Here is a 72,089-nt window from a genome sequence, read left to right as displayed (position 1 = left end):
CCTCGCGCGTAAGCACTACGTATGTATATGCCATGTCAGGATCCCCTGATGCCTTATTCAGACAACACACATATAAACAGATCCAGACCATCACCTTCCAACCACATGCACGCTACCCTTGCACCAAAGCCTTCTGTGTAGCGCAACCATACATACTGGGGGAGTGTATGTATGTATGTATGTATGTATGTATGTATGTATGTATGTATGTATGTATATAAATATGTATATAACTATGTATGTATCCATGTATGTATATAACTATGTATATAATTATATATGTATGTATATATGTAACTATGTATATAACTATGTATGTATATAAATATGCATGTATCTATGTATATAACTATGTATATAATAATGTATATATGCAGTATTCCTTCTGTGCACGTATTTAGTACTTAGCGTTTTCACTGAATTTTACGAGTTTGGTAATTTATTCTGGCTGCCGCCAAACGATTTTTTCAGATGAGGGAACATTTCCTCAATCTCATCGAAAGTGTTCGATTATGCTCAAATTTTTTCATCGGTTAGTAAGGATATTTTAAACAACAAATTACATGCGGTGTTGATATATAGATAAATATGCATATTCCTAGAAAAAATAGATAAACTATCATCTCTATGCCATACCCCTGTAGCGAAAATAATAAATATGGTTCCATTTAATTAGTCATATTGCATTGGTCGTCGATGTCTATTGAAGCCGTTCCCATTTTCTCATAGAAAATGGAGTTTTCTTGTAGACAATGTTTTGATTTTGCATTATACTTCTCACCAAGACTGTTTTTATTTTTTCAGTGTTGATAGTTCGGTTTATTTTTATTTATATTCAATAGAATTTGTAATAATTTAGATGGAGTGTTTCCTGTTTGAGATGACATTGTTCTTCAGATGAAAGTGAGATGCTCCAGCCATATGGCGGATGTGTCGTTCTCCTAAATTGGATAATGATACAAATTAACGCATATTTCAAGCTGCGTTTTATAATTAGTATGGTGTCAGGCAACTAGACAATTTTCTTTTACAATTATGTACTTTTCGGTAGCAATTGTGTTTCCTAATGGGGAACAGCATTAAGGAACAGATAATGCTTACTAATGCAAGCAACGAATCAGCAATGGCGCCACTTGTAAACAACTCAAATGAAACCGGATATCCACCAAACTAACCCCTCCTGTTAATTTCCTCATTAAACCATACCCATCGTCTTTTTGTGCGTGTGCAAGTGAGGTTAACTAGCTTGATAGAGTATAAAATATAGATTTGAACACGGGTAACTTGACTGTTCTCAAGGATTCTGGAGAGGGGGGGGGGCAAGTTAGTCATCCCTTGCGGACTGCCGCAAACAGACCCACCTCCTAATTAGCCCTTATAAGGCGGACTCTGGGTAAACTGCGGACTACCTGTGACGTATCCTGGACGGAAAGTGCTTGTCATTTGTTTTGCTGGCACAAGCTACCCGGAGGGTGTGCGTTCATATGAATAAAATCGCCTGACGGCAGATAGAAGAAGATAAAGTGACAAACGATAGGGTATGGACAAGAGGAGACGTCATTCTACTATTAATGAAATCTTCTTCTCCTCCTCCTTCTTCGTCTTCTTTTTCTTCTATTTTTTTTCTTCTTCTCCTCCTCCTTCTTCGCCTTCTTCTCCTCCTTTTCTTCTTCATCTTCTTCTTCTCCTCCTTTTCTTCTTCTTCTTCCCCCTCCTCTTTCTTCCCCTTCTTCTTTGTCTTATTCTTCTCCTTTTCTTCTTCTTCTTCTCCTCCTCCTTCTTTCCTTTCTTCTTCTTCTTTCTCTTCTTTTTTTTGGGGGGATAAGAGTTTAAAACAATTGTTTCCCAAGTGAGCATCAGGGCGCCCACAGCTTCGCAATCGATAGTGTGGCTCCACGAAGGTGAATGAAATCGCCTGGCGACTGACAAAATAGAAAGGAAAAGTGCAACCCGGTATGGAAGGGATTTAAATGGTCATAATGTGGAGATACGGGCTGAGCATTTATATATATATATATATATATATATATATATATATATATATATATTATATATATATATATATATATATATATATATGAGAGAGAAATTCGCTAGTAACAGCGACATCAATCCGATAATTTTATGAAGGTATCTTACGAGTGGCCAATAGCAGTGGGTTCGAATCCTGCATGCGACTGTCATAAAATTATCGGATATATATATATATATATATATATATATATATATATAGATATTCATATTTATATATATATTTGTATATATATATAAATATATATATATATATATATATATATATATATATATATACATATTCCTATATCAAAGGGAGCTTGCGTGTAAATAAATCCACCAGGTCGTTTTCCATTTGTGTTTTCAGATTATGTCGAATAATCTATTTTTATCAATATGATTATTGCCAATATTTCATTGACGCTTCTATTCATGTAGATAATGTCGCGTCGACACAGAGAGACGTTTTTTGACCTTTGTTCCGATTTAGTTAAAATGGTGATGGGCCTACGCCAGGAGGCGCTGAGTAGCTGCGGCCGAAGTTGTGACTGCTGGGAATTGGAGAGAGGTGCGGGATTCGAACCCACAACTAAGAGTATACGAGACCAAAACGCTTCGGTTTACGTCATCGTAGGTGGGTTAGGTGTGTCAGTCGAGTCCTGTTCTTGATCCCCGTGTCACTATGCGGAGGGCCCGGATACGGCAAGATGATGTTTGCAAGTTCAAATGAGCTTAATAAAATCGCCTGACGACAGCCAGACATTGGTACAACGACCACCTTCTATCCCAAGTTAAACACTATCATAACCTTTGGCGCCGGACAGAGTATCATAAGTCTTGGCGCCTTTGTGTCGTTTCCGTTTCGAATCGTCGGTTTCGTTGGCGGGTGGAAGGTTCATGGGTGTCTCGGGGTGGTTTGTTGGGTGGTGTTATCACCAACGTTTTACAAAGGATTACAAAGAAGGAGCATGGCGACAGGTGACCTTTTGGTCCGTGACAAGGTCGGATGGGAAAAAAATATATAATAATGCTAAATAGGTCAATAAATAGATAATATAATGATATAAATAATAATAAAATCATACATACATATACCAAGGCTTTTTTCCCCCTTTCAAGGGAGGTAGCCAAAAAGAAAAAGGCAAAAAATCATTCCCACCCATTCCATCCCTAAAAAAAAATAAACATCCCTGATAAAATAAAATAAACAAAATAAATAATAATAAAATAAACAAAATAAATAAATTAATGCATAGTATAGTTTTTGCCACGGGTATTGCAGGTCAGAATGCAGGACCTGTTGCGGGCAGGACGAAGGGATCAAAGGAAGTTGATGCCGCTTCCCGAGTTGCCCGGTAGCTCGTTCGTTACCAGGAATGCCAGCATGGTGTGGCACCCAACAAGAGGATACAGGTTAAAAACGGGTTGGCATTTTCATGATTCACGAGTGGATTTTTGTGGGTCAGTGAGTAGGGGGAGCAGAGGGACGAATGCACTATTTACCTGTTTGTTTATTATCTAACTTTGCCTATTTATTAATTTTGTTTTATCCTGTTTTTTATTTGTATTATTATTATTATTTTCATTTATTAATTGATCATTGTTGGTATTATTTTATATCATTTTCGCGCATCCGACCTAGTTATGGACCAAAAAGGTCTCCTGTCGGCATGCTCCGCCTCTGTAATCCTTTATAAGACGCTTTGCGAGTCAGAGACAATGATGAGGGTGAGAGAGGTGGAAAATGAATTATGTATATGGCGGTGAGGATAACAAAAACCTCGGCAGCAAAGAAGGAAGCAAAGAGGGACGGGAGAGGATTTGGATTTTGTGTCTGGTAGAAGCTGGTCTTCGATCACAGCTGGAGCCGTTTGTGTATATATTCATGGAGTGTGGGTTGATACATAGGAGAGAGAGTTTTGTTGGATTTTATTTATTTCTTATTCATTTTTTCTATTTGTATTTTTTATATTTGTTTTATTATTTATTCAATTATTTGTTTATTTATTTTTATAATGATGTTCAAACAAAGCAAGAGGTGATTGGAGAGATTATAATTATCTAAGTGGGCCCTTTTAGATATCAGGATCAGAAGGATATTGTTAGCTATTTCCAGTACGTATATAAATTTTGTAATTCTTATGACATATAACCGGTGTCTGCAGTCCTTGAATGACTGAAGGGTCCAAGAAAGCGTTATGAATTAGGGAATTTGTGGAATTCTTAATACAGTCTGGATGCTTTAGTGATGAACGATGGATGTCTGGAATGTGGTATCCGCTTTCTGTTTATAACGTTTTGGCGGATACTGTGAGAGGCAGAAGCTGAGTGAACGTAAAGGGATATAGTGTCCGAAGGTCGATTTTGCTTTGTATGAGGACTTGGTGGAGATTCCATAGGGTCTGTGTGTCGGCTTCCCCAACTTGTGTGGGATAATAAATTTAGAAGATTACAGGTTCGGAAGAAGGAGGACGCTTTCAGATGTTTAAGGTGACTTAAGGTGTGGGATTCAGGTGAGGTGACTGTATAGGATTAGGCCCAAGAATCGCGTCTGTTCGACCACTGAGAAGGTAGTCTTAGTGTCGGAGTCTTTATACAACAGCGTTATTTATATATATATAAAAAAAAAAAAAAAAAAAAAAAAAAAAAACGTATGGCAACCATCTTTGTGGTGGGTAGTTGGGCTTGGAGCTCAAATAGTGTTTCCAAAACAATATATTCTTTAATTGTAGGGGGAGACATAACGAGCAGATAGTTAGTGGTCGATGTGAGAAGAGTTCGTTTTCAGTGACGTGAAGGAAGGAGCGTGAGTGGTAAGGATGACCGGAGTAGTATTTGCTGTTGTTCCTTATTTACCTTGGGAAGGAAGAGGGGAGGGGGAGCGCTGTAAGGTTCAGTAACCCCAGAGTACCCACGTAAAGATAAACTACCCCACATGTTAACTTGTTAAAAGTAGCAGCCCCAGAAATGAGCTTGCAAATATAAATCGCCCCAACCTAACCTAACTTAATCTAACCTAGCCGAACCTCTAAACAAGCTTAGAAAGGCTGGCCATCCTCAAAATGAGCTTGTTAAGATCAGCCAAAACCCCAAATATTACCCCGTACAGAGAAATAATCAAATAATCCACCCATCTTTTTTATTATACAAAATAAAAATTCTTTGACAACTTTATTATATATATTCAAGAAAATTACCCAATTGTAAGATAAATATTACAAAGGGAAATGTATCACGTAATCGGAAAAAAACAACATATTTACGTTGTGAAAAATGTAGCGTGATTCAAAAATTCTGTTCGTGACTACACGGATACCCATTTGTGTTTCTTGTTAGCGTATGAAATTGGGTTCCAATTGTTGGGGGTAGTAGGTTTTCCCAATTTGGGCCAAGTCTTCAGTAACTCTATTACAGGACTGGCTGCATTGTTGCTTGGGTTAATGTGGTATACAATTGTTGGTATGGCTTGCGTCGTTGGGGATTTTCTGTTGGGTTACATTGTATTTTTTATTATATTCGGATCACAAATGCGAAAAAACAGTGTAGCGAAATGTACCGAAACGACCGAATCAATGTAGCGAAACCACCAAAACAATGTAGCGAAACGACCGAAACAATGTAGCGAATTATTATAATAATTCTATTTGGCATTGAATCAATATACATGAAGTGCAGATAATCAAAAGAACACAGTTCGAAATAAAAGTCACAAATGGCGAAATGGTTGGTAGCGAACTGGCCATGTAGCGAAACGCCCAGATAACCTCTGGGTGTTGAACATTGTCGTTCTGACGTACGAAAACAGGGTAGGCGATATTTCTGATGACGTAGGTGAACGGGTCTGGGGAGCAGGGGTGGGGATGGGGGAATCTCGGGGTGTATGGTGAGGATGGAGTGTGGGTGTTTGTTTTGGTGGGTGTAGTGTTTTTGACTTATGGAGTGCTAGAAAAGCAAGGGGAGATTTTTTTTCTTTCTTTTTCTAAGGACATGTTCTTGGTCAAGTCGTAATTCATTCCATAGCGTTGTTTATGAACTGGTTGTTAGGCTTGTGATAGCAGACTGAATCAATTATCATCCTTTCCCTTCCTAAGTAGACTGGAGTAGACGTCTAAAAAGTGGTGGATTAGGGATGTTAGTTACTAGCACTAGTACACTAGTGTCAACTAGGTTTTAAAGGCAAGCACTAATGTAGTTCGTCGTTAAAATGACCAATTTAGATACAGCCAAACAAACTGTCAACATTTGGAGTAGAACACGCATTTTGATTGGTCGAGAGCATGTCGAAATATCACGAATGACCAATCAGGAAACGTGATAGTCTGTCTAACAATGAGCCGACGTTTCTTCGGAAGTTACAGAAATTAACTAGGAAGTATTTGACTGGATGTAGTGATGTTAAGCAGTGAAAAAGGAAGTTTGTGATAATTGATTGCGTGTGTAGATGTTTGTGAAGTGTTCACTCATTACTTTGTCAGGAAAATTATTTATATCGACTTGAAATATGAATCGTTGTAATTTGTTTGCAGCAGTGTTGTTCTAAGAATAATTTAATTGTAAAGATATCTCTTAAAAGTGAAAATGCTTGCTAAGAACAAAATACCCATTTCACCGTCACGATATAAATTATGGCAATGTTTGTGCAGTCTAATTTGAATCTTAGTATTTTTTTCTGAAGAAACAAGTATAGAATATAGTAAAGGTTTGTAATTTTCATACAATAAATATACCATCCATAAAATCTAAGCGAAGGCGAAGATGTCTGTCCATAATGAAACTCCTAAAATAGATTACTGTAACGGTTTTGATTTTTAACTATTTCATAAAAATGATCAAATTGTATCAAAACCACAAATTGTATAAAAACCTGATAGATATATAGTGACGAAATCGCTCGTTGCTATTTGTAAATCTTGAAAACCTATTTGAGACGAAAAACAATCGAACCCAATTAAAGACGATGAGACTAGTACCCTTGCAATACAATACAGAAATTGAAAAAAATACATCACAATACTTTTACTGCGATATAGAGCTGGAAAATTGTGTATTAGAAAAAATAAATGGTGGACGACAAACTGAAAACAAGGCAGCCTTTCAAAATTGAATCCAATTTAAGAAAATGGATTATCTTCGTAGGAATCTTATCTGCGCGTCATAAGAGTAAGTGTGGAAGAACAACACAAACAAACAAAAATACAATGTTTACACGACCAGAGTTGAAATTACGTACAGCATCTGACCTAGTTTGTTATGTTTAAAATACGACTGGCGTGTTGCCGTGTCTGTGAAAGGTGAGGACAGGTATATTGTAACTACTGCACAGTATACCAAATCGTGCAAGGATGCACACGTAATCTTAACTCTGGTTGTGTGAAATGTGTAACTCGATGAAAGACAAAAAAAAAATGGCGTGTGCAATAGGAAGACGGGAAGAGGGTGTGCGCGAGGCTATACTGGACAAAGTTTTGTAATGGCCATTTGTGTATTGAATTGTTCAGTTTTCTTCCTCGCAAATGCCTTCCCTTTACTTAATGGGGGTTTTGATTTGCCTATAGATTACTTAATTGTGACGACGGTACCGAGACATCTAAGCACAGCCAATGCTCGTTCGACTCTTCTTAAAAGGCTTGATCAAATTAATTTGGCTGTAAAAGTACACTTGATTGGTCGCCAGTAGCAGTCACTCTAGTTTTACCACACTAAATCGTTCTGCACTTTTTCCTTCTTCTTGATATGCATGTGAAAGGTTGCTAATTCATAGATTTTGACTATGTAGGTAGGCCTGCAGGTTCGAACGAGAGAAACTGCCCGAACGACGACAGTGGCGGTAAACTCTATTGGCTGGTCTAATGGTGACCAAACAAACAATTACAGAAACAAAAATACTAGAGGTATGACGATTTTGTTGGAAAATTAAAAAATGATTGGTGAAGACATTGGCTTTGCAATCAATTGTAACGAGTTAAAGTAATATGTTTATTATTTACAATACCCCTAATGCTTCTGTTTGAACACGCCAGTCCACCTACTTTACCACTTCTAGGTACAGAACGTGCATAATCGTCGCTGGACTTGGTAAAGTACCATATAGATTTTGAAGTTAAGATCGCTTGCACATTGTTGAGTTCATTATTTAGTTTCATGTAGTGGCATGGTTGCTACATCTAATAAGGAAATAAATTAGGAGTCGTGGTAAATTCTAAATGTGCAAATTATCTTAGCATCCTGTTCTTTCCCCCAACAAGTAATTCGTTGCTCGAGCACAGCATCATTTTTGGTCATTAAAACTGATGCAGTGGACTAGCACCAGAAAGACAATTTGGAAAATCGAAATGTGGAAATACTGGAAACTGGGTTTTGCATCCATTAGTTGAGCAAATAGAATAGGTAGGGTTGTGTCCGGTGTAGGAATAAGAAGTCGAGAGGGCGAGACTGGTGGTGGAGGAGGAGAATAATAGGAGGACGAGACTAATGGAGGAGGATGGGGGGACGAGACTGGAGGGGAAGGAGGATAGGGGGGGCGAGACTGGAGCAGGAGGAGGATGGGGGGCGAGACTGGAGGAGGAGGAGCAAGATAGGGGGACGACATTGGAGGAGGATGGGACGAGACTGGTGAAGGAGGAGGAGGAGGAGGAGGATGGGACGAGACTGGTGAAGGAGGAGGAGGAGGATGGGACGAGACTGGTGAAGGAGGAGGAGGAGGAGGATGGGACGAGACTGGTGAAGGAGGAGGAGGAGGAGGATGGGACGAGACTGGTGAAGGAGGAGGAGGAGGAGGATGGGACGAGACTGGTAAAGGAGGAGGAGGAGGAGGATGGGACGAGACTGGTGAAGGAGGAGGAGGAGGAGGATGGGACGAGACTGGTAAAGGAGGAGGATGGGACGAGACTGGTAAAGGAGGAGGATGAGACGAGACTGGTGGTGGAGGATGAGGATGGGACGAGACTGGTGAAGGAGGAGGAGGAGGATGGGACGAGACGAGACTGGTGAAGGAGGAGGAGGAGGAAGGGACGAGACTGGTGAAGGAGGAGGAGGATGGGACGAGACGAGACTGGTGGAGGAAGAAGAGGATGGGACGAGACTAGACTGGTGGAGGAGGAGGAGGATGGGATTAGACTGGTGGAGGAGGAGGATGGGACGAGACTGGTGGAGGAGGAGGATGGGACGAGACTGGTGGAGGAAGAGGAGGATGAGTATGATGGGATGAGACTGGTAAAGGAGGAGGAGGATGAGACGAGAAGAGACTGGTGGAGGAGGAGGAAGAAGAGGATGAGACGAGATGAGACTGGTGGAGGAGGAAGAGGATGAGACGAGACGAGACTGGTGGAGGAGGAAGAGGATGAGACGAGACGAGACGAAACGAGACCGGTGGAGGAGGAAGAGGATGAGACGAGACTGGTGGAGGAGGAGGAAGAAGAGGACGAGACGAGACTGGTGGAGGAGGAGGAGGAAGAATAGGATGGGACGAGACGAGACGAGACTGGTGGAGGAGGAGGAGGAAGAAGAGGATGGGACGAGACGAGACTGGTGGAGGAGGAGGAAGAAGAGGATGGGACGAGACGAGACTGGTGGAGGAGGAGGAAGAAGAGGATGGGACGAGACGAGACTGGTGGAGGAGGAGGAAGAAGAGGATGGGACGAGACGAGACTGGTGGAGGAGGAGGAGGAAGAAGAGGATGAGACGAGACTGGTGGTGGAGGATGAGGATGGGACGAGACTGGTGAAGGTGGAGGAGGAGGATGGGACGAGACGAGACTGGTGAAGGAGGAGGAGGAGGAGGATGGGACGAGACTAGACTGGTGGAGGAGGAGGATGGGAGGCGACTGGTGAAGGAGGAGGATGGGACGAGACTGGTGAAGGAGGAGGATGGGACGAGACTGGTGAAGGAGGAGGAGGAGGATGGGACGATACTAGACTGATGAAGGAGGAGGAGGATGGGAGGCCCCGACGCAGAGACTGTTGGTGAAGGAGAAACGCCGACTGTTGGTGGGAGCAGCAGCAGCAGCATCACCACCACCACCACCACCACCACCACCACCAGCAGGAGGATCAGGGGCATCAGGTGATCCAGGAATGAACACCTCCTTGGCTCCGTGGTTTGTTCCCTCGTATGGTATATGCATATTGGCCTTTCTAACAAAATTATTTGGTATTTGGCAAAAGTCTGATATACCACAGTTAAAATGTATAATGTAAGTGGATATTAAATATACCACATGAAAATGGCTGAGTAACGCAGTGTGTACATCGCCTAGTTTAGTAATTACATGCCACTAAATGTCCACAGGAAGAGACGGTGAGGCTCCTCTCTACTTTCCAGTCCTTGAAGCAACGAACCAGGTAATGTTTGGTACAAAACAGACTTGTATACATTCTCCACAAACCTATAGATTATTTGATTGCTTTTACGCCTACCACAGGGTGTGTACAACAATGGCGGGATGAGTCAATGGCGCGGGTTGGCGGGAACTGGCCAGGCAGTCGCGGCATCTGAGACTTTGCCATGGTCCATCACTATGGCCTAAACAAGTTTTTATTTATTTATTTATTATATAAAATATAAGAATTTGTGTTGTAATGCACATATAAAATGCACAATGCTCATCCTAAAGAAGAATTCTTTAGTTCCACTATACTGTTGTCACAAATTTGTTTCAGATTTTATAAATTGGAATACACACACGAGCTGTGTCAATCTTCGTTTGTCGATTATACTGACAAAAACCCACTTCCACAGGTATGATCCTAGCATCTCTCCACGGCAGAACTATGCTCTACAGGAGATTGAAGAGAGGAATTGAACGTGAAGAACGTTCCAGAAAAGAACAGTGGAACTCTTGGCCGTGGTGATTCCCTCCATAGCTTCTTGACGACCTGGAACAATTTGCCTTGGAACATTGTGGCCATTCCAGAAGCATCGATGTTAGGATACATGGTATAGCCATATTTGTCCTCGCTACAGTGCATATGGATGGACCCACTCCACCCTTCGCACAATCCACCTAAAGGAAGTCCTGCCCTCACCTCGTCCCATTCCCTCAGTATACCCCAGTTAACTCCTCACCTAACGGGAGGTTCTCCACTGGCCCCCAGCCACCACCACTACCGCCTATCAAGGGGAGCCTTCCCCTAGGTGCTCCCCCCCCCAACTGCCCAGCAAGGGGAGCCTTCCCCTAGGTGCTCCCTCCCCCAACTACCACCTAGCAAGGGAGCCTTCCCCTAGTTGCTCCCCCCACTACCACCTAGCAAGGGGAGCCTTCCTCTGGTTGCTCCCTCCCCCCTGCCACCACCTAGCAAGGGGAGCCTTCCCCTAGTTGCTCCCCCCACTACCACCTAGCAAGGGGAGCCTTCCCCTAATTGCTCCCCCCACTACCACCTAGCAAGGGGAGCCTTCCCCTAGTTGCTCCCCCCCCCACTACCACCTAGCAAGGGGAGCCTTCCCCTAGTTGCTCCCCCCCCCCACTACCACCTAGCAAGGGGAGCCTTCCCCTAGTTGCTCCCCCCCCACTACCACCTAGCAAGGGGAGCCTTCCCCTAGTTGCCCCCCCCACTACCACCTAGCAAGGGGAGCCTTCCCCTAGTTGCTCCCCCCACTACCACCTAGCAAGGGGAGCCTTCCCCTAGTTGCTCCCCCCCACTACCACCTAGCAAGGGGAGCCTTCCCCTAGTTGCTCCCCCCACTACCACCTAGCAAGGGGAGCCTTCCCCTAGTTGCTCCCCCCCCCCACTACCACCTAGCAAGGGGAGCCTTCCCCTAGTTGCTCCCCCCCCCCACTACCACCTAGCAAGGGGAGCCTTCCCCTAGTTGCTCCCCCCCCCAATACCACCTAGCAACCCCCCTCCCCCATTGCTCCAATCATCAAGGGAAATACAACAGGGTCTTTATAAATGGTAGGATATGCAAAGGTATTGAGACAAGTTTGCAACTGATCATGTTACAAGAGTGGATGAAGACTGACATCTTTATGAAAGTTCATGTAGTGGCAGAGGTGAAAGCCAGGGATAAACAAAGGGCAAGGTAGATAAGATGAAGCTGTAAGGACTCCGATCCATACTGACCAAACAAAACTGCATGAAAAAGTTTTACTATAAAGTCGGACCTTGACCAACACAATTGTTGGATTCCTTAGCCCGTTGTGCAGAATGCAGTTCATGTTGGGTGAATAACAGGTTTTGTGGGATGAATAGTTTAGGTTCCCAGACCCTGGCATACAACATGACCTAGTGGGTTATTCAAAACGTGCTATTGTGAATCATGGTCATGTTCGGCAAATGCTATGATATTTGAACTCGTGTAAGCGTGAATTTCGTGCACAGTGAAGTAGTTGGGAGAAGTCTGATATTACTTCCCATGAACTGTCAATGTTAATAGGACTGCAGTTGGGTGTTGTCTTCACGAGGCTTAAATGGGATGGAGTGAAAAGGATATGATACAAATGAAAAGTAACCCTTTATAGCTGGGGAGTTTGCACATAACTAATCCATGCACCTCGACACAAAATTTCTTTTAGGTGTTGCAATGTAGTGAATTCAGCAGAAGATGGTCACCATTGACAGTATACACTGAATAGCTGGTGGGAAGTTGTAATACTTCAGGTATTGGATTAAAAGAAATAAAAATAAAAAATGTGTAGGTAAATTTTGTAAGTTATGTTTATGCAAGTCATCCATGGTAGGATTAATAATAAAAGATAATTGTGAGCCCCATATATTGTTTAAAATATACATCATTTCTGTGCTCTATATTATCCTATTATAACAATGTGACAACCTGACACATGGTTGTGTAAATCTTGGTACACACAGTTTTCTATACAGGAAATGGACGTATTTATTTGTGTACATTTGACCCTTAGTTATCTTGGTGGTTTTGCAAATATGAATTAGCAAGCAAAATGCCAAAAAGAGGAGCCACCCAGTCTACTACTAGTCAAATTCAAATGAAATGGAAATTTTTATACATAGAATGGCAAAAACAAAATTGATACAAGAGAACTTGTTAGGATGTCCTCTTTCAAACATAGTGGTTATGCATTGTAAACTTCAAACAAAATGTATCTCATTTAATGGCTCGCCAATGAATCGAAATTACAAGAGATTCAATACGAGAGAAGTCAATTTTCAATTACTGAAATGGAACAGGAACATGAAAGTTGTGCTAATTATACAACTCAACATTGAGAAGTCTAATCCTAGAATACATTTTTGTAGAGAATTATGTGAACAGGTAATAGATTATATGAAGGAATACCTACAAATCTGTTATACCAGACATAGGCACATGGTGAAAATACCTTCACTGATGCTTTGTACAAAAGTTACTCCTAATATATACTATATACATGAGTGACGTAACCACACCAAGGGGTGGGCACGTTAAATAAAAATGCATTTTATGGCACCTTCCTACGATACCCCTGCGGGCTTTAAAGTATTTTTATTTTTACTTTTTGTTGCCAGTCTTAATTGAACCCATTTGCAGTTTAACCTGTACTTTTTCCTTTGTCGTGTTCTGTTTAATCATTTCTGAATAGTTTGGGGCTGTGGGCCTCCCACAAAAAACTGTGGCAAAAGATTGAGCTGTACATTATTATAGTACAATACTCTATCCAGGCAAATTAATTGCAACTAAAATGAACCAAAACTTTTCCAGCAAAAGTAAAGGGTAGTTTGAATGGGGGTTGGTGGTGGTGGTGGGGGGGGGGGAATGTTGTGTTCACAAGAGCAGTTGACAATAATACCAGTAATACAGTGGCATAAAAGGGAAGGAAGGAGGGAGTAACTTAATCATTGGAAGAGTGGATATGTGTGTAGGAAGGGTGGGGAGTAATGATGGGAAGATTCAAGATAGGTGGAAAAAAGTGGCGTAAGCATGACCTTGTTTTACAAGGCACTGGGATTGGTTTGACAAAAAACGGGTCTTAAATTTGAACATTTAACTAGTTGAAACATCAGGTTGAAATTTTGTTTAATATGAACTATATTCAGGTGTCTTAAGCCTGAAAAAATTAAGTAAACAAGATAAAAACCATGGGAAAAGAAAGCTTATACACATGTTCAAGAACTGGTAGCTGAATAAGGAACATATCTGGGAGGTGGAGGGAGTTGGAGAACTTACGATCCATTTAGATTTTTGACTCAAACTTCAATAGGAACAAATGTGTATATGAGTAAAGCTTGGTTTTGGGATATGGGTGACATTTTACCATAATTTATATTGTAAGAACATAAAAGCTAGATTTCTAAAAATTTATAAATTCTGGGGGGGGTTTTAGCCATGTGATTTGGCTAATTAAAATATTCTTGTGATGCTTTAATGCAGTGTTCAAAGGTGACACTGCAATAGCTAGTCTACATCACAATAATTTATTTTCTTGGTCTTTGTTCCCATCAAATTCATGATTATCTTAGTCAATGTCATTTTGGCTCCATACTGTAAAGTTGCACTTACTGCTAACTGCTATGAACTTCAAAAGCTCGAGTTAACATGTTCACTTGTACCCTCATTATTACTGGACTGCAACGGTACAATTTTTCAACTTTGCTTTTGGTGTATTTCAAATAACTGTTCTTTGTGCTCCAACTATTCATTCCTTTAAACAGTTTTCAAATCGAGGTACAGCATACCCAGTTACTCAAGGAAATGTATGGTCAGGTAACTTCGTCTTCTGAAAATGAAGTTTGAGCATGGCTGAAGGCAGGCATAATGGATAGTTCATGCTATGTGGTGACTGTGGGTCTTGTATGATAATTGCAGTGTCTCGCTGATTAGAAACCTGCAATCCCATGGTGGCTAGAAAGTCGTCAGTCCCTCCCACAGGTCTCTGGTAAGAAACATTGGACAGTTTAGCCTTGTATTAGTGGGAGGTTTCTGTCACAGGCTTACAATAGCAGAGGGGAGCAACTGTCAGTTGGCTCTCATTTGAAAATGTGGAGGAAAAGAGTCGAAAGTTGATGACTCTTAGGCCTGGTCCAGAGATGAAGTGCCAGCTTCGTAGAACTGGAGGACTTTACCTCCAGATGGTGGCGAGGGTGTTGACAGGTGATGGGCAGCAGGAATGCTTTTCTCTCCTGTCAGACCACCCCGTTGCTGGTACCCATCGTTGCTCCAGGTCTTTTTCATGGCAAATGCTCGTGTACACACCAAATGATGCAGAACGTGACTAGAACAGAGCACCTTTTAACTTTGTGGTCAGCTCATCTTGTGCCGATTTGAAGTGTGAGCCTTTTACCACATCAGAGGAGTGGCTCTGTTTAATATCATTCTGCCTCTTGGTTTTTGTAGCTCAAAATATTAGCCTTTGGATTAGTTATTTATACTTCTCATACTTGAGGAACTTTAGTTTCCAGCGTTTCTGTAGTTGTGTAAAAGTGAGTTGTACATTTGCCTTTTCTTTTATTTTTAGTTCATTAAAAATTTCTTCAGTATTCTCTCAAAATTTCATGAGACCAGGGCCAATGGATTGATGGACTGGTCTATTTCCAGGTCTCCACTCAAGTGTCATGGACACAATCACACCTTTGCTAAATTTGGACTTAATTTGTAGGAGGTGAGAAGGAATGTGTGTGAGATGAAATGTTTAAGTATGGTGGGTGTTACAGGGATGGATAGTGAAAAATGTGGAGGTGAGGCATAGTGCGAGTGGAAAGCTAGTAGACATGGTCGATCAAGAAAGAACGAGTGCAAAAGATAGAAATGAATAGTAGAGATTGTATATAGATTAGCAAATGACAGCATAAAGAGATGTCCTCCTTTGCTCCAGAAGTTTCTTAACTGGATGAAGGAAGGGGTGCCATATAATGAAACATTTCGGGTAAACCAGCTTTAGCTTTTGGGCCCTATTGAGGAAATGCAGTCTTTATGTATTACATCTGATCCAAGCAGTGTGGTGGTGGTGGTAGGGGGATTAGGGATGCCCTTTCATCCACGACGTGCTGATATGGAAGGGGCAATGGGTTTTCGATGTATGTAGAATGGGTGTGGGGTGGGGTGCATTTTCTAACTTGACCAACCCTTAACACCAACATTTTTGTTTTTCCCACATTTGTGTATTTAGTGTGGGGACAGTCTCTAGGAAGGGATTACACATACAAAACTTTACCTCCAATGCATACGTGAATCATAAGCTACGTGTACAAGCTTTTTGAAGCCTTGATTGGCCATTGGTTCATAGGTTAAGTAAATTTTTGTAAGAGCCATGACCTCTGTATATGTATGGCATGCTGTTGCACCAGGACAGGTGCCAAGCATAAGGACGGATCAAGAGCACCATAAAGTCATGTTTCCTGAGTTATATTTTCTACATAAAATGATCTAAACCAGTCTGGCAATGAGCTAAGGCATTTTGACTATACATTAATAAAGTTTTCATTTGAACCACAGGATATGAATCACTGATGTAATTGTGAGCTTAGACATAAGTTATCTCGAGTTTCGTTGACTGAGAAGAGACGCTGTTAGATTGGAACTCTATCACCTGCTTGTGGTAGTAAAAGGAAAGCAATTATTTGTTGGCTCTCCTACCGTAAAGAAGTGGAGGAAATACAGTCACAGTTAAGATTTGGGGGGGGCACTCTGAAAATGATGTCTGCCCCTCAGGACTTCCCCTCCAGACAGAGGGGAGGGTGTTGATGGACTATGTAGAGGGGTGGCAGGGATATTCTCTTATGTCCATCTAAGATAACTATTATTGGGTACCTGTCATTGGTCACTAGACGTGATTGTTCCAGCGTAAAGGTTGCCTTTCATGTCCTTTGCCAACCTATTCTGCAGTGCTCGCTTAACTTGCTGGAACCCACTTGAACTACACATTAGGTATCCCCCATGTGTTGCTGTGGTGGTCTCAAAAGCCACTTCATCCACTAGCTTGTCTACACTGATTTTCATGGTATCACAATGTTTACTTACATCACTGGTATCCAGCTGCCTTGCTCACCTACTATCTATATATTTCTCAGGGTAACAAATTTACTCTGCATTTTTGCACATTACATGATTAATTCTCTCCTTTACTGCCAGCCTCAACCTTGGTTAAGATACTGTCTTATTGAAAAATTGTGACTAGAGTTGTATGCATTTTCTTAACCAAGCAACAGACTTGACCTAGTGACTTGCTTTGCAGTGCAAAATGAACATGAATTCTATGAACCACAAAGATGAGACATAGTTAAATCAAATTGGTAAATGGTGTTTGAAGATTTTAACAAAGAGAAAATAGGATCTATGTTGGTACAGAGTAAAATAAATTTGGTCCCCAGATTTCATCAATATTCTATGATGATCCGCTATAAACAAATGTAAGCAGGTATGACTATACCCAAGTAATGCAGTGTTAACTAAGGGAAATGTCACTACGGTAACTTTGTTCAGCGAGTTATCACATTTGAAAAATCCTCCTTGAGATTACAAAGATAATGAATGTATTCACCCACGTCTCCAGATCATTTTGTGTCCACTCGGAGATGGGCCACAAGATTATCCGGTAATGTTAATTCCTGCCATCATCATGTTCATGCGGTCACGGTTTCTGAGAATATGTGATTTTATGGCGGAGATTCTGTCTCTTTGGTCTTGTACTGCCGTCTCTAATTCGAGTAGCTGCACCTTCATGGGTTCCACCTCTTGCTCCATCATCCTGTCAAAAGAAGAGTCATTATACAAGTGTAAATCATGGTACAGTGTTGTAATAATCAAGGGGCTGATACAGAAATACAACAGGGTCTTTATACATGAGCTTAACCTGTTCTGAGCCCCTGCTCACTTAGGTAACCAGATGGTCCATTGCATGAGTTTTTTCAAGGCCCCACCCAAACCTCTCGTGAAATGAAATGAAAAATGTAAAAATTAGTAAATACAGTTTAATCGAAGATCACTAAATTTTAGCTCCTTGTGCAAATCTTGTTTGTTTCACAAAAAAAAAAAAAAAAAAAAAAAAAAAAAATTAAATTTGTAGCATGGAATTTAATGAACCATGCCCTTGGTTCAACTTTGCCAGTGGCAGGGTTCGAACTGCCATCCCCTTGACCTTTGCTGCAAGTAATGCCCTAATTCATAATGGGAATCCCATTAAACTAAACTTGTGCATAATACACATGGAGGAATAATGATGGTGACTGTGGTAGTGGTTATGGTGGAGTTAGTCCTGGTTGTTTTCATTATTCCCTAGACTGTAGCTAAGCAATCCAGTCTCCCATAAATCCCTTACAGTCTTGCATACTATTAACACTATAGTGTTATTAGCATGCATGACTGTGTACAATATAGTCTTCTGTCATGTGTGTACAAGGTGAAGTGTTACATCCTGGACAGTTGTCTGGTATGGCAGTGCCCATGTCATGGGACCACCCACTAACCCCAGCATGGAGAGAGTTAGGGGACCAAACCACCACAAGAATCCCTTCTCACCCATGTGGGTGGCACAGATCCCTGAGAGCAGCTTTGGTTACATGAGCAAGTACTAGTTGGTCCTGGTTGTTGTTGTTGTTGTCGTTCCCTAGACTGTCTGTCCGAGCAGTCCCGTCTCCCCAAGGAAGGCCACAGCCGAAACTGGGTTTTCCCACAAATCCTTTATAGAGTGTATGTTGTGTTGTTTGCGTGCATGACTGTGTATAATGCAGTCTTCCATTATGTGTTGTATGGTATGGGGTGAAGTGTTACATCCTGGGCAGCTGTTCACAACACGGTCGTCCAGCCTCTTCTGGTAGCTTAGAAGTGCTGGGTGGTGACCACATCGCAGTCTGGCCAAGTGGACTCTGTCCTTTCGTGGGAGAGAGGATTCAGAAGGGTGGATATCAGGGGGTCTGGCATGCAGCAGTGTGTTGTCTTTCAGTGTGTTAATGGAGCGGTGAGTGATATGATTATGAATATGTTTCCGGAGGCTGGTATTTGGTGGTTGTGGAGGAAGAGAAGAGAGTATCTGTGCGTAATAAAGGTCTTTGGGTGTAGTTTTAATGTTTCTTGGTGTGTGTGGGTGTTCTGCTATGTAGTGTAGCGGGTGTGATGTGTTTGTGGTGGCTGCAGCAAGTGTTTGTGTGCCTCTCATGTCGAGGTGGTCCTTGACTTTGAGGACTTTTGTTTCATGGTGTAAATGGTCTGTAGGTGATGTATTTGTGCAGCCTGTAATTGGTCCTGGTTGTAGTGACTGGTGGCTTATACGTCACTGGAAATCTGCCACCACCCAGTAAACAAACCCAGGACTTCCCACTGTCTTGGCGGGCATGCTTACCAATTACACCAGTCATCTCTGGTGACCACTTGCACAAATGGGCATCTTTCTGGTACTGTTTTGGTGTGGGGTGTTGATCTGAACACAGGCATGCCATTCCATTTCTTACTTGTCTTTGAAGTTAGTTTTTTCAGCTGGTTTGACTTTTGGGTGAGTTTGGTAGCATTCTGTGGAGTGCTTGTTTTGCAATCTGAACGTGTTTTTATAGAAATGTATTGTGGGGTACTGGTGAGTCAGTTATTACAGATGTTTGATTAAAATACTGCTGAGGGTTTTTATATTGCATTTAGTAGGCAGGGTTTGTGTTGTGATGTGAGGGGTAGATAGGTTAAAGGGTTTATGACAGTGAGTAATAAACAGTATTATACCAATATTATGCAGCATCAATCTGTGTTTCCACCTCACTATCTGAAATAGATTTCTACCCCACTGGTCCACAAAACAAAACTTAAGGCAAAAATACTCGGAGAAACACCTCACAAATCGTGTAAAAATAATCAAGTCATTTGTATATTTGTGACCCTCTTCCCACCTGCACTTTGAGATACCACTGATACATTTAAGAACAAGACAGTCTTGTCTTATCCATGGCCATCTCGTGACTATTGATGGTCCTCCCAGCTACCTCCTTTGCTATATCATACATCTTACTTCAATGGGACAATGGAAAAACAAGAGAACATGAAAAGAAACTAAAAAAGAAAGGGAAAAAAAAAAAAAAAATTACCGAAGAGATGTGGAGAGAAAAAAAAAAAAAAAAAAAAGCTTCCCACACAGTGATATATACTTGGAACGAATTAGACAAAGAAACAGTGTGTGCAAACACTATTCAAGATTTTAAGAAAAAACTTGATACTGCGAGATACAAAGACGGGTCACCACGAGCATAGCACCCTTCCTGTATAATACAACTAGGTAAATAACCTATTTACATAATACCTTACAACAACCTACAACTTCCCTACTGCCCCACTCCCCCCTTGTATAATGATCACACATCTTTTTAGGAAAATTAACATGCCTCTATCTTATGTACACATTTTTCTAAAGAGATGGGACTTCCTTCTAAACTATGATTACCTCATTCCATGTACACCTGACATATCAACATTCCTATGAACCTAATATATTTCCCAGCAATGGTGTGCTATTGATCACATGACCAGAAGTGCTGGCAAATTACCAGCAACATACATACATACATATACCAAGGCTTTTTCCCCCTTCCAAGGGAGGTAGCCAAAAAGGGAAAGGCATAAAAACACTCCCACCCATTTCATCCCTAAATACACTCCACACCCCTCCCACCCTTCCTCTCATCTGAGCACCTCCTGGATGACGGGTCATCCCTGCACCCTGCCCACCGCCCTGGGTCAGAAGCAGTGTCGCAAGACACAGTACATCCACAGCAAGGCCTCTTCATTTAATCGGCGACCCCCCCTCTCCGTCCCCCTTTGCATATAAGGCGAGGACGGGGAGAAATCCCTTCGGGCTGCGTCAAAATTTACTCACACATACTACCCCACCCCCACCCCCCCCGCCCATTCCTCCTCATGCAGTCACAACATCATCCATATACAACCATTCTCCACTCACCTCTGTCTTCCGTCCTCTCCCTTCCTTCCTCAACAGACCTTCCCCTCTTCCCCAAAGCCCCCTTCCCCCCATCCATCCACCGCCTCCTCGGACGTCCCCTCATGTACCCTCCCTCCACATCTTCCTTCCATACCTCTTGTACTAGTCGTTGTTCACACATTATATATGGGGCGCCCCTACGGACCAGAGCCACACATCATTTTGTCTATGATAGAAGAAATTCTGTTCATAGAGAAATGATGACACTTTTATACTATGACTGTCCCTCCGTTATGCTGTCCCCCAACCCCTTGTTGCTGTCCTGTACCATTTCTCTGAGTATTCTCTTTCTGATTGGGGGATTTCCCTGTGGTGGGGAAAAGAATACTGCCACCAAGTCTCCCACTTGGATCGTAAGAGGCGAGAAGAAAGGGACGGGGAGAGTGTCTAGGCCTCCTTCTCCCTGGAGCCCCAAGGGGCAAATTCCTAAAAAACAAAGGAAATTACCAGCAACAAAACCCAATACTTGTTTCTTCGGATTTCCTTAGTGATGTGATCATTTGAACTCTTCTCCAAACGTGTCATGTCTCAAGACAGCTATTATATTTGTGGGCATGTTTTAGCTTTGTGCTACATGTACAAAAATTACTGACCCTTGTTCCCTCTTAAGTGTCTGAGATAGACTCTTGTTCTCATCCTTCCACATATCCAGCTCCTTCTGCATTGAATCTAAGTCTTCTTGTAAGTAGTCCAGCATCTTAGCTGCAAAGAATGAAATAAAAATCTGTTAGATATCACACAATGCATTTTTTTTAACTCCATCAATAAACCGATGTTCTTTGACTGAGTACAATTGTCTAATATTAGCCAGAGCAATAATAACGGGTGCCTTAATTTTTACTGATTTGTAACATGTAGCTACAGTCTCCAAAGTGGCTAACAATGACTCTCAGGGCCTCCAATAGATCTTTCTATAATAAAATTTTGACTGTAGTCATTAGTGCGGGGCTATTTTTTCTGTAAATGGCAACTGCTCATTTCCTATTAGTTTTATCTATCCCTCTATATATCAAAGGCTTTTTCCCCATTATAAGGGAAGTAGGGATGTGAAAAAGCACATACCAACTCCGACCTTTTCCACTCCCCTCCACCACCCCTTCCTCCCTCTAATCTTAGCTCCTCGAGGATGACAGGTCATCCCTGTATCCTGCCCACTGCCCTGGGTCAGAAGCAATGTAGCAAGACATTATTAATACTGATGACCCACTTTCGGAGAAGAATAAGCGAAAAGAAGCTGAAGGAGGAGTGGGAGGGAGTAAAGGATAGAGCAGAGATGGGTGTCGAGGAGGAATGGGGATGGTTCAAGGAGGGAGTCTTAAAGTGTGCAAGGATGGTGTGTGGAACAAGAAGGACAGGGGGAAATAGAAGAAAGGGTAGTGAATGGTGGGATGAGGAAACAAAGAAGGTTGTAGAAGAGAAGAAGCGAGCATTCACAGATTGGTTACAAAAGAGGACAGGGGAGTCATATGAGACGTACAAAGAAAAGAAAAGAGAAGTAAAGCAAAAGGTAAAGGAGGCAAAGAGGAGAGCAGATGTGAAATGGGGTAGGAGTATGACAGAAAATTTTGAAAGTAATAAAAAGATGTTTTGGAAAGAAATTAAGAGAGGAAGAGGAGGCGAATCAAGTAGGGAAGAAAAGGTAAAAGGTACAGATGGAGAGTTGATAATGGAAGAGATGGCAGTGAGGGGAAGATGGGCAGAATATTTTAGGGAGTTGCTGAATGTGAAGGAGGATAGGGAAGGAAAGATAGCTGCAGTGGGAAATACGAAGAAAATGAGAGTGATGAGTGAGGAGAATGGAGGAGAAATAAGGAAGGATGAGGTGAAGGCAGTTGTAAAGATGATGAAAGCAGGTAAGGCACCTGGTCTGGATGGATGTCATGCAGAATGTCTGAAAAAGGGAGGTTCAGTGATGGTGGACTGGTTGGTGAGATTATTTAATGTTTGCTGGAGAGAGGGTAGAGTACCGGAGGACTGGAGTAGTGCCTGTATAGTTCCTCTTTACAAGGGAAAAGGGGACAAGTGTGAATGTAGTAATTTCAGAGGGATTAGCCTGTTGAGTGTAGTAGGGAAGGCTTATGGGAGAATCTTAATTGAGAGGATTAGGAGAGGAACAGAAGGAGTAATTGGTGAGGAACAGTGTGGATTTAGGACGGGTAGAGGTTGTGTAGATCAGATCTTTGTGGTAAGACAGATATGTGAGAAAGCTATAGGAAAGGGGAAGGATGTTTTTTGGGCTTTTATGGATCTGGAAAAGGCTTATGATAGGGTAGACAGAAAGGCACTGTGGGAGGTTATGCAGATTTATGGGATAGGAGGAAAGCTTTTGGGAGCTGTCAAGAGTTTTTATGTGAGTAGTAGAGCATGTGTTAGGATTGGAAATGGAGAGAGTGAGTGGTTTGAAGTAAAGGTGGGACTTCGTCAAGGATGCGTTATGTCGCCCTGGCTGTTCAACTTATACATGGATGGGGTGGTGTGCGAGAGGTGAATGCTAGGGTAGTGAGTCAGGGATTGGAGATGGTTAAAGAAAATGGAGAAAAGTGGGAGGTGAGCCAGCTGTTGTTTGCGGACGACACTGCGCTTGTGGCAGGGTCAGAGGAGGGATTGAGGAAGCTGGTGGCAGAGTTTGGGAGAGTATGTGATAGAAGAAAGCTAAAGATAAATGTGGGTAAAAGTAAGGTGATGAGATGTACAAGGGGTGAAAGTGGCAGTAGACTGGAAGTGAACATTAAGGGAGAGCGACTGGAGGAAGTGGATAGTTTTAGATACTTGGGTGCAAGTGTAGCAGGAAAAGGTGGAGTGAAGGTGGAGGTAGAATGTAGATTGAGAGAAGCGAGTAAATGCCTTGGTGGTTTAAAGAGTGTAATGAGAAATAGACATTTGGGAATGGATGCGAAGAGGAGACTGTATGAAGGAGTGATTGTGCCAACAGCACTGTATGGGGCAGAAACGTGGAACATAAGAGAAGAAGAGAGAAGGAGTTTGAATGTGTTTGAGATGAGGTGTCTGAGAAGTATGGTGGGGGTTACTAAGCTAGATAGAGTGAGAAATGAGGAGGTGAGGAGGAGAACAGGGGTGAAAAAGGATTTGGGAGAGAGGGTTGATGAAAGAATATTAGGATGGTTTGGACACATGGAAAGAATGAGTGAAGAAAGACTAGTAAAGGAGGTATGGAAGGCAGATGTGGAGGGAGTGAACATGAGGGGACGTCCTAGGATGAGGTGGATGGATGGGGTGAAGGGGGCTTTGGGGAAGAGGGGAATGTCTGTTGAGGAAGGAAGGAAGAGGACGGAAGACAGAGGTGAGTGGAGAATGGTTGTATATGGATGATGTTGTGACTGCATGAGGAGGAATGGGCGGGGGGGTGGGGGGTGGGGTAGTATGTGTGAGTAAATTTTGACGCAGCCCGAAGGGATTTCTCCCCGTCCTCTCCTTATATGCAAAGGGGGACGGAGAGGGGGGGTCGCCGATTAAATGAAGCGGCCTTGCTGTGGATGTACTGTGTCTTGCGACACTGCTTCTGACCCAGGGCGGTGGGCAGGGTGCAGGGATGACCCGTCATCCAGGAGGTGCTCAGATGAGAGGAAGGGTGGGAGGGGTGTGGAGTGTATTTAGGGATGAAATGGGTGGGAGTGTTTTTATGCCTTTCCCTTTGTGGCTACCTCCCTTGGAAGGGGGAAAAAGCCTTGGTATATGTATGTATGTATGTATAAAGATCTGTATATTTCGATCACTAACTGTGATCCTTTCAGCAGATCTTTCACATCTGCTGAAGAGGATCACAGTTAGTGATCGAAATATACAGATCTTTATACTTTCGCTTATTCTTCTCCGAAAGTGGGTCATCGGTATTATTTTACAAATGTGCTACGACATAACTTTGTTGTGAAGACATTAGTTAGTAGCCAAAAAAAGTCTACACTATAAAACAGAACACCCCACTGGTTCTTCCCAAAGAGATTCATGGGAGAGCCAAAAAACTGTTGCTGGCTACCAAGGAGCCATAGTTTTCCAGTCAATGAAAACAAAGGCAGGAATTATAATTTCTAGTTGATTAACTTACCTAGAGGGTTAACGGATCTCGTGAGTGACTGGATGTATCCACTAAGTACTTTGACATCCTTCTGAATCTGCTCTCTTTCTTTTCTCCTGTTAGCATCACTTAAGAAACTTTGTTCCTGAAATCAAAATGTTGAAATAAAGAAGAAGAAAACAAAACAAACAAAAAATTACGATATAATTGGTTCCAAAAAGTATTGATACACTGAACTCCCTAGAGTATATTGATTATACCAAATATGAAATTACATAAAATGAGAGAGATAGGGAGAAAAGGAAAGGGAATATGGGGGAAGACGCGAGGACACGAAAAGAGTAACTAACGGCAAATGGGTTCAACCAGAACTAATTGTACTGGATAGTGCACAACCAGATTTGCCTTACAATATGAACAGATCGATGCCCTGGGGTTTCGGGTGAATAAGCTGCTCTTCTTCCGTCCTCCAGTTCTTTCTTGGTCTCCAGGATTTGTGCAACAAGCAATCCTGCTTCTCCAGCATCGCCTTCTCCGTCTGCTCCATCGGCTATAGCTGCCATGACTGCAGCAGCTCCCTGAGTGTCCCCGACAGGTTCTTCATTCTGAGAATAAAATGTTGACATCAGAATAATCAAATATTTGAGAGGTAATGTACAAAAACGGGAGAACCCTGAAATGAAACAAACCCATTCACTTCACCATTTGAAGACTTCCCATTTGGAGAGATTTCTAGTTGTTGAATATTTATATATAAATAACTTGTAAGAACTACCTAACTATGCATCCACAGCATGGTATCCAACAATTAAGAAGAAAAGATATATAAATAGATAAATAAACAATGCATTAACAATAATTGGCTGCACTAAAACAGCATCAATAGAGCAGCTATACTTGGAAACCAAAAGCTTTCCCATGGAGCAGCACATCACATCAAAATGCAGCCCACTGAATGAAGGAGAAGGGGGAAAAAAAGGGGGGGGGCAGTATTCTACTCCAATATCTACATGAGCCTCTCACCAGCACATCGTAATATATATAATACCTTTATCTCCCCTTTTAGGGAGGGAGGGATGGAATTAAACCATATCTCTCTATATACCTTTATGTCTGTTGAGGAAGGACGGGAGAGGACAGAAGACGGGTGAATGGAGAATGGTTGTATATGGATGATGATGTGATGCACGAGGTGGAATGGGTGGGGGGATGGGGGGTGAGGTAGTATGTGTGAGAAAAATTTGATGCAGCCTGAAGGGATTTCTCTCCATCTTCCCCTTTTATGCAATGGGGGGACGGAGAGGGGGGTCGCCGATTTAATGAAGCGGCCTTGCTGTGAATGTTCTGTGTCTTGCGACACTGCTCCTGACCCAGGGCAGTGGACAAGGTGCAGGAATGACCCGTCATCCAGGAGGTGCTAAGATAAGAGGGAGGGTGGAGGGGTGTGGAGTGTATTCAGGGATGGAATGTGTGGGAATGATTTTATGCCTTTTCCTTTTTGGTTACCTCCCTTGTAAGGGGGGAAAAAGCCTTGGTATATGTATGTATGTATGTATGATCTATATACCAAGGGATTCTTCCTCCTTATAAGAAAGGTAGCCAAATCAAAGGCACACACTCCCACCCATTCCACTCCCATCCACCATCCTTGTTTCTGTCTCATCTTAGCTCTTTGTGGAGGTCATCTGTCTCCTGCCCACTGCCCTGGGTCAGAAGCAATTCAGCAAGACATGGCACATCCACAGCAAGGCAGATTCACTAAATCAGTGACCTCCCTCTTCATCCCCTCGTGTGGAAATTAGAGAAGACGGGGCTATGTCAAGATATCATCCACACAACCACTCCCCCCCCCTCTACACACACACTCCCTTACCCAACACATAGAAGAGAGAGAAGATGGGGAGAAAATCTTTGGCTAGCATCAATGCATCATTCATACACAACCATTGTGTATATGAGGAGGAACAGAACTAATGAAAAAAACAAATATGGTGAATTGAATAATTAGTAGTATTTGGAAATTGGTGAATTGAGTCACACCACCCATTAATACATACATATATACATGTACCAAAGGGAGGTAGCCAAAAAGAAAAAGGTATAAAGACAATTTTCACCCATTCCATCCCTATTACACTTCACTCCCCTCCACCCTCTACCATCCCTCTTATCTTGGCAACTCCTGTATGACAGGTCATCCCTGCATCTTGTCCAGTGTCGCAAGATGCAGCACATCCACAGCAAGGCCGCTTCATTAAATCGGCGACCTCCCCTCTCTGTCCCCTCATGCAGAAAAGGAGAAGACGGGGAGAAATCCCTTCGGGCTGCATCAAATTTTTCTCACACATACTACCTCACCCCCCATCCTCCCACCCATTCCACCTCATGCATCACATCATCCATATACAACCATTCTCCATTCACCCGTCTTCTGTCCTCTCCCATCCTTCCTAAACAGACATTCCCCTCTTCCCCAAAGCCCCTTTCACCCCATCCATCCATCTCATCCTAGGTCGCCCCCTCATGTTCACTCCCGCCAGATCTGCCTTCCATACCTCTTTTACTAGTCTTTCTTCACTCATTCTTTCCATGTGTCCAAACCATCCCAATATTCTTTCATCCACCCTATCTCCCAACTCCTTTACCACCCCTGTTCTCCTCCTCACCTCCTCATATCTCACTCTGTCCTCATTAATAGCCATGATAAAACCCAAGAGGAGAAAATTATCCTTTTCAGAAGAAAGTCTATAATGATGTCAGATTCAAACCTGGGTCTACATGTACAGTTTAAAACACCTGCCACAGTGACAAATATCTGATAAGTAAAAACTAAAAGAAATACTAACAAATTCTGGTTCCACAAGAGGCTGTGATTCTTCGACAACAAAGTGCTCATCATCATCATCATCATTGTGGCTCTGGTCAAGGATCACATTGGCTACAGGTTTGCTGGTTCCTGGTCTGTATTTACATTAAAAGAAAAAAAGAAAGAAAAAAAAATTGTAGTTAATTTGACCCTGTCATACAAACATAACAAATATGCCATTTTTGCTACAAAAAATAATAAACAGGTATTCTTTTCACCTTGGCTGTTCTTCCTGTGGAATTTCCCTTCGCTCCCTAACACGTGGTGGTGCAGGACGGGCACTAGGTGGTCGGGCTGATCTTAGACCTGTACGTGGTCGTTTACCTCTACCAGTAGCTGGGCGAATGTCGACATCTCCACCACTTTATACACAAAATTTCATCATTACAATCACGCTTTTATAAAAACAAAAAGATTTACACTACAGAAAAATAAGACGAGTAAATAAATTAATAGCTAAATAAATATATAAAAAAAAGTTTACCGTTCTCATGTTTCAAACTATAAATATTGTTGCCACTGGAGGCTCAGATACATATCAAAAGGGTGGACAGTATAGAAATCTAGTTTAGATAGGATATTTAGAAAGGGAGATTCAAGGACAGAGGGTATGAATACAACTAGGTAAATACAAAGATTGATCAGAGGTTTAGAAGAGGAAAGGCACAAAGAAACGTAAGACCAGGTTTAAATCTATAAAGTCTGATGTAGATATAGGATTACAAAATGGAGTAAACAACACTAGGGGATAGAAAAGAAGGATATCATATTGTATAAATCGGTGGTTCTTAACCTTTTTCAGTGTCCGTACCCCTTGATATCTCAGAACATTTTCTCGTACCCCCATCCAATATATCTATATACAATGCAAACATAGGAAAAGAATTAGTGATACAAACCTTGCTGAGAAATTATTACATAAATTCAATTACTGAACAAAGGTACTTTTTTTATTTCAAATTAGAAATGTCAATTAGTAGGATACAAGACAAGTACATTATACATTCTCATGGTATGTATACAATACATTGCACTGGCCATCATGTCTCATACCCCCAGGTTTAAGGTTTTGTACCCCTTAGGGGTACAGGCAGTAGTGGGATTCAGCCGGTTCTTACCTATTCGCAAGAACCGGCTCACGCAAATTTGTCAGTTCGGCGAACCGGCTAACTGGCGAACCGACTAGTTGCTCAGCTGGTCAGTGGTCTTCTGCATCTCATCCGATAAGTACCGGGACGGTATGTTTCGTAACTTTCGTTAGTGATTCATTGCATAGTTTATTTACACAAGTGGTTACCAGTTTTTTTCATGTATATAGTGCTTGGTTTCTCTGTATATTTGTGTTATTAAACTACATTTTATTATAACTATGGACATACATACACGCACTCTCATACACACTCCTTAGGCCTACCCACACAAACATGTTTGTTTATAAATAACACAAATGCATTGCACACATGCACACACATACTCATGTACATGTACACACACACACACTTTCAACGAACGGACGGCTTGAAGAACGTTCTGAAGAAAAGTGCAGATTGTGGATCCCAACGCAAAGAGAAGTGCCTTTTTGTATTTACAGGGTGGGGGGGAAATTGCTCGTGGGGTAGTGGGAAAGTAAGGAAAGAGGAGAAGGGGAGGGATTGCTGGGGAAATGGAAGGTGATGAGGAAGTAGAGGACTTGGCCCAAACAGACCGCCGAAAAGTAAACAAGCGACCGCAAGACCAGCTCGAAGACGACGAAATGTCTAATAAGAATGTAAAGATTAGAAGTATAGATAGGAGCAATACAGTAGAAAGTGATGAGAATATTTTCAAGGGATTTAAAGAGGGTGGGGGGGACACAAACCCCCCCCGACTGACAAGACTAGAGGAGAAGGTTGATAAGGTGATCGAGGACTTGGAGAGTAGGTTAGGTCATATGAACACCATTTTACAAAGGGTTGAAAGATTGGAAGAACTAGAAAAGGCAAATAAAAACTTAACTGATGAAATAGAAGACCTAAAAAGACAGTTAAGAGAAGTAAAGGTGGAGAATGAGGAATTGAAGAAGAATAGTAAAGAAAACAGAGAGACAATAGCTAAAGAAACTAAAAATTGGAAGACAACCCAAGAAGGAAATAAGGTTTCATTCACTGACATAGTCAAACAGCAATTGAAAGAACATACTGAAGACTCAGTTATTAAAGTGATGAGACAAAAGGAGAATATAGTAAGAGATTTAGCAGACAAGAAGAAATGTATAATTATATTAGGAATGGAAGAGAAACACAACACAGATAGAACCACAAGAATCAAAGAGGAAAATGAAAAGTAAGCCAATTACTAGAATCAGTTCAGGAAGATGAATTTAGACTCGGAAAGTATACCACAGACAATACCAGACCAATTAAGATTAAATTCAAGTCACAAACAACGGCAGAGAATATCTTATCCAAAACAGGGAAACTAGCAACAAGTGAACAATATAAAAAGATATGGATACAAAGGGAAATGAATAAAGAGGAAAGAGAGGCAGAAAAGCAGAAAAGACTGGAAGCTAAGGCAAAAAACGAGAACAGAACGGAGTCAGAGAAAGAGAGATTCTATTGGAGAGTAGTGAACATGAAACTAAGGAAGTTCGACATACAAAAGAAAAACATAAGGGAAACAGAGAACACAATGGAAGTGGCAGAAAACTAAGAGTGTCTTACACAAATATAGATGGACTAATAACAGGATTGAATGAGCTGAATGATTATTTGAAGGAAAAAGAACCGGACATAATGGGAATTGTAGAAACAAAATTAAAAGGCCCACTACCACCCAACAGTGTAGGACATGATGCATACAATTATTGGATTAGAAACAGAGAGAAAAAACAAGGGGGTGGAGTTATGTTCCTGACTAAGAAGGATATAAACGTGAAAGGTGTCATATATGGAAAGAATACAGTAGAGATGATTATGATAGAAATGGAAGACAGAGATAAGAAGAGCAGAAAATTTGTGATAAATTATGTGCCTCCGAAAACAGCCTCATGGGAGGAGAGTGAACATAAAAGTATGTTAGAGGACACAAAGATAACATTAAATAAAATAATGGAAGATGGAGGAAGAATAGTTATGATGGGCGACTTTAATTGCAAAGAAATCTGCTGGGAAGAAATGACAGTAAAGGGTGGAGATGACTCATGGGGAAACGCTCTACTTGAGATGATTATTGACCACACAATGACACAATGGATACAGGAGAACACTAGGTATAGAAATGAAGAAGAACCATCGAGACTAGACTTATTAATTACATCTGAACCTAGAATAGTGGACAAGATTGAATATAAAACACCAATAGGTAAAAGTGACCACATATTGATTGAACTGGAACTTAATGAAGAAAAATATATCAAAAGAAATGAACAATATAGAAAAGGAAGAATGATGTATGAAACAACAAACTTTGATAAAATAAGAGAATTCTTTCAACAAGAAAACTGGGAAGAAATATACAAAGAAGAAACATCAGTGGAAAAGAAATGGAATATTTTGACAAAAATTTACAAAAAAGGAGTGGAAAAGTATGTCCCAAGACAAAAACAAGAAAAAGAATATGTAAAATGCTGGTACAACAAAAGTTGTAGGGAGTTAAAAGACAAAAGAGACAAAGCCTGGACCAGATGGAAAAAAGACAGAAGACCTGAAAAATGGAAAATATATACCGGTTATAGAAATGAATATGTACAAATGTGCAGAGAGGAAAAGAGAAAATATGAAAAAGACGTCATAGAAAAATGTAAAGATCAACCAAAACTATTCTACAGATTTGTAAACAATAAACTGAAAAACAAACAGGACTTGGAGAAATTAAGACAAGGAGGAGTTGAATACACTGAGGAAATGGAAATGGCAGAAATTATGAACAAACATTTTAAATCAGTGTTTACAAGGGAGAACATACAACCTGAAGAGATCGAATGGAAAGAGAAAGTCCCCCCTATAGAAAAAATAGAAGTATCAAAGAATGAAATATTGATACACTTGAGTAATCTTGATGTCAGAAAATCGCATGGACCAGATGAAATAGCAAACTGGATTCTGAAAGAATGCAGGAATGAACTGGCAGACAAAATACATAGCATAATAAGCAGTTCCTTGAAAGAAGGAAAAGTTCCAGAAGATTGGAAAAAAGCAAATATAGTACCTATATATAAAGGAGGAAATAAAGAAGAACCTACCAACTATAGACCAGTCTCTCTAACAAGTACAATAGCAAAAATTTGTGAAAGAATGATCAAAAGTAGATGGGTAAATTACTTGGAAAAAAACAACGTACTAAATCCAAGGAAATTTGGATTCAGACAAGGACGATCATGCGTCACCAATTTAATATGTTTCTATTCAAGGCTAATAGATATAATACAAGAAAGAGATGGATGGGCTGATTGTGCATTTCTAGACCTTAAAAAAGCTTTTGACAAAGTACCACATAAGAAGTTGCTTAAGAAACTAGAATCTGAAGGAGGAATACAAGGTAAATTACTAAACTGGATGGAAGACTTTTTGCAAGAAAGAAAAATGAGAGTAGTGATAAGAAACCAGCCCTCAAAATGGAATGAAGTAATAATCTGATTCCCTCAGGGAACAGTCCTGGCCCCAATAATGTTTGCTATATATATTAATGATATGGATGAAGGAATTGAAAGCTATATGAGCTTCTTTGCAGACGATGCAAAACTACTGAAAAGAGTGAAAACTGAAGAAGATTGTGAATCACTACAGAGAGATCTAAATAAAGTACAAGAATGGAGTAGGAAGTGGGAGATGGAGTTCAATACAAAAAAGTGTAGTATAATGGAATTTGGAAAAAGCAAAAACAGAATAACAGGATCATATAATTTGGGAGAAGAAGGAATAAAAAAAGTAGAAAATGAGAAGGACCTGGGAGTCATTGTTATGAATAATATGTCACCTGAGAAACATATAAATAAGATTTTTGGAGAAACTTATAATTTAATAAGAACAATCAAAGTGGCATTTACATACCTGGATGAAGAAATGGTGAGGAAAATCCTAATCACCCTGATAAGACCAAGATTAGAATATGCAGCAACGATATGGTCACCAAGTACAAAAAAATGTATAAAAAAACTTGAAAGAATACAAAGAGCAATTACAAAATTGGCACCAACACTCTCAAAACTATCATATGAAGAGAGACTACAAAAACTTGAACTACAGACACTAGAGCAAAGAAGAGAGAGAGGAGATTTGATAGCTATTTACAGAATCATGAAAGGCATAGAAATTACTGATAGAGAGAATCTGATAAAATGGGATGACAGAAATACAAGAGGACACGGAAAGAAAATAAAAAAAGACAGCTATAGAAGAGATTTGAAAAAGAACAGCTTTCCACACAGAGTAATAGACAGTTGGAACAAGTTAGATGAGAAAGTGGTGTGTGCAAAAACAATACATGAATTTAAAAATTGTTTAGATAAAATGAGAAATGAAGACGGGACCCCACGAGCATAGCTCCCCTTCCCGTAAAATACAACTAGGTAAATACACTTCAGCGAATGGACGGCTTGGATGACGTTCTGAAGAAAACTGAAGTCTGTGGATCCCAACGCAAAGAGAAGTGCCTAGTGTTTTTACAGGGTGGGGGGGAAATTGCTCGTGGAGTAGTGGGAAAGTAGGGAAAGAGGAAAAGGGGAGGGATTACTGAGGGAAATGGAAGGAAATGAGGAGGGAGTAGACTTGGCCCAGCCAGACAAGCGAAAGGTAAACAAAAGACTGAGTGAGGATGAAATGTCTAATAAAAATGTAAAGATTAGAAGTATAGAGAGGAGCAATACAGTAGAAAGTGACGAGAATATGTTCCAGGGATTTAAAGAGGGTGGGGGGGGACACAAATCCCCCCCCCCCCCACTCCCCCAGGACTGATAAGACTAGAGGAGAGAGTTGATAAGGTGATCGAGGACTTGGAACGTAAGTTAGGTAATGTTGACTCCATTTTCCAGAGAATTGAAAGGTTGGAACAACTAGAGAAGGCTAACAGAAACTTAACTGAAGAAATAGAGGACCTAAAAAGACAGTTAGGAAATGTAAAGGGTGAAAATGAGAAATTGAAGAAGAATAGTAATGAAAACAGAGAGAAAATAGCTAAAGAAGCTAAAAATTGGAGAACAACCCAAGAAGGGAATAAGGTTTCATTCACTGACATAGTCAAACAGCAATTGAAAGAACATAATGAAGACTCAGTTATTAAAGTGATGAGACAGAAGGAGAATATAGTAAGAGAATTAGCTGACAAAAAGAAATGTATAATTATATTAGGAATGGAAGAGAAACATAACCCAGATAGAACCGCAAGAATCAAGGAGGAAAATGAAAGAGTAAGCAGTTTATTAAAATTAGTCCAGGAAGATGAACCAGAAATTATAAAGGAAATTGATGAAAAATTCAGACTCGGAAAATATAGTACAGATAAGACCAGACCAATTAAGATTAAATTCAGGTCACAAACAACGGCAGAGAAAATTCTATCCAAAACAGGGAAACTAGCAACAAATGATCAATATAAAAAGGTATGGATAAAAAGAGAAATGAATAAGGAGGAAAGAGAGGCAGAAAAGCAGAAAAGACTTGAAGCTAAGGCAAAAAACGAGGAAAGAACGGAGTCAGAGAAAGAGAGATTCTATTGGAGAGTAGTGAACATGAAAATAAAGCAGTTCGACATACTAAAGAAAAACATAAGGGAAACAGAGAACACAATGGAAGTGGCAGAAAACTAAGAGCGTCTTACACAAATATAGATGGATTGATAACAGGATTGAATGAACTGAATGATTATTTGAGAGAAAAAGAACCGGACATAATGGGAATTGTAGAAACAAAATTAAAAGGCCCACTACCACCCAACAGTGTAGGACATGATGCATACAATTATTGGATTAGAAACAGAGAGAAAAAACAAGGGGGTGGAGTTATGTTCCTGACTAAGAAGGATATAAACGTGAAAGGTGTCATATATGGAAAGAATACAGTAGAGATGATTATGATAGAAGTGGAAGACCGAGATAAGAAGAGCAGAAAATTTGTGATCAATTATGTGCCTCCGAAAACAGCCTCATGGGAGGAGAGTGAACATAAAAGTATGTTAGAGGACACAAAGATAGCATTAACTAAAATAATAGAAGACGGAGGAAGAATAGTTATGATGGGCGACTTTAATTGCAAAGAAATCTGCTGGGAAGAAATGACAGTAAAGAGTGGTGATGACTCATGGGGAAATGCTCTACTTGAGATGGTTACTGACCATTCAATGACACAATGGATACAGGAGAACACTAGGTATAGAAATGAAGAAGAACCATCGAGGCTAGACTTAATAATTACATCTGAACCTAGAATAGTGGACAAGATTGAATATAAAACACCAATAGGTAAAAGTGACCACATATTGATTGAACTGGAACTTAATGAAGAAAAATATATGAAAAGAAATGAACAATATAGAAAAGGAAGAATGATGTATGAAAAAACAAACTTTGATAAAATAAGAGAATTCTTCCAACAAGAAAACTGGGAAGAAATATACAAAGAAGAAACATCAGTGGAAGAGAAATGGGATATTTTGACAAAAATTTACAAAAAAGGAGTGGGAAAGTATGTCCCAAGACAAGAAAAAGAATATGTAAAATGCTGGTACAACAAAAGTTGTAGGGAGTTAAAAGACAAAAGAGACAAAGCCTGGACCAGATGGAAAAAAAGACAGAAGACCTGAAAAATGGAAAATATATACTGGTTATAGAAATGAATATGTACAAAAGTGCAGAGAGGAAAAAAGAAAATATGAAAAAGATGTTATAGAAAAGTGTAAAGATCAACCAAAGCTATTCTACAGATTTGTAAACAATAAACTGAAAAACAAACAAGACTTGGAGAAATTAAGACAAGGAGGAGTTGAATACACTGAGGAAATGGAAATGGCAGAAATTATGAACAAACATTTTAAATCAGTGTTTACAAGGGAAAATATACAACCTGAAGAGATTGAGTGGAAAGAAAAAGTCCCCCCTATGGAAGAAATAGAAGTAACAAAGAATGAAATATTGACACACTTGGGTAATTTTGATGTCAGAAAATCGCATGGGCCAGATGAAATAGCAAACTGGATTCTGAAAGAATGCAGGAATGAACTGGCAGACAAAATACATAGCATAATAAGCAGTTCCTTAAAAGAAGGAAAAGTTCCAGAAGATTGGAAAAAAGCAAATATAGTACCTATATATAAAGGAGGAAATAAAGAAGAACCTACAACTATAGACCAGTCTCTCTAACAAGTACAATAGCAAAAATTTGTGAAAGAATGATCAAAAGTAGATGGGTAAAATACTTGGAAAAAAACAATGTACTAAATCCAAGGCAATTTGGATTCAGACAAGGACGATCATGCGTCACCAATTTAATATGTTTCTATTCAAGGCTAATAGATATAATACAAGAAAGAGATGGATGGGCTGATTGTGCATTTCTAGACCTAAAAAAAGCTTTTGACAAAGTACCACATAAGAAGTTGCTTAAGAAATTAGAATCTGAAGGAGGAATACAAGGTAAATTGCTAAATTGGATGGAAGACTTTTTGCAAGAAAGAAAAATGAGAGTAGTGATAAGAGACCAGCACTCAAAATGGAATGAAGTAATAAGCGGTGTCCCGCAGGGAACAGTTCTGGCCCCAATAATGTTTGCTATATATATTAATGATATGGATGAAGGAATTGAAAGCTATATGAGCTTCTTTGCAGATGATGCAAAACTACTGAAAAGAGTGAAAACTGAAGAAGATTGTGAATCATTACAGAGAGATCTAAATAAAGTACAAGAATGGAGTAGGAAGTGGGAGATGGAGTTCAATACAAAAAAGTGTAGTATAATGGAATTTGGAAAAAGCAAAAACAGAATAACAGGATCATATAATTTGGGAGAAGAAGGAATAAAAAAAGTAGAAAATGAGAAGGACCTGGGAGTCATTGTTATGAATAATATGTCACCTGAGAAACATATAAATAAGATTTTTGGAGAAACTTATAATTTAATAAGAACAATCAAAGTGGCATTTACATACCTGGATGAAGAAATGGTGAGGAAAATCCTAATCACCCTGATAAGACCAAGATTGGAATATGTAGCAACGATATGGTCACCAAGTACAAAAAAATGTATAAAAAAACTTGAAAGAATACAAAGAGCAATTACAAAATTGGCACCAACACTCTCAAAATTATCATATGAAGAGAGACTACAAAAACTTAAACTACAGACACTAGAGCAAAGAAGAGAGAGAGGAGATTTGATAGCTATTTACAGAATCATGAAAGGCATAGAAATTACTGATAGAGAGAATCTGATAAAATGGGATGACAGAAATACAAGAGGACACGGAAAGAAAATAAAAAAAGACAGCTATAGAAGAGATTTGAAAAAGAACAGCTTTCCTCACAGAGTAATAGACAGTTGGAACAAGTTAGATGAGAAAGTGGTGTGTGCAAAAACAATACATGAATTTAAAAATAGTTTAGATAAAATGAAATATGAAGACGGGACCCCACGAGCATAGCTCCCCTTCCCGTAAAATACAACTAGGTACAACTAGGTAAATACATAGCCTACACATGCACACACTACCCCCACACAAACATGCGTCCGTAAAAAAATACATACAACTGCACTAGGTTGCCCAAATCGAATTTTTTGATCACGAGACTAACTATAGGTTGGCACCCAGGTCTATACCCCATTTTTTTTTTCCACCTGACAATTTTTCAGGTTTTTCATATGTAAATATTTGAATATTTTTTACGTTTGGCAGCCAGAGATGCATTTTAAATATAATATTGTTAGTTTTCCATATTTCTAGTTAGAATATTTAATTGATAACAATAATATAAAGAAAATGTGGCTAAGAAGTGGTTGCAAATTAGTGTCAGATGGAAATACACCGACTATAACAATAAATGTGAAGCTAGGGGTTTAGGGTGAGTGGTAGCTATCTAAGTTAAAGATTTTCACATATTTCTAACAATTTTTTCTTTTTTTTTTTGTAACAGAACCGGCTGACGAAAAATTTGAATCCCACTACTGGGTACAGGTACCCCAGGTTAAGAACCACTGGTATAAATGCATTGAAGGCAAAGCAAAGTGTAACTAATCACAGGATAATAAATGAGGACATGAAAGCAAATTGTAAACAAAAATGGACAAAAGCAAAAGTTTGAAAGTGTTCAGGTTTTCAAACAGAATTATGAACATTCATAGTTATCAGCAGAAGGGTTGTGAATTCAGTACATATTGTACAGGTTTTCACATTGAACAATAGCAAAACTGGAGAAGGAATGGTTAATACAAGAATAAACTATCTTGTTGAGCTGAACTTGGTGCAAATTACCATATCGCCAGCCTCATAAAGAAAGTGCCTAAGTCATTTATCCAACTTTTCAGGAGATAAATTTTTTTTTTCTATTCTATAAATGTACATAATGTTCCTAACGTAGTTTTAACCTACTCAGACACTAACTAAAACATTGGGAATTGTACCACAGGGAGCAATGAAAAATGACTTGGGCAATTTCTTTATGAGGGTGACGATATACTATGCTAAATAGTCTACCTTGGAGGTATGGGTGTAGGACCTGACTCTGGAGGCAGTGCTGGTTGTCCTATAGGACCTACTGCCTTTAGTGGAGTTGGTCCTCGACCAGAATGACCTGGCCCTCGAGCAGATTGACGAGGTCCTCGGGCAGAATTACGAGGGGAGACTTCCGGAGCAGGGACAGTGGGAGGAGCAAGATTAGGGGAAGGATCTAAGACAGGCTCAGGATCAGCAATTGGAGGAACTGCATCAGCATTATCATCAGCATCTAGGTTAGGGGGATCTGGATCTATGTGTTTAGGAGATTCCAGCGACCCGACCCCAGAATCTGGACCTTCACGATTATGGCCTTCTTGTTGATGACCAGGGTCTGCAATCAAACAAAACAAATCACTAGTTCTGGTCTGTTGGAAAGCATATGTGCAACAGCAGTTATAGATCTAATTGCGTAACTAGAACAGAGTGCAAATTTTTCGTCACATGTACATACCATTCTCATGGGGAGCCATAGCTTTAAGAATAGCAGGATCAATATTATTGTTGTCTACTATGATGGCATCAAAATCGGCTGGCGGTTGCTCAAGGTTGCCCTCATCCTCCTTTGTGGGATCTTTCAGAGTCAGTAGAGATGCCGGCCCAGCAGATCCAATACCAGCATCTTCCGCCACAGAACGATGACCTGTATAAGTAAAGAACTTAGTATAATTACAGAATTATTTGTATGAATATTCTAGTTTCCAAGAGCAATAGTAAGCTACATTAATTCCTACATTTAATATGCCTGCTGATATACCCTCCCATAAACAGTGTAACATAGAGGCATATTTTACAGATTTTGTTCTCGATAATCTGGTCCCTAGATGAACAAAATCATTTGTCACATTAACAAAGTGCATGAAGCACAGATAGGATTGGAAGTATTCAGTTCTTGTCATTTAAGTACTTGAGTGAATGCATTTTCATATGAACTATTTTGTACTTAAGCCTCTGAAGTCTCTTATATTCATGTACAGTACATATATGTGCAGAGGTGTAGATGTGTGTGTGGGGGTAGGCGAGTGGTTAGTTGGAGCCTGTCACACTACTGTGGACAGCCACCACCTTGGTGGGGAACCTTAGGTCATGGGTATGTTCTCTTCTGCCACAAAAGCATGACCTGACTACCCAAACATGTCCAGACATGTATGGTTTGATACACTGAAAGCTTTAGTGTAAAGGTATTGTGCACATAGTAGTAAGGTGTTGGCCTGGCTTTGTGTGTGGGTATTGGCTGAACAAAGCATCAGGTAAGCCTGATAGTGCAAACGTGTGTTGTGATTCCATATAAAACCTTGTTAACAGTACCCATTTTTGTGTCGGAATGGAGCATTTGAACTTGGGTCGTTTGGATATGAAACAAGAGCAATACCCTTAGCAATCTGGGGCTCTCATTTTTTTCTTTAATTGTATTTACCTGACGGTAGTATATGGGGTTGGAACTACACTCCAGAGGTCGAATCTTTACCTTCACTTACAAAATTTTGCTTTGAATTTATTTATGTTGGCTTGGATTATTTCTTCTTACAATGTGTTCCACAAATTGTTGCATCTGTATGGGAAGCTATGCTTTCCAACATCCTTTGGGTAACCTGTCTTTTTCTTTCATCTCTTAATAACAAATCCTCTCCATCACTTTTTTTTCTTTACTCTATATATGTGGATATCCTAACAATCATAGCCCAGTACAGCAACTACAAACTGTCAAAAATGCAAATATACCTTGACAAACTGGAACTATGGCTGAGACAAAACAGAATGGCAGCTTTCCTTCAAAAATCAACACTGACACTGTTCACCCCAGACAAGCATGAATCGATGAAATGCCCAACACTCAAACTGAACAGCCAATTTCTACCACTGGACAAACCCCCTAAAATCCTTGGCCCCAATTTTGATATGCATGTGTCCTTTATCCCATACATCAAGGACCTGGAAGTGAAAACGAACAAACTAAACATACTAAGATCTATAGCAAGCACTGAAAGCAACACTAATACAAACAATTCATAAGAATTAAATTTGACTATACTTACAAAGATTAATTCCCAACAGTCAAGAAAATAAGACATTCTACAAACAAAACAAAGCTAATAATAACCAGATACACTAAAACCTCCCAAATAGAATACACATACACATACCAAAATCCTTCCAAAAACCTAGCACATAAAAATTATAGATACAAGGGCACTCTCAAATCCACTCATCCTCAGATAGCAAAAGCACATGCAAACAAATGGAAAAAAAAAAAAAATTCATACAACCTGCCAGATATACCTTACCCCTCCATACAGAAAAATATATAGATCATAAAAGCAAGCACTCTAAGACCAACATGCAAACTCCATATGCTTGACTACCTTAAACATCAGCCCAACCCTGAAATCCCTCCCATGACAAACAAGAACTGCCATTACTATCACTGTATTCAGGCCATCACCAATCATTGAAAAAGTAGCAACACAGAATAGGTCTCCCACAGACGCAAACTAAGTTAAAATCCTCGCAGAAAATAAAGAACACTTCATCCTATACTGTCCTACCCAGACAATACAGTTATCTCGTCCTTGAATGACTTGTGGGTTAACCCAGTGGGCATTGCTGGTTACCAGGGAGACATGGGTCTCCCATAAGAGACCTGGAGCAATAGGATCGATTGATATACAGGTACTCAATGTTTTTCTACTTTAAAATATCCAGATAAGTTCTTTTAAATACGCAAAAAAGAATACCTGAATATGAATTAATGTTTTCTTTAGATATTTTGCATATGAAATGTTCATAATTTCAGCATCAACATAATATCCATTGTTTACATACATATTCCTCTTTTAGGTTTTCTAGCAAGCTCATATGCATACAAAAATGGATGCTCATACACCTACTGTGGTCATCCAGAGCTTACATGAGTGTGTGTAAGCTTTGAACTCAAATCATAAACTGCATCAGAAAAATATCTGTGTGGTAGAATTAGAATCAGAGCTTTTGTTAATCCTAAGTGGTATTTCACATGTGCATGACATAAGTAAGTTTAATTTCAGAACAGTGCAGATGTGTAAGCTTTGAACTCATAGGAGCATGAATTATATAATCAAAACTGTATAGTAACTATACAGTAACTTTCTTTGTTCAGTGTATTTATCTTTTTCTTTTCTTTTATGTGCAAGACTTGATTAAGTCTGACCTCACAAAGGTGCAAATGTGCCTCACTTCTATTTGAAATTATGCTTGGTGTTGCTTGAAAGACAGTTAGTTCAGAAGTGAAGAGCGTGTCAGTTACACAAGACAAACTCTGGTTAGTGTTTTTTTTTTTTCCCTTTTTTTCTTTTATCCTCCTTGGCTTCCGAATATTCATGATTCTCATAAAGTGAATTTACATTAAGCTTAGCTATCCTAAACAGGATCAATAAATGAGATAAAAAGTCTTACTTCTGGTTATACACGGTAAAAAAAATTCACGGTATTTTCCAGAGATCATCTTGCAAACAAGGGCCACATAAATAATATGATCAGAAAACTGTGAAGCAGGAAAGAGCTTGGTCCTGCTTGGTATAGAAGTCAGGCAGTCTGTGGAGCTTATGTGAAAGTTGTTCTTTCAGCACAGCACATAGATCACAGCTTATACCTTCAGAGAGGTTAGCAGTCTCTGAGGTGTTAATTTCATCCTCTCCTCCAGGGATGAAATGTTCCCCAACATCAAGCTGGAGATCGTTCACAGCCTCTGGAACTTCTTGTGATTCTTTGGGAGAGTTGAGAGTGGGTGAGGGAAGGCCTACCACACTCTCCTGAGGTACCAGTGCAGTCTCTTCTTCTATTGCCTCTGCTTCCCCTTGTGCTGTCACTACAAGTTTATTTAGTTATTTCCTCTCTGACACCTCGAAAATACAACTGGAAATTTTACTTACCAGCACAAAATAACTCAAAGAGAAGTAATATTTATATTATGGTAGAGTGCTCTCTTATATAATAGAAGTGGTTGAATTATAAATGTACACTATCATCTACACTTAAATTATCTAAACATGCTACACAATACATGACCTCAAAGTACCCATGTGCCATAAACACACAACCATTTACACCAATTCTAATTCACTAAAAAACTATTTACATGTAAAGATGTATAACAAATATTCATACCAGAACACACTAAAAAGAAAAATCAGTCTGAATTTAATTTCTAATGTGGAAATTTCATAATAAAAAGTAGCACTTGAATATATTCACAATTTTTCTGCTAGCAATGTTAATTTTGATGTCCACAATCACAGTATATGGTAAACCTCTATAGCCCTGGAACCTGTCTCATTATGGTTCTCTGCACACCGTCATAATTCATCCTTTGTTTCGTATAGTTTCATAATTGCCTCAAATTTCATTGACCTGCATCTTGACAGCAACAAGTAATGGTCTTCAATCCCGACCATTGCTCTCTCTGAGAAGAAACTATGGACCGATTTTTGTGTAAAAAAAAAAAGTTAATGAAGAGGATTGAGTATTAGCCACTTGACTGTACTTCCAGATAGAGGCAGGGATGCTGATGGGTTCTGAAGATGAGCAGCAGGTAGATAATTCTCTGATGTCTAATCTCACAAGGCCACCTCATGCAGATCATTGGTTTCTGTAGTTTTAAGTTTAAAGCTAAGCCTGAAGATATGGTCACATTTAATTCAAACTGGCAATTTGACGACGGTTAAAAATTCAACAATTCGGTAAATTCTGTCAGTGATACCTAACAAATCTACCATGTTATCGAATTTTCATTTTGAGGAGAGTAGCAAGTGTCATGTAACCATTGCATAAACTCTATTTCTTCCTAGTGATGATGATGATATGGTTTAATGTCACAAACTCCCCCCCTATCGGGAGGCTAGGATGGTGCCCCTCACAGAGGGCTTTGTAGTGTGGAATTTAATGAACCAAGCCCTTGGTTCAACTTCGCCGGTGGCAGGATTCGAACCGCCCTCACCTCAACCATCGCCGCCCTAACCCGCTCAGCCAGCGAGCTGCCTTCTTGTTAGTGCCGGACAATTTCATTGCATTTTGCCCATAAAAGGGGTTACACTGACTAGATATTTTCATCTAACCCTTTAATTAGCATAAGAACTATTGGCATTCTCTTTTTTTTTGCAGGAAAGTTAAATCAGTTCTAGAGTTATCCTTTGTCCATTTTTGGATTAAAGTCGGTATTCTTGCCCTATGATCTGGCATTCAATCCTTTAACTCTGAGATCTATGGAGCTGGTCAATGACTGCTTTGAGGTTACATGGTTCCTAAGGCTTCAACTGAATTGAATAAATGTTGTCAATACTAATCACCACATACTTCAAAATTAATTTGGAATATCCTGTGGCAGTGCATACACCACATGAAATGGATGACACAAAATTAGAAAAGGTGCAAAGATCCATCACAAAACATGTTCGGAAATCTACATGGTTTAACATTTTCAAAAACACTGGGAAGTAGGATCAACAACACTTCAAAGGTGACATTGAATTTATCTATTCCGTTAGAGCAAAGCTTCCCAACTGGTGGGTCGTGAAGCCTTGGCAGGGGGGTCGTGTAGTCTTACTAGAAGTGGCTTGAGATAATATTAATTTCAACTTGTTGCACTTTTTTGTGCGAGTGTATGTGCATGTACATTTGCTTGTGTATTTACCTAGTTGTATTTTACGGGAATGGGAGCTATGCTCGTGGGGTCCCGTCTTCATATCTCGTTTAATCTAAACTATTTTTAAATTCATGTGTCTGCTTAGCTGTGCTTAAGCATGTGTGTGTATTTAGTTGTATTATACGGGAAAGGGAGCTATGCTCGTAGTGACCTGTCTTTGTATCTCTCAACATCTAGTTTATCAAATTCTTGTATGGTGTTTGCACACACTCTTGTTTTGTCCAATTTGTTCCAGACATCCACCACTCTGTGTGGAAAATGGTTTTTCATCCAGATCTCTTCTATAACTATCCTTTTTAGTTTCTTTTCATGTCCCCTTGTTTTTCTTTCATCCCACTTTAATAAGTCTTCTCTGTCAAGGACTTTATGCCTTTTATGATTCTGTAAATGGTAAATAGATCTCTTTTCTTTATTCCAGGGTTGGCAGTTCCAGTTTAGACAATCTTTGTTCATATGTCAATTTTGAAATTGCTGGGGTCATCTTTGTTGTTGCTTAATGGATTATTTCTAATTTCCTTATATTCTTTTTTGTATTGGGTGTCCATAGTGTTGTAGCATACTCCAATCTTGGTCTCATCAGTGTGACTAATATTTTTTACCATTACTTCATCCAAGTAATTAATAGCTACCTTTATTGATCTTAGTAAATTGTAGGTTTCTCTGATTATTTTGTTTATATGCTTGTGTGGGGATATGTCTTTGGTGATAATTACTCCTAGGTCCTTTTTGGAACTAACTTTCTTTACTTCCTTTGTACTGATTTTATATTGTCCTGATATTCTTTTTTTTACTTTTTCCAAACTCCATTATACTACATTTCTTAATGTTGAAGTTCACTTCCCACTTTTGGCTCCATTCCCAGACTTTGTCCAGGTCTCTCTGTAGCAATTCAGTGTTTTTCTGTACTTTCTTTAGTAGTTTTGTGTTGTTTGCAAAGAAGTTCATATAACATTCTACACCTTCATCTGTGTCATTTATATAGCAAACATTATTGGAGCCAATACTGAACCCTGTGGGAATCCACTTATCATTTCAACATGTAAGTCGCATGCTTTTCGGCAAGAGGTCGTGAGTACAAAACGTTGGGAACCACTGCCTTTGAGGCTGTGATATTTTTCAATATGGAATGTAGTGTTACAGTTGGCAAGACAAAAGGTCATAAGATTTGGTCTAACGTCACAAACTCCCCCTATAGGGAGGCTAGGACGGTGCCCCTTACAAGGGAGTTTGTAGTGTGGAATTTAATGAACCATGCCCTTTCTTCAACTTGTCCCAAGCAGGGTTCGAATCATCATCATCTTGACCTCCACCGAAAGTAACGATGCCCTAACCCGGTTGGCTAGCAAGCATCCACAATATAAGTCCAATATGAAAGGTCATAAGCAAACTAGAAAAAAAAATATATATATACACACACACACACAAAGCCACATTAAAAACTAAAAAAACATTCAACCATCCCTTCTAGATTAATACAGTGAAGAGACAAATATACAAGTAGGCTATATACACCTTATAAGTTATTTCAAATTATAAAAAGAGTTCAAAAAGGTCTAATAAAGCTTATGAGGTAAAAATGAGATTAAATGAAGCAGCCTTATTGTGGTTGTGCTGTGTCTTGCTACACTGCTTCTGATCCAGGAGGAGCCAAGATAAGAGGGAGGGAGGGGGGTGAATGGGAGTGGAGTATGTGGGGATGGAATGAGTGGGAGTGGATTTTGTGTCTTTGTTTTTTGGCTACCTCCCTTGTAAGGGGGAAATAGCCATTGGTATATATCATTCACACAGACACACAGTGCCTCCATCATGTGCATATGTACAAATTTAAGTATTACAGTAACACTTCTACTCCTAAATACCATCTGCCTTTTCATGGAGTGAAAACTAGGTTCATGACTGTGGAGCCAAGATGGAGAGGGAGGAAAGGGTGATGAATAGGAGTGGAGTGGGTGGGGAGGAAATGGGTGGGAGTGGAATTATGCCTTTCAACTTTGGCTACCTCCCTTGTAAAGGAGAAGAAGCCCTTGTTATATGTATGTATGTTATTAAAAATCCAGAGACCCACAGTGGCTAAAAATGGTCCTCAAGATCTTCCATAGATGTTGCTTGGAAGAAATTTATTACTGTTGTCAGGGTAGTATTAATGTGGGGCAGTTTATGTGTCACTGGTTTATAGTAATAAGGGGAAAGGAGCCATCACTAATTGTCACCACTCCTTATGTGAAAAGATGGAGGAAATACAGCCAAAGATGAGAATGATCTTAAGCTCGGATCATGGACAAAGTGTCAGCCCCTTGGGGCAGCACATAAGATAAGAATATGCAGAAAAACCACCAAGGAAAATGATAAAATTCTGACCGAGCGCTTTCGTCTATTTAGACATCCTCAGGGTCATGTACCTTGAGGATGTCTAAATAGATAAAAGCGATTGATCTTCATTTTATTATTTTCCTTGATGGTTTTTCTGAATATTTAGAATCATGAGTTCATGTGATTTCTCATGTGAGATAAAGGTATGTTGACAAGTTTTGAAAATGGGCAGCAGGGAGAAGATTCTCTGACGTCCATCTCACAGGACCACCCACTGGCAGGTACACGTCACTGGTCCCTCCTTACTCAAAGTTTGGGGTATAATATCAAAAACATTAAGCCTTTGCTATTTGGGCATGAGGTCAGAAAGGAGTCATCTCAAGTCTGCCTGGCAACAGGTACATAGATAGCCACAGAATTCTCTACTTATTGAGTTAAATTGCCTATCAATAGCCAGAAAGACATATAAAGATTACTTCTGCCTACATGTTAATCAGTTTCTTCTCATGCCATGAGATACAAGTTTGGGTCAGTGGTCTTGAGATATTCGTGGACTTTCATGAAAATTAAGATATATCTAAACTATTTATATTACCCTGGTATCAAGTTGCTGTATTGTAAAACACAGACAGGTGAAGAAAAGCACTTGCCCAATTTTTTTTATGTTATTCATGAAGCAGTTGTTTGGACTTGTGCTTAGTCTTGCTATAAAGACAGCATATACGTGCCATCATGGCATGGGCAGAAAAAAAAATTATGCCACCAATTAATTCATTGCTGGGTCACTATTACTCATGCAATCTGGTGACAATCTAAATAAGGATAATTCAATTTTATCTACTCATTAGCATGCTTCATGCCACTAAGAGCGATTTTCCCGGTAAATTCTAAAATAGATTTGTAACAATGTGTGCTTACCTGGCCTGGCACTGCCTGGTCTGGCTGATTTTGTTCTCTTTTCCTGAGTCACCATCTTCACAAAAACAAACAAGATGATGTTAGATCCATCAAGAAAGATGTTTTCTTGTCCCATAAGCAAATGTCTATGAAAAATTATTATCTCTAAAATCAAGAATTACTGCTAAACGGTCATCAGAAGAATGGAGGGAAAAAAAAACAAAAAATGCTATCACATCCTAACAAATGAAAAATTAATTATATAGAGGCTAATATACTACACACACTAATCATAATGAAATACTTGTGTAACACATGAAATAATCAGTATGATTTCAAAACCACCTTCAACACCTAATTTTTTATCAAAACTATTCCCATACAAAGTTTATTCCACTCTATTCATCACTATACAATTCCAAAAAGAAAGTTAACTCGCTTCATATAGCTTAGGATTCTATACTGTTACATGCACATTTGGATGCTACACTTCACAAAAATATAAAGGGAGTTACCTTATAAATTAACCTACCAACTCATGGAGTGAAATTTAAAAATCCCAAATATACTTTTCACTATAAAACAAAAGAAATGGAAAAAACTTACTTGTTCCTCTACAACCACAGGACCATTCATGTTATCGCCTTTGGGCGATTCTTTATTTGGGGATGCATTCTCCTTGTTCTTGGATCTACTAAAAATGCAATGAATTACACAGAATTATAGATACCAAAATAAGAAAACACAAGACCCTAAGGTTCCCAAGGTGACTAGATCTAGAAATTTTTCATATATTTGCATCAAGATACACAACCTTTTAAGGTGATTGGGTCATAAAAACATTCATATATTTACGTCACATTAAGAACCCACGAAAAGTGACTGGTCTTACTGAGTCTAAATATAATTTATGACCTCATAACACAACCGTTTGTAGTAACAATGTATTACCTAGCTTTGCTTGCATCTCTCGACTCTTTATCTTTGCTCTTTGACTTAGATTTATCATCTCTGCTCTTTTTATCTCTGTCTTTTGTGGACCTGGAGCTTCTGTCTTTGGATTTATCCTTATCTCTGCTTGTGCGGTCCTTAGAGCTACGCTCCTTGCTACTACCATCTTTGCTATTCCGTTCTTTATTACTCCGATCTTTGCTCGGTTCCTTGCTGCTTCTTTCCTTGCTACTTCTTTCCTTGCTTTTCTCTTTGCTGCCATGTTCCTTATCTTTATCTCTACTGCTTTTCGATTCTTTACTCTCCTTGCTCCGGGACGACTGTGAATGCATACAAGTTAACAATTACACCAATGATTCAGGGAGGGTACACGTAAACAAAAGTCATTGCCATACAATCATAAAAAATGAAGGGTTGAAGTCCCAAGCGTGGTCAAGAAGAGACTGAAGGAAGGTAGCAGAATGAAAGGACGGTAGAGGTTAGAAGTTCCCTAGCATTTCTGAGTAAAGATAGGACTCCAGTCCTAAAAGACTGAAGTGTGATTGGATCATTAGGATGTAAAGAATGCAACAGAAACTTGTGGTCAATACCACACGAGGGGCATTCCAGCTGGAAAGTATTCTAAACAATTTGAGATCAATTTCACCACAACTTTGATCTTCGTAATCACTCATTCACAGAATCATGCATGAGGAGAACTAGTACATTTGACACTAAAACTGAAAAGAAGGAAAATAGAGTCTAGCAAGTAAAACTGTCCAAGTTCTCAGATAACGAGGTATGCTACTGAACTGACTTACCTCTTTTTTATGTTTAGAGTCTGTTTTTTCATTGCTGGAAGATGTTTTCTTTGGTTTCTCTGCTTTAGTTGGTTTCACGCCCTCTAACACTTGTTTCACAGCTGTAGAAGAGTCAACCTGAAAAAGACATTTGTTTGTTCATATACACTAAAGTCCCTTTACCCTCTTAAGGGGAAAGGTCAAGTCAAGCACACAACCACTACATACATCATACATGCATATACATGTACCAAAGGCTTTTTTCCCCCTTACACGGGAGGTTGCCAAAAGACATGGCATAGAATCCACTCCCACCCATTCCATCCCCTACATACTCCACTCCCATCCATCCTCTTCACTCTCTCTTATCTTGGCACCTCCTGGATGATGGGTCATCCCTGCATCTTGTCCACTGCCCTGGGTCAGAAGCAGTGTCGCAAGACACAGCACATCCAAAGCAAGGCTGCTTCATCAATATATACATTATATATCGTGACATCATGACAGGTGTATGAATGGTAAGAATGGAAAGACACGATTGGGAACGAGATTTTATTCCTGACCAGTTTCGCCTTTGAGGCTTCTTCAGATTACCTCTGAAGAAGACTCAAAGGCAAAACCAGTCGGGAATAAAGTCTCTTGTTCCCAATCGTGTCTTTTCATTCTTACCATTCATATACGTCATATCCTATTTAATACCCTTCCAATCTCAGCATCTTGTGGATAAAGGCCACCCCTGCCCCCTTTTTCCACCTATCAGATTGAAGGCAATGCAGCAAGGGACAGCACTTTAACATCAAGGCCCCACAACCAGAGCTGGTTTACCTTCACCATTTATTTATTCATGAATGATGACAAGAATCAAATTGTCATGATCCAGAAATTCCTGTAAGCTGAATTAAATTGTCTTACATCCCTGTCTCCTGCCCACTGCCTGGGTCAGAGGCAATGCAGTAAGGCAACCTCACTTAATTGGTGACTACGCCTTCTCCATCCCCTCATGTGGATAATAGAGAAGATGGGAAGAAATCCCTTTGGGTTGCATCAAAGTATCATCCATACGTAGCCATTCTCCACTAGCCCCTATCCCCTGTCTTTTCCCTTCCTTGTTCAACAGACATTCCCTTTTTGCTCAAAACCCTTTTAACCTATCCATCCATCTTGTCCTTGGTCGTCCCCTCAAGTAAAATCCATCCACCTTTGCCTTCCACACCTCTTTTGTTAATCTTTCTTATCTATTTCTTTCCATGTGTCCAAACCATCCCAATACTCTTTCATCAGCCCAATCTGCCATCTCCTTTTCCACTCCTGCTCTCCTCCTCATTTCTCACTCTATCTAACCTTGTAACCCCTACCATACATCTCAAATGCTTCATCTCAAAGGATTACAAAGGATTACAAAGCATGCCAACAGGAGACCTTTTGGTCCATATTTATGCCTCTCCTTTCTCTGTCTTTCAAATTCAAGTCTCCATAAGAATAAAGAATGTATATCTTTAGTCTCTGTAAGAATAAAGAATATACATCACAGGACCTGTACATGAAAGAAAACTAATAAAAAGTAATGAAAAATATGTGAAAGAAAAATCTGCACTGATTAGGACAAGGGAGCATGTTGATACACAGGACAAACATGAGAAAGAAGGAAAATTTCATTTATGATGAACTGGTGCCAAATAATAGATATTTTATTATTATAAAGCTTTTCTTTAGGGAAAAAAAAAAATACTATGCTTACTCCATAAATTCTTCAGTTTCCATTCATATTACTTAAATGAAATTAAGAATAATAGTGATATGATAATGATGCTTATATCCAAAATGCAAATTATATGTATTAATTACCTGTTTTTCGATGGCTTGACCAAGACACTGCAGCCATAAATTTGTCTTATCAACTTCATGTCCAGCTACTATCTTGCTTGGCCGAGCAACCATCTGCTCGCCAACAGCTAAGCCTGATGAGAATATTAACAGTTTACCATCAATGCAATAAACACCCCCCCACCCATTCCATATGATAGATATAACTCCCCAAATTTAACATTCTGGCTATTGGCCCACGGATAGCAGAAATTAAAAATTTATCAACATTTTTCTTTAAGTGAAGATTATATGAGAATGTATATTTCTGGTCTACAGGGGTGCTTGAAGTAATAACTTGAAAAAATTGTATGATCAATACCCCATACAGAGTAGGCTAGAATAAGTACTACAGTAAGTCCTCATTATACGGTACATATGCGTTCCTGAAAACCTCACCCCAAATTGAAATTACCGTATACCGAACCCATTATAACTTGTAATAATAGGATATGGCAGACGTACCTTCTCCCTGCTCATTTCTCTTCAAAATATCTAACGGATACCATATCTGTGAAATTTTCTTACGGTAAATAGAATCGAGGGTAGTAATTACCAAATACCGTAACTGTGAATTTACCGGATAAAGAATTACCGTATAAGGAGGACTCGCTGTATATCTAAATGTATAAGCATGTGTAATGACACATAAATTTCCATATACATGAAAATGTACTCATATAAAAACAACATTTGATTTATAAACATGAATACATGATGTCAAAACTTAGCATATCTTACTTGTTGCATCTAAGCATTTTTGTAAAAATGTTATCTTTGAATCTTTGTCCTTAACATGTGAAGCACTGAGTTCTGCATCAGTATACAGGCCCTCCAAGAAGCCAGTTTCCGTAATGACCTGTTGAAATACAAGAAGATTTGGTACGCTATCAATGTAATCTAATATAATAAATTCTGATAAGATTATAAGATGCTTGCTGGCCAAGTGTGGGTTTGTGTTGCTATTTGCGATGGAGGTCGAGATGACAACAGTTCGAATTTTCCTAACAACAAGTTGGACCAAAGGCATGGCTCATTAAATTCCACACTACAAAGCCCTCTGAAAGGGGCACCATGTGAGCCTCCTGATAGGGGGAGCTTGTGATGAGAAGCAGAATCAATCAGTCAATCGTAAGAAAATGTATAACTGAATAAAGAAAGTGCTTGTACACTTGAGCTAAAATATTCATGACATTGGCATGCATTTAAAGTTAGGTTATGTACATTTCAGGGATGAAGATAAAAACAAATAACTATGAAATGCCTCTCCAATGTAGTTTGAACTGCAGAAAGAATGAAATGCGTCAGGCTGATGTACCAACAAATTTTGTGTTAAATTGATCATACCTATTCTATCCCTAAGGGCTTCTTTCTCCTTATAAGGGAACCAGTCAAGCCTTGACCAATCCCACATCCACCCAACACCAATTTTCTTCCTTTTTATCTTGACACTGATCATACCAAATACAATAAAGCATACTAGAGTTCAAAGGAAATGTTATTGAAACTGTGTAGAGTTTGTTGTTAGATTATTATATATATGAATGATAATTCTGACTATTTCATGCTAAGTCTCATTGTAAGTACATAACCTATTGACTGATGGTAGAAATCTTATAACTGATAAATGACAAAAAGCTCCATAGAAAGCCAAAGCACTTAGCAGAAACTTGAGAGAGAAAATCATATCAGCCATTTTACAGTAATCAAATTATTTGCAACATGCACACATTAATGATAAAAAACAGAAACCATGCAATTCAACAAAATATGAGAATTGTAGTGATGATTCAGCGAGATTAGTGAAGAAAACCATGTAAAAACAGTTATATGCAGGCTACTATCATAGAGATATAATTATACAGCAAAATTCATTTCTTACTGAAATAAGAAGGCAGATATGTATATATGATCAACCCACTGATTCCATTTTACACAGAGTTGCTTTGCTACAGCCAAAGGCACTACCTTGACCATCTTTACTTAAATAGCCAGGGCAAGTGGCAAGCATCAGTAGTTGCTTGGGAGTGAACCCAAGTACTATGAAAAAGGAATTGTAAAAAAAATCAACTATAAAGTACAGAAATGTGGAGGTGAGACAGAGAGCAGTGGTGGAAAGAGAGCTGGCAGACAGGGGTGATCAAAGAATATTGGAATGGTGATTGTATTGGGTGGCTAAATGAGTGCGCAAAATGTAATTGTCCGAATTTAATATATTTGGTTATAACAATCACAACGAATGCGTGCACGCACCAACAAGGCTGCTCAAATACTGACGCGCCCAGCTCCAGTTTTTGCGAGCGAAGACGTGCATTGCATCTGCGATATCTTACACAAATAAATTTTATACATAATATAAATATTACAATAAATAACAAAACAATACAATACAATTCTACACCACACACCATGCCAACACATGATATTGAAAAAAAATGGAATGTAGAAGGCAAAGGTAGATAGAATAAACTTGAGGCAAAGACTGAGAATGCGACAGAAGGATGGGCTGAAAGGGATGTTAGATACAAGAGGAATGTCATCAAGTAGGGAGGGGGAGAGTGCATGAGATAAGTGCATGTGCAGTGGTTGTGAATGGATGAGGATATGATGTTGTTCGAAAGGATTTCTTATCTGACATGTAAATTCTCAAGTAATGTAGTGGTGGAAGTAACCAGCTTTGGTTATTGTGCCCTGTTCTGAGGTGCTGTGTATTGCTGCGCTGCATTTGACCCGAGTAATGGGGCAGGGGATCCTTCATCCACAAGGAGCTAAGATGAAAGGGATGACAAATGTACATGGGATGAGTGAAAGGTAGGTATGCTTTAACTCGACCCCCCCTCCCCCCTTTAATGGGAGAAAGGTCCTTTTGGTATATGTACGTAAATATAATAAATAAAATACATATCTTGCCAATAGTGTCACATAAATCTCAAACTTCAACTGGACAAATATCTAAACAATAAAATATAAGGCCTCCATCCCCCAATACATACATACTCCTATCTTGAAAGTGTCCTCACCATAAACTGGTCAAGCTCTTGACAATTGGCCTTGAATAGTGTTTACACACTGTATTTATTGTGGGATAACCAATGGACCCACTGCACATGGTGCCTCCCGGTGTCCATCTCTGAAGCTCATCAACACCCTCACCTCCATCCAGAGGTGCAGCCACTATAATTTTTCTGTCTCTCTCTTTCTCTTATCCACAATTTTTCCTCTATTTCTTTTTATCTAAAGATATCTTACAACTAGCAACTGTTTCTTTCCTCTTGCTTTATTTGCCAGTGACAGAGAAACCCTTCCCAAATCCATAATACCACTATCCAAACCATTATAAAGGATTACAAAAGAGGAGCATGCCAAGAGGAGACCTTTTGGTCCATAACTAGGTCGAATGCGGAAAAGATTATAATAATGATAAATAAAAGAAAATTAAAATTATGATAATATAAATAATAATAAATTACATAAATGCATAGGTATTACGTAATAAACAGGTAAATAGTAGATACCGTAATAAATTGACAGATGACTGATAATACATGAAAATCAAGCAAATAATAAACAAATAAACATACAAGTAATATGATTTATGTATACTGTATATCACTTTTATTCCCTTGGAACAGAAAATTTAGCACTGGAGTGGCAGACTGGAGACTGAGGGGGAGGGAATAAGTTTACCTTGCTTATCCAAATACTCTACAAATCCAAACACCCTGTGGCCTCATTATTTCAGATATATAAGGGATTACTGATTACGTTTTAGAGAAATATACAGGAAGGTCCAAAGACCACTGCATAATGCTGTGGAACTGTAGGTGTCTGGACAAAGAAACCCAAGGCTACAACTGATTGATTTCCTATATTCAACTAAATGCATGAATCCTGCAAGAGAGAAACAAGTATATAGGCTGATTCAATGAACAAAATGGACACCTACAACACAAAGATCAGGAATCTTTCCTACCTGTACGTGTAATTAAGTTGTGCACTCATATATCATAAGAAGTGGGTATTAGATGTAAATACTGTTGACCTTGATGTTACTAGACTAGTAAAAGATGATAATTACAAACAAGTAGTTCATAGTATGTGTAATATACAGTTGCCATATATCTGAATTAAGTTCACTTTGCATGTGAATACAGTAGTTTCAGATTGTGATGCTTTTCATTAAGTAGAAGGGGCATTAAATGGATTTCAGTGTTTATGTAGTGGTTGTGGGCTTTGAATTGGCCATCCCTTTCAAGGAGTGGGGAAGGGCCTATGGTGCATGTAACTAATTGTAGTATACAGGAAAAGAGCAATGCTCATTGGGTCCTGTCTCCTATTCTTTCTCTCTCTCTGTTTTTTTTTTTTTAATCATAGTCTCAAATTCACTTATAGTTCGCACTTAATCTATATCCTTAATTTCCAATTATCATATTTAGATTTAAACTCGTGTATTGTTTAACTTTGGGCTTTATCACCTTCTAAGCTATTCCACACATTTATGTATCTTATGTGGAAAACTATATTTCTTCATATCCTTTAGACATTTGGTCTTTCTTAATTTGCTCCCATGACCTCTTAAAGTCTTCAGGTCTTCAACCACAAGATCTCCTCTATCAATACAATATATCCCCTTTAGTGACCTGAATACTGTAATCATATCACCTCCTTCTCTTCTATCTTTCAAAGTTGGTAGACCCAGTGCTTTTAGTCTTTCCTTGTATGGTTTATCTGCCAGCCTGAGGACCAGTTTGGTTGCTGCCCTTTGTATTCTCTCAATCTTGCTTCTATCCTCCACTCTGTGTGGGGACCATACTACTGACACATATTCCAGCCTTGGATGGATCAGGGTTTTGATGAGTTTTTTCATCATTTCTTCATCCATATATTGAAATGCCACTTTAATCTTCTGCAGTAATCTATATGTCTCTCCCGAAATCCTGCTGATTTGTCGGTTGTCTTTTATCAACACTCCCAAATTCTTTCTCCTCCTGTGCCTTTGTAATTGGTTCACCTCCCAAGAAATAGTTTAAGGATAGTATTATGCCACTATTGCCCATTTCCAGTACTTTGTATATTTTTGTACTGAACTTCATTTCCCATGCTTGATTACATGCACAAATAGTGTCTAGATCTTTTTTGCAATAGTCTACTGTCCTTGTTTTTCACTTTTCTTATGATTTTTGTGTCGTCTACAAACACGTTGCCATAACCTGTTGTTCCTTCTATCGTGTCACAAACTCAGACAAAAAACATTATTGGTGCAAGCACTGAACCTTGTGGAACTCCACTTGTTACTGCTCTCCATCTTGAGATCCATCCTAGTAGTTTCCTTTCAGTCCTCCAACATGCTCCAATTTCAGTGTAAGTCAACTATGAGGTACATTATCAAAAACCTTCTCCAAATCCAGGTACATGCAGTCATCCACCCATCCTTCTCTCCCTTGCAATGCATTAATCACTCAAGTAAAAACTTAAACGGTTCCACATACACGAGCTTCCAGTTTTGAAGCCTGCTCATCAGAATGTTTATCTCTTCTAGATACATGGTCCATTGATATCTCAAAATCCTTTTACATAATTTCACTATGGTGCTGGTCAGCAATACCAGCCTATAATTCAATGGTGTTTCCTTTTCTCCACCTTTGAATTGGCACCACTTTTGCTCTTTTCCAATCAAGAAGCACAATGCCTTTTTTCAATGTGTGTGCATGTGCATAAATGTACACAGCATAAGAATGTTTAAATGTTAGTTTGACATAGCATGCTATTTCTACACATTGAAAGACATCATGCTGTTCAGATACATTTTTATGTTTAATGTTTATAAAGAACATTTTTGATTTCATTTCTTGTTAGTTTTTAATATACAACAATGATCTAATGTTCAATCACTATCATAAAATTCTTTTAAAGAAAGCAATTTTTTATGTGGTAGATTTAAGCATCTCAAATTTGTCATTCTAATATTTTTTTCTGTTGTGGGAGAGCCTTGAAGATAGATTGCCTGACAGCACCAAAAATAAGAAGGAAAAGTGTTGTTCACTACACAAGGAATTGATGAAAACAGATATGATATGGTTTAACATCACAAACTCCTCCCATCGGATGGTGCCCCTTACAGAGGACTTTGTAGCATGGAATTTAATGAACCATGCCCTTGGTTCAACTTCACCAGTGGCAGGATTCGAACCACCATCCCCTTGACCTTTGCTGCAAGTAATGACACCCTAACCCACTCAGCCAGATTACCGTATATTTCCCTTGAGAGTAGAAGAGTGTTACAAACATCAAAGGAAATTGAAATGCATACAGAATACTCATTCCACACGAATACCTTGGGTCAAAACAGATCAGGATTGAGGAGAGTAACAATGTGATACTTCTTTCTCTGTTTGCTTCACTGTGCATGTGTGGGTGATAGCACACAAATGCAATGCAGTATTTCATAATTATCTGATACACTGTGTCTTCATCTTTCAAGTTTCTACACTATCCAGCTTGAGTAATTGCTGTAGCAAAGTCATAGATGCAAGAGTTTGTCTTTTGTATGAAATCAAGTATCGACACAAGCACATAGTTTGGAGAAAAGAAGGAAACAAACAAAAATCTACAAACAGGTCTTAAGAACTAAACTGTACGTCCACATTATAATTCCCAGCAGTCAAGAAAACATACACATCCCACAAACTATATTTTATATAGTTATATATAATAATTGGATACACCAAAACCACCCCAATAGAATATCTGCACACACAAACCAAAATCTAGAGTGACAGGGGAGTTGGAGGCACTGAAGTCCATGGAGGTCCACCTCAGCTGTGCCATTAACAGGTAGAATCAAAGTAACATGAAAATGAGAGATACACAAGTCTGCTAGAGCTCTCAACCCCACTCACTATTTCATTACATAAGACAAGCACAACCATGTGATTCAAACAAAAAACTATACCAGTAGCATGCTACTTAAATTCTGCAACAGCTTGCCATTGGCACAATACATCCCATACAAAAAGACAAGTACATTTAGATTACAAAATAAGCTCTTCATGAAGACCAACCACAACACTTCCTATCTAATCAGTCCACACCTCGAGATATCACCCCCACAGAAAAATATCCCCTAAGAGATGTAAGAACCACACTAACACTTCTGATTTCAGGTCATCATCCATAGCAAAATAGGTCAGGCCACAAAAACAAACTGCCCTAAGTGCAACCATCATACAGAGGACACTGGTCACCCCATCTTGCATTGCCCCACCTTTGCCATACACAGGAAACATCAGAATATTTATTGAATGACTTATGGGCCAATCCAGTGGCTGTTAATGTGGACTCTTGCAACAGACCTGAGGCAATGCCAATGGATTGATTTATCTTAATATATTTTCCTTATGTTAAAATCCATTCTTAAATACATGCTAAGGTACACCATGCATGTATCTGTGTTAGGAATACTTGGATATTAACAAATGTCAAAAGTACTTACTGAATTGACGATATCATGGAGAAATCTAAATGGAGGTTTTGCAAGAAGTTTATTAGTTAATGGTGGTTTTGTTATATACTTCCCCAGGATATCCTGAGTTTTTCTTATCACTTCCGTCTCTGCGCCGTCACCCATAGTCTAATATCACATCACGAACCTCTCACTTTTTTCAGGAAACATTCATCTTTGGAGCAACATTCCACGCAACTGCCTCTTTAGGCTAACGAATCGAGAGCAACAATTCGGTTTGTTTTGGTATGTATAAGTTTATAACAAAACGGACTTGTGTCTTTAAGTGGAAAGGTTACAAACAAAATAGCATACTAAAAGGTTTATAATACGTTTTATTTAAGCTTTGAAACCTTAACAGGCGCACGAGTCAGATTTCTTATAACGTTTATACATCCTCGTTGTCAAGGTAACAGTTGTAAACAAACGACACGATTCTCAATGCAGATGACTTTCATTGATTTAGAAATCATTATATTAATTTGTGAACTGAACAATCATTATCTTAATTTGTAAACCACACATTTTCATAAAATTTAGTTATCTGAATTTGTTAGTTATATTATCGGCAAGATTTTGGTAATAAGTAAATAAAATTACATGAATCATTGATAAACAGACGAAATTCGAGAACTAGTTCAGAGCGGTAATGTCGTATGTGGATATGAAACGTTAACCTTTTCGCTTCCGATTTTGTGCCACGGAGATGAATAAAATAGGCTGGCGGAAATCTTAGTAAAAGGAAAATACCTCCCAGTGCAGAATGGATGAATAAAAATAAGCAATACCACTTTCGTACCTGAAGTATAATGAAGGTGAATGAAATACATTGTTGGCAGCCTTATTAAAAAAAAAAAAAGTATTATCCGATACGTAAGGTATTAAGTTATTGGCTTTAGGGTCTCAAATCCTTTATATATATATATGTATATATATATATATATATATATATATATATATTTATGTATATATATATATATATATATATATATATGTATATATATATATATGAATAAATCCATTAATTAGTGAATTGGCAACCTATTGATTCCTTCGCTATGGTGAGTGGGTGCGGGGTGGGAGGCTTCCATAAAAGTGAATAAAATAATATGGCGGCAGCCAGAGTACAAGGAAAAGAACCAACAGGAACGGAAGGCATCAGAATTATGCAGGTGGCAACCTTGTAGCGGTAACACATGCATTGTGACGTTCCCTCCCTTAACACCTGTAACACCCGTGAAGAAGCAGTGGCACGTTCGGTTTGGCCACCGTCTTAGGAGTAATAACTCCCCCCGAACGTCTTGTTCTGGCTGCCCGGGTACTAAGGGCAAAGGTGGTGGGTACTTCTTTTTGTTATTGTTATTATTATTATAATTTTAATTTTTATTATTTTTATTTTTATTTATTTTATTTCATTTATTTTATTTATTTATTTATCTTTTAGCCTGAGGTCCTCGCTAAGAACGGACTGGATTGTTCGGTTTGTACACCGACACGTGACTACAAAGTCTCTGGTTCGATTATCGATGGATGTAGGTAGCTGCCACTCACCCAGGCTGTCTGAGTACATTGGGCAAAGGTGGCGGATTAGGCTTTTGATATGAGCTGAACTGCCTCCATTGGATACAATGGGAAGCAAATTAGCTGAGATTGTGTGGTTCATCATAACGGGACCTAGTGGTCACCCGTATCTCTTTTTCTCTCTTTTTTTTTCTCTCTTTTTTCTCTTTTCTTTCTTCCTCTCCCCCTCCCTGTCTCTCTTTCGTTCTCTCTCTCTCTCTGTCTGTCTGTCTCTCTCTCTCTCTCTCTCTCTCTCTTTCTCTTCTCTCCTTTCTCCCGTTCTCTCTGTCTCTCTATTTATCTATCTATCGGATCTCATTGACAACAAAGATAGGCTGAAAAGCGGAGAGACAAATTTTACGGAAACTACTAAATCACTTAAACTTAAAGTCTCTCTCTAAAAAAAAGCGAGACTTAGGGAAGATTTCACTACAAATATTTTAAGATTGGAAAAGGAATTGATAACACCAAAATAATTTTATTTTATTCTATTTATCTTTTATTTATTTATTTATTTACGATGAATTGTCATCGGGCAAGAAATAATTGGCCGTATCGTCCATGAATGGAATAAACTTCCCGCTGAGGAGGTTGAATGTAATACAGGTCGAAGTTCTCAAATGACTTTCAGCTGACCTCGTTATGAACCAAAAGGTATTTTGCCAACTCTCATGCTTTATCGCCGGAACTAATTTTAACTCCCTCTTCCCACTCCCCCTCTCCCTCTCTCCCTGCCTCCCTCTCTCCCTGCGTCCCTCTCTCCCTGCGTCCCTCTCTCCCTGCCTCCCTGCCTCCCTCTCTCCCTGCCTCCCTCTCTCCCTGCCTCCCTCTCTCCCTCTCTCCCTGCCTCCCTCTCTCCCTGCCTCCCTCTCTCCCTGCCTCCCTCTCTCCCTCTCTCCCTGCCTCCCTCTCTCCCTCTCCCTCCCTCCCTCTCTCCCTGCCTCCCTCTCTCCCTGCCTCCCTCTCTCCCTCTCCCTGCCTCCCTCTCTCCCTGCCTCCCTCTCTCCCTGCCTCCCTCTCTCCCTGCCTCCCTCTCTCCCTCTCTCCCTGCCTCCCTCTCTCCCTCTCTCCCTGCCTCCCTCTCTCCCTCTCTCCCTCTCTCCCTGCCTCCCTCTCTCCCTCTCTCCCTCTCTCCCTGCCTCCCTGTCTCCCTCTCTCCCCGCCTCCCTCTCTCCTTGCCTCCCTCTCTGCCTCCCTCTCTCCCTCTCTCCCTGCCTCCCTCTCTCCCTCTCTCCCTGCCTCCCTCTCTCCCTGCCTTCCTCTCTCCCTCTCCCTGCCTCCCTCTCTCCCTGTCTCCTTCTCTTCCTCCACTCTCTCGCTCTCCCTCTCCCTCTCCTTCCTTTTCTCTCCCTCCCTCTCCCTTTCTCCCTCCTTCTTCATCTCTCTCCCTCCTTCTTCATCTCTCTCCCTCCTTCCTCCTCTCTTTCCTTCCCTTCCCTCTCTCCCTCCCTCTCTCCCTCCCTCTCCCATCCTCTCCTTTTGTCCCTCCTTCATCTCTCTCTCTCCTTCCTCATCTCTTTCCTTCTCTTCCCTCTCTCCCTCCCTCTCTCCTCTCTCTCTCCTCTTTCCCTCCGTCTCCCTTCTTTCCCTATATCTTTCTCCCTTCCTCCCTTCCTACCCCTCTCTCTTCCTCTCTTCCTTCCTCTCCTTCCCTCTCGTTCCTTCCTCCCTCCCTCCCCCTCTCCCTCTCTCTCCCTCCTTCTCCCTCTCTCTCCCTCCCTCCCCCTCTCTCTCCCTCCCTCCACCTCTCTCTCCCTCCCTACCCCCCTCTCTTTCTCCTTCCCTCCCCCTCTCTCTTCCATTTCCCCTCTCTCCCTCCTTCCTCCTCTCTCTCACTCCCTCCCTCTCCCTCCCTCTCCCTCCCTCTTCCCTCTCTCCCTCCCCTCTCCCTCCCCTCTCCCTCCCCCTCCCTTCCCTTCCCCTCTCTTCCCCTCCCTTCCCCTCTCTTCCCCTCCTTTCCCCTCCCACTCACCCCGGCTCTCTCTGTATGTATCAGATATGAATCTGAACCTCGTTGCAAGGACAGTCCACCCACATCGAGGTCAGGGCGGAGTTTTCGGGTGTGTTGACCCCTTGAGGACGAGGGCGTTTCTCGAAGCTGAATAGAACCGCCTGGCGGTAACCAGAAGAAAATCATTAAAGTGAGTTCTGGATTATAAGTGAAAATAATGCCCCAATCACACACATACAACTCAAGTGAGTTCGATCAAGTATAAACGAACTTCGTTTAAGATTTTTATTTCTTAATCAATTCGTTTGCCATTGACAAAAATAAAATAAAACGGAATGAAAATAAAAACAGTAAAAATCGCCTGAAGAGCAAAGGTATTAATGGCAGACGTTGCATGATGACCTAAAAAAAAATGTCATTCAGGTTTCTGCATCTGATAATTAATTATTTTTAGCGACTCCATGAGTTCCAGGACCTCAGTATATCTAGATCTAGTATTCTGTAAGCGTCACGATAGTCTAAATTGTGGGTACGAGGTCAAAGCCTCGACTACAGAGTTTGTTTACATCTAGAAAGGAACAACCGTTGTCCAACCGTCGCCCTTCCCTCCCCGCACGCACGCCGACATGACGTCACACGTACACATTCCAGGAGCTGAATATTTCAGTAACGGGGCTGCAGACCCCCCACTGTGGCGCCTCTGCTTCCTCCTCCTCCTTCTCCTCCTCCTCCTTCTCTTTCTCCTCCTCCTCCTCCTTTTCTTTCTCCTTGTTATCCTTGTCCTCGTCCTCCTCGTCCTCCTCCTCCTCCTCGTCCTCCTCGTCCTCCTCCTCCTCCTCGTCCTCCTCCTCCTCCTCCTCCTCCTCGTCCTCCTCCTCGTCCTCCTCGTCCTCGTCCTCTTCCTCTTCTTTTTCACCCTTTTCCTCCTCGTCCCCTTTCTCCTTCTCTTTTTCCTTCTCTTTCTCCTCCTCCTTCTCCTCCTTCTCCTCCTCCTCTCTTTCTCCTTCACTTTCTCCTCCTCCTCTTTCTCACCTTCGTCCTTCTTGTCCTTCTTATTGTCCTCCTTGCCCTCCTCTTACTTGTCCTCCTCCTCCATGTCCTCCTCTTCCTCCTACTCCACATCATTGTCCTTCTACTCTTCCCCCTCCTCTTCTTCCTCCTCTTATTGAACTTTCTCTTCCTGCTCCGTATCTTTTTCCTCTTTTTCCTTTTCCTCTTCCTCCTCCTTCTCGTCCTTATCCTCGTCCTTCTCCTCCTCGTCCTCCTCGTCCTCCTCCAAGTTCTTCTCCTCATCGTTATTCTCCTCTTCGTCTTCCTCGTCCTTGTCCTCGACCTACTTCTTTTCCTCCTCCTCCTCCTCCTTCTCCTCCTCCTCCAAGTTCTTCTCCTCTTCGTCTTCCTCGTCCTTGTCCTCGTCCTCCTCGTCCTCGTCCTCGTCCTCCTTCTCCACCTCCCTCTCGTCCTCCTTCTCCACCCCCCTCTCGTCCTCTTTCTCCTCCACCTGCTTCTGCTCCTTCTTGTCCTCTTCCTCCTCCTCGTCCTCGACTTCTTCATCCTCCTCCTACTCGTCCTCGACTTCCTCTTCATCCTCCTCCTACTCGTCCTCGTCCATCTCCTCCTCCTCCTTCCTCTTCCTCCTCTTCCTCCTCCTCCTCTTCATCCTCCTTTTCCTCCTCCTCATCGTCCTCCTCCTCATCGTCCTCCTTCTCTTCCTCCTACTCCTCCACCTCCTCCTTTCGTTTTAGTCATTATCTTTCTTGTCCTCTTCGTTCCCTTCCTACTCCCCTTTTTTCCTTTTTATCTTCCTCATTTTCCTCTTCTTCCTCCTACTCCTCTTCCTTCCCCTCCTACTCTTTTTCCTACTCCTTTCTCCTCCCTCCTCTACCCCTCCTCTTCCTCCTCCTTCCCCTCCTTCCTCCTCCTCTCCCCCCTCTACCCCCTCTCCCCCCTCCTCCTCCCCCACCTGTGAATCGATCAGGATTAGTCATACCGGCCCTCAGCTTGATTTGGCCCTGGAGGGGACGGGAGGGGGACGGGAGGGGGAGGTGCTCCCGCTGGGAGACACATCTCCCACAGTCACGAAAATAGAAGATCCTGGAGCCATCTGTCGGTGAGGAGGCGAGTTGGATAAGGATACTGTCAATGGGTTCCCGTGCGTCTTGTCTTCAGTGGGGATTTATTTAAGGACAAGGATGTCATTATGGAGACGGATGGAGTGCTTGTCCTTTGTGTTTCACGGCCAGACGTGTTTAGGTTTTGGTTTGGAGTGAGGGGAAGGGGAGGGAGTGAGGGGAAGGGACCTGGGGGAGAGAGGAAGGGACCTGGGAGAGAGGGGAAGGGACCTAGGGGAGAGGGGAAGGGACCTGTGGGGGGGAATTGACTCTTTAGAGGACAAAAGTGGAGGATGACTTCCGTAGCGTGAAAGATGTTTCGTAGAATGAGACAAGGTGGAAAAGAAGAAGAAAAAGTCGAGGAGGAGGAGGAGGAGGGAGAGGGAGAGGAGGAAGAAGAGGGGGAGGAGGAGGGGAGGGGAGGGGAGGGGAGGGAAGGAAATGTTGCATTGTCACGTCGGCTGACCCGAACAAGGGCGGATGTTCCCTCGATGTCAACAGAAATTCATAAACCGGAGTGCTGTTGCCGTTTTCGAAACCGATTTTTTTCCTTCTTTTTCTTCTTTTTTTCACTCAGCGGAGAGCCTTCCAAAGCTCGTTCCAGAACACTGGTCCAGATGATAATGCTGGAAGTGCTAAAGTACTATTATAAGGGTTTTTAAAAGAATATATTAATTCTCTATGTTATTTTCCGAGCGGGATTGGCTATGGAAGTGAACATTGGCACCCGGCAGGGAGGGGGTGGGAGGGAGGGAGGGAGGGATGCTACTGCGCCATGGAGATGAATAGAATCGCCTGGCGACAACCAGAATGAAAGGAAAAGTGGGACCAGGCACGGAAGGGCCTATAATGGTGTCTGGATCTTAGGCTCAATATTGTGGGTCATGTTGAGATGAGGATGAACAGGGAGAGAGAGAGACAAAGAGAGACAGACAGAGAGAGAGAGAGAGAGAGAGAGAGAGAAGGAGAGGCAGAGGGAGGGAGAGAAGGAGAGGCATAGGGAGGGAGAGAAAAAGAGAGGGAAGGAGAGGCAGAGGGAAGGAGAGTAAAAGAGAGAGAGAGGGGGGCAGAGGGAATGAGAGAGAGACAGAGAGAGAGAGAAGGAGAGGCAGAGGGAGGGAGAGAGAGAGAGAGAGAGAGAAGTAGAGGCAGAGGGAGGGAGAGAAAAAGAGACAAAGAGAGAGAGGAGAGGCAGAGGGAGGGAGAGAGAGAAAGGGGAATGGAGAGGGAGATGGAGAGTGAGGGTAAGAGAGGGAGAGGGAGGGAAAGTGAAAGAGGGAGGGAGAGATATTAGTAGGAGGAGGGTGAGATAGGAAGAAAAGGGGAGAGAGGGAGAGGGAGGTGGAGAGAGGGAGAGGGAGGGGAGAGAGGGAGAGGGAGGGGGAGAGTGAGAGGAAGAGGGAGGTGGAGAGAGTGAGAGGAAGAGGGAGGTGGAGAGAGTGAGAGGAAGAGGGTGGGGGAGAAAGTGAGAGGAAGAGGGAGGGGGAGAGAGTGAGAGGAAGAGGGAGGGTGAGAGAGTGAGAGGAAGAGGGAGGGGAGAGAGTGAGAGGAAGAGGGAGGGGGAGAGAGTGAGAGGAAGAGGGAGGGGGAGAGAGTGAGAGGAAGAGGGAGGGGGAGAGAGTGAGAGGAAGAGGGAGGGGGAGAGAGTGAGAGGAAGAGGGAGGGGGAGAGAGTGAGAGGAAGAGGGAGGGGGAGAGAGTGAGAGGGAGGGGGAGAGTGAGAGGGAGGGGGAGAGAGTGAGAGGGAGGGGGAGAGAGTGAGAGGGAGGGGGAGAGAGTGAGAGGGAGGGGGAGAGAGTGAGAGGGGGAGGGGGAGGGTGAGAGAGAGGGAAGGAGGGGGGGGAGGAGAGGTGAGAGCTCTGCCTGAGGGAGGGGGGGAGGAGAGTTGACGGGGGGAGGAGTGAGAGGGAAGATCTCGAATGAGAGGAAGGGAGGAGAGAGGCAGAGGGAGGAGGAGCCTCTTGAGGGAGAGGGATGAGGGCAGAGCGGGAAGGAGTGGTGAGTGTGTGGTTGGGTGGAAGGGTGTGCTCCACCTGATTAGGGTGTCAGGAGCGTCAGCAGAAGGATGTCTTGGCCTTCCCCCAGGGTTGAGGCACCTCATTTACCAGTTTTTATTTATATATATATATTTATATGATGATATGGTTTAACGTCACATACTCCCCCCTATCGGTAGGCTAGGACGGTGCCCCTCATAGAGGGCTTTGTGGCGCGGAATTTAATGAACCATGCCCTTGGGTCAACTTCGCCGGTGGCAGGATTCGAACCGCCCTCACCTCGACCTTCGCCGCAAGTAACGACACCCTAACCCGCTCAGCCATATAATATATATATATATATATATATATATATATATATATATATGTATATATATATATAAATGTATATATATATATATATACATGTATATATATAAAATACATATATATATATATACATGTATATATATATACATGTATATATATGTATACATGTATATATATATATATATATATATATATATAAAATATATTTATTCTATTGTTTGCTTGTTTATTATTTTGGGAGATTTTGTTTTTTCAAGTAAATTATTTTCAGCGGATCATCGTCAGAATGGGACCTTTCGCAGTGAGCAATTTGATACCAGATACCGCCAGATTTTGTAATTCTTGCCGAAAAAAAAAAATACTTTTTTGGGCAAGTATTATAAGATTACAGAGGTATATCGTTGTACATTATTGTGTCTGAAATTTAAGTCAATTAATTTCATGATTGCAAACGGCATATAGCATTGTTTGAGCCTCTATTTATAATTACAGATGATATTCGTAAAACAGCCTATAATTGTATCAAGCCAAGCAATTTGTCATTTTCTGCCGACTCCATGGACTTATACCGATATATACTTTCAATTGAATGCACCAGGCAGTAGGCAAATCTATGTAATGTATAGAAAATATAATTTTGCATCGAAGACTTAATTTTTCCGGTACGATTACTAACCCTCGGCTTCTTGAAGCTGACGTGCAGTCTGCCACGGCACACGTAAAATTAGTCATATTTGTTTGAAAATAGCTCCCAGCAGATCTAAGAGGCTATTTTTTTACATAGACGTCGCCCACTTCAATATACTCGTACGTCCGCCACCACTGTTGTTATATTTTATTTCACTGATTATCTTCATATACTGGACGTGACAGTGATATCCATTATTTTTCAACACTCAGATAAAATGCACAAACCGAAATCAACGTCCTCTTATTTTTACTGCTCATACTTACTTCAGTAAAAATAATTACCTGTTTTTAGTCTTACCTTATAATTAAATTAACAAAGCCTTATCACACACCAGTAAGTAAAAAACATAACATTAAGAGTCATGTTTTTTATTCTAAATACACTTATGCAGCAATCTATGTCGTATTTTTTTAAAATATCGGTTTCCAAATTAGCTAAGTCACCCCTTTGCCTCATGAAATCTGAGACAATTGAAAATTTTAGCGCTAATAGGACACTACGAGCCTGACTGCGAAAGGTCCCATTAGTGATATTGTTTATTAAATTTTTATTTAACGAAACTGAAGACAATCGCAAGCGCGCCATTTTTGCCGTCGCTTTAAGCAAGACCCGCTCCGATTCCTCAACTGATTCGGAAAGTCAAAGTCAGGTACTTTATTCCGTTCGAAAAAGTACTGATTTTTTTTTTTTTTTTTTTTTTTTAACCGAAGTCGTTTTTACTCAAACGAACTCTCGACTGTCGGCGCTGGCGATGAAGACCCTGGAACCCCAGTGTGATAACCCTTAAAGACAATAAAATAATAATGATAATAATAATATAATAATGATGGTGGTGGTAATGATGGTGATGGTGGTGATGATGATGGTGGTGATGATGATGGTGGTGGTAATGATGGTGATGGTGGTGATGATGGTGATGATGGTAATGATGGTGGGAATGATAGTAATGATGATGGTGGTAGTAATGATGGTGGTAATGATGATGATGGTAATGAAGATGATGGTAGTGATGATGATGGTAGTGATGATAAGTAAACAAGAATAAAAAAAAATGTCCTAATAGGTGACTTCAACTGTAGAGAGGTGAATTGGGAAGACTGGGAGGAGGGTAGCAATGCAGAATCACGGGGCAACATTCTGTTAAATATAGCAGTTGACAGTTTAATGACACGATAGATTACAGAACCAATTGCGATGAGAGCGAATGGGGGGGGGGAGGGGGTTTAAGCCAACCAGATGTTGTGGACATTTTTAATTTACCGATACCCAAAGGCCACGGGTGACCTTAGGGTATTAGGGTGAGGTATGAATGGTATAGAGAGAAAAATGCAATTTATTTGTTCATATCTCACCCTCTTACCAGTCTCCTGTTAAGCATTAATACAAATAAAGGTTCTCTGAAGGCGACAAGGAATTCACGAGTGGGACTGACCGTACTTTACCGACAGTGGGACAACAATTAATTGTCAGGCGAGACATGTGTCTGTGAGCTTCTCTTCTGTGGTGTGGTGTGCCTGATCCAGTTTCGGTGCGACTTTGGAAGCAGGTGTACACAGGGTGGCACTCAGCTGTCAAGAGAAAAGGATGCTTTTTTCTCCCTCCCCTCTCTCCCTCTCCCTCTCTCTCTGTCTAAGTGAAATCTGTTCCGCCCGAAACACCTGCTTTCGGAGCCGCATCTGTCGACTATAACGCCTTCTAGTCAGGACACCTGTCGCTTGAAACCCGAACGGTTCCGAACATGTGTCATGCCGCTTTGGAGCAAAAGGGAGAACCGAAAACCCAAACACCTGTGGCTCTGAACATCTGTCAAATCAAGCAAAGTCATCGTAGGACACCTGCATCAAGGGTACACCTGTTCAAAGCGTATACGCCATGTGCCTGGGAAACAAGTGTTCATTTACTGGACACCTGTGCATACACCTTTCGCACGTTGAAACAGGTGCGGTTCCCTGCTGGCCACCCCGCTCGTGTGAAACATCTGTTTACTGGAACAAGTTTCACGAATTATGAGAGTTGCCACATGTGTTTATGTGTTCAAATTTTTCATTTATCTTCGTTAAAATCCTGTAATACTTTCCCATATCTCTTCGTATTTTTTCTTTATTCATCACTCTGTATCCAGCGTTGCCATGGACCAAAAGGTCTCTTGTAAAGCTCATTCATTACATTAAAAAATTAATCCACACCATATGTCAACACTGAATACATTATCAGGTAACAATGCTGACCAAATGCGGATGTAGGGAATTTTCTAAAAAGGTTCATTTCTTTATATACAAATATATATATTATATATATAAGTATATATAATATATATATATATACTATATATATATATATATATATATATATATATATCTGACTTTGGGAGGGTGATCGAAAATCAATTGTCCAAATTTCTCCATTTTAATAAAAAAAATTGACGTTTCGACTTTAAGGAGTCGTTTTAAAAGTACATACATTTATCAAAACTCAATTACACAGAACACAGAATAATTACATTTTTTCGGACTGAACAGTGCGACGTCTTTCCATATACATGGAAAGACTTACAGTGGAGTGTGGCTTGGTGACCTGACCCGACTAGATCGTCTTAGGAGAGGGGGAGGGGGAGAGGGAGGGGGAGGAGTAGGGGGGTCGGGATAGTAGGCGATGCGAGAAGGATGGACATAATCCCACCATTGGTGGGATTATTTCTCACATGTCTCGATGAGCTATTGAACAAGGGAATTTCCGTAATCATATTAGATTGTATATTAATGCTAGGAGCCCATTCCCTGATATACATAGCCCATAGCATCCTTAATTCTCTTATATCATTACATTGTGTAACTACTTCAGTGTTGCTAACAATGGTTGCTCTATCAAGGGAAGAATGATGTTCGTGCTAAAAATTATTTTTAATCGCTCCCTGTTGGAGGTGGAGTGTTAGGCGACGGCTGAGACTACAGGTCGTAAACCCAATGTATGCACAATCGTAGAGCGCGCAGTCTCCATTATTGCAATTGAATCTATACACCACATTGGTTTTTTACAGAGTCCCAGACTTGCCAGACAAATCATTTTTCAGCACTAAGGAGCAAGTGCGGGGGTTCTCGTAAAAAATCACCATAGGTAAGACATGGCTGTCTTCCACCGGTTTGCAGTTCCTAAAGACGATGTCTTTAATACGTTTTTGGTCTTCCCGGTACGAACTGCTACAAATATTTTGGTAGTAAACTGTGATTTTTTACTGACATGGGGAGTACTCAGGGGCACGACGGTCTAGCAAGTATTTGGTAATTTGATCAAAATCTGTGTTAGAGTAACCATTGTTAACTAACATCTGACGTAAGTGCTGAAGTTCGACATGCAGCAGGTGCCAGGAAGAGCATACCTTAATTGCCCGCCTTACGTGTGCCTTCATTATCCCTCTCTTGTAATCTTGTGTGCATTCACCCTCACCATTCATGCACTTACCCGCATTGGTGGGCTTGCGGTAAATGGAGGTAAGAAAAGCATCTGAGGCACCATCTACCATTACATCGAGGAAAGGGAGTCTGTTGTTCTTATTCAACTCCACAGTGAACCTTAAAACAGAAATAACTTGAGGGTTAGATCTGAGCTCCTCGAGTAACTGTAGGTCATCTACACACACAAAAATGTCATCAACATATCTACGATACAAAATTGGTTTGGTAATGAGGTTTTTTATAGTTTCTTCAACATGGGCCATGAAAGCCTGGGCAAAGAGAACCCCTAAAGGTGATCCCATAGCAACTCCATCTTTTTTAACAAACAGATTACCCGAAGGACATCTGAAAGTGGCCTCAGAAGTACAGGCCAGGAGCATATCTTTCAAAATGTTTTCTGGGAGTTTGTGGGGGAGGGAGCACAGAGTGGCGATAAACAAAGTTAAGAATAATATCAATAATTCTAAAAAGGGGGACATTTGAGAAGAGACTATCCGCATCCAACTAAGCTATGATGCCAATAGGCCTATTGATTCTTAGAATGTCAATAAATTCATATGTGGATTTGAGTGAGTAGGTGGTGGGGATGTAAGGGGTGAGAATTTTGTTTAAACGTTTAGCAAGGGAGTAGGTAGGAGTGGGAATTTGAGAAATAATGGGCCTTAAAGGGTAACCTTCTTTGTGAGTGTTTACATTTCCGTAGAAATAGCCAGGGGCAAAATCACCAGCAACAAGGTCAAATTTGAGGTCATCTATTACAGCATTGGCAGCGTGGATGAGGAAATTAATCTTAGATTTAAGTTTAACCGTGGGATTACTAGAAAGTGGCATAAATTTTGTAGGGTCATGTAGTAAATGATTACATTTGTCAATATAAGTATCACGGTCAAGGATAACATATGAAGAGGCTTTGTCAGCTTTCCGGATGAAAATGTGTTCGTTATCACGAAGCTGCTGTGCGGCTTCGCGAAGGTGGGGAGACAAAAGGCCGGGCGCATGTCGATGTCTGGTCTTTGTGCTTTCCGCTTGAAGATACTCTTGCAGGTCAGGTTAATAGAAAATTTACCTTCACGTTAAAATTTACAAAGATTATCATATAATAACTCGATCTGAGTCTTTTTGTTAACACTATTAAATTTAGGGGAGAGAGGATAATTAATACCTAAATTTAAAAAGTCAATTTGCTCATCGGAAAGCACCACACTGGAAAGATTGACATAGCTATCCGATGGCTTAGGAATAGCCAAAGGACCATCATATAACCGTAACAATTTCTTCAAAGATACCGGTTCGTCCTACTTGGAAGTGAGTGGCGATACGTCGGTCAAGCCAACGTTTGTTCCTTCAATACGATGTTTACATCAGCGGAATCGTACTGGATGGAAGACTTAGCTAGTTCTGCACGAAGACTCTGTAACTGTAATTGCTTGTGTTGAGATTGTTCTTCAACCAGTTTCCTCCAGAAATCCAAGGTGAAGCTTTTATGCTGTACTGCGCGGTCGTGTAGTCGTAGAATCGTATACTTAGGGCGCAGGTTCTCCTTAATACACACTGAGTTAAACACCACAGCATTGTCACAATTATTTATCTTCT

The 72,089-nt window shown here is 40.5% G+C and overlaps 1 protein-coding gene across 4 annotated transcripts; it reads right to left on the bottom strand.

Moving 5' to 3' along the window:
* Nucleotides 1-12,706: 12,706 nt before the first annotated feature.
* LOC143032778 (TRAF3-interacting protein 1-like) lies at nt 12,707-58,660 on the bottom strand. 4 transcript variants are annotated; one of them, XM_076197798.1, is made up of 16 exons: nt 58,418-58,660; nt 51,667-51,784; nt 50,908-51,020; nt 49,084-49,200; nt 48,284-48,603; nt 47,939-48,026; nt 47,354-47,408; nt 42,077-42,292; nt 38,903-39,091; nt 38,431-38,782; nt 27,990-28,133; nt 27,752-27,866; nt 25,316-25,510; nt 24,936-25,050; nt 21,466-21,574; nt 12,707-17,647 (listed from the first exon to the last, which is right to left on the bottom strand). In XM_076197798.1, the coding sequence occupies exons 1-16, from the start codon at nt 58,550-58,552 to the stop codon at nt 17,488-17,490; spliced, it is 2,541 nt and encodes an 846-aa protein (XP_076053913.1). In that variant the 5' UTR covers nt 58,553-58,660; the 3' UTR covers nt 12,707-17,487. The 4 variants fall into 4 exon arrangements, with proteins under 4 accessions (XP_076053913.1, XP_076053914.1, XP_076053915.1 ...); XM_076197799.1 differs by having other exon boundaries at nt 47,939-48,023; XM_076197800.1 differs by lacking the exon at nt 42,077-42,292.
* Between the last annotated feature and the right edge of the window lie 13,429 nt (nt 58,661-72,089).

The sequence above is a fragment of the Oratosquilla oratoria genome, chromosome 14 (assembly GCF_046742065.1).
Source record: "Oratosquilla oratoria isolate Oo_2021 chromosome 14, ASM4674206v1, whole genome shotgun sequence".
In the NCBI taxonomy this organism is placed as follows: domain Eukaryota; kingdom Metazoa; phylum Arthropoda; class Malacostraca; order Stomatopoda; family Squillidae; genus Oratosquilla; species Oratosquilla oratoria.
The sequence above is the reverse complement of the archived record's forward strand: the minus strand, read 5'-3'. Positions and strand labels throughout refer to the sequence as shown.

What these genes read in the sequence shown, in the direction of transcription:
- LOC143032778 (XM_076197798.1), bottom strand. Translation starts at nt 58,552, where the DNA reads ATGGGTGACGGCGCAGAGACGGAAGTGATAAGAAAAACTCAGGATATC. An exon ending in TCCATGATATCGTCAATTCA is followed by an intron (nt 51,785 to 58,417) that starts GTAAGTACTTTT and finishes GTATTTCAACAG; the next exon opens with GTCATTACGGAAACTGGCTT. An exon ending in CTGTGGTTGTAGAGGAACAA is followed by an intron (nt 47,409 to 47,938) that starts GTAAGTTTTTTC and finishes GTTTTTGTGAAG; the next exon opens with ATGGTGACTCAGGAAAAGAG.